This window comes from Anopheles funestus, chromosome 2RL (genome assembly GCF_943734845.2).
Source record: "Anopheles funestus chromosome 2RL, idAnoFuneDA-416_04, whole genome shotgun sequence".
Taxonomy (NCBI): Eukaryota; Metazoa; Arthropoda; class Insecta; order Diptera; family Culicidae; genus Anopheles; species Anopheles funestus.
The window spans coordinates 65,584,353-65,654,741 of NC_064598.1; the positions used below are offsets into that span (position 1 = coordinate 65,584,353).

General features: G+C 42.9%; 8 protein-coding genes and 1 long non-coding RNA gene across 9 annotated transcripts in view; 6 read left to right on the forward strand and 3 right to left on the reverse strand.

Moving 5' to 3' along the window:
* LOC125765610 (uncharacterized) overlaps positions 1-8,454 on the forward strand; it is a 34,304-nt gene extending 25,850 nt beyond the window's left edge. The window contains exon 3 of the long non-coding RNA XR_007418566.1: positions 1-8,454. This exon is cut by the window's left edge and continues 5,666 nt beyond it. This is a non-coding gene — a long non-coding RNA (uncharacterized LOC125765610).
* An 11,765-nt stretch (positions 8,455-20,219) lies between these two features.
* On the reverse strand, positions 20,220-22,274 carry LOC125765577 (probable 4-coumarate--CoA ligase 3). The gene is made up of 2 exons (XM_049430882.1): positions 21,464-22,274; positions 20,220-21,389 (listed from the first exon to the last, which is right to left on the reverse strand). Exons 1-2 carry the CDS (start codon positions 22,000-22,002, stop codon positions 20,300-20,302), a joined length of 1,629 nt encoding a protein of 542 aa, XP_049286839.1. The 5' UTR covers positions 22,003-22,274; the 3' UTR covers positions 20,220-20,299.
* A 177-nt stretch (positions 22,275-22,451) lies between these two features.
* LOC125765572 (probable 4-coumarate--CoA ligase 1) lies at positions 22,452-24,903 on the reverse strand. Its single transcript, XM_049430867.1, has 2 exons — positions 23,959-24,903; positions 22,452-23,895 (listed from the first exon to the last, which is right to left on the reverse strand). Exons 1-2 carry the CDS (start codon positions 24,510-24,512, stop codon positions 22,788-22,790), a joined length of 1,662 nt encoding a protein of 553 aa, XP_049286824.1. The 5' UTR covers positions 24,513-24,903; the 3' UTR covers positions 22,452-22,787.
* Positions 24,904-49,857: 24,954 nt separating this feature from the next.
* LOC125765553 (protein-glucosylgalactosylhydroxylysine glucosidase-like) lies at positions 49,858-57,386 on the forward strand. The gene is made up of 8 exons (XM_049430842.1): positions 49,858-50,902; positions 51,435-51,784; positions 53,392-53,727; positions 54,026-54,416; positions 54,480-54,724; positions 54,882-54,969; positions 56,165-56,847; positions 56,923-57,386. Exons 1-8 carry the CDS (start codon positions 50,709-50,711, stop codon positions 57,012-57,014), a joined length of 2,379 nt encoding a protein of 792 aa, XP_049286799.1. The 5' UTR covers positions 49,858-50,708; the 3' UTR covers positions 57,015-57,386.
* Positions 57,387-57,508: 122 nt separating this feature from the next.
* On the forward strand, positions 57,509-60,386 carry LOC125765552 (protein-glucosylgalactosylhydroxylysine glucosidase-like). Its single transcript, XM_049430840.1, has 3 exons — positions 57,509-59,377; positions 59,442-59,920; positions 59,982-60,386. The coding sequence occupies exons 1-3, from the start codon at positions 57,609-57,611 to the stop codon at positions 60,161-60,163; spliced, it is 2,430 nt and encodes an 809-aa protein (XP_049286797.1). The 5' UTR covers positions 57,509-57,608; the 3' UTR covers positions 60,164-60,386.
* A 194-nt stretch (positions 60,387-60,580) lies between these two features.
* Positions 60,581-63,155, forward strand: LOC125765555 (protein-glucosylgalactosylhydroxylysine glucosidase-like). Its single transcript, XM_049430844.1, is given in 4 exon segments — positions 60,581-60,823; positions 60,885-62,429; positions 62,503-62,952; positions 62,954-63,155. Coding segments are annotated over 4 exon segments (2,262 nt in total). The 5' UTR covers positions 60,581-60,737; the 3' UTR covers positions 63,135-63,155.
* A 288-nt stretch (positions 63,156-63,443) lies between these two features.
* Positions 63,444-66,828, reverse strand: LOC125765549 (U4/U6.U5 tri-snRNP-associated protein 1). Its single transcript, XM_049430833.1, has 2 exons — positions 63,845-66,828; positions 63,444-63,777 (listed from the first exon to the last, which is right to left on the reverse strand). Exons 1-2 carry the CDS (start codon positions 66,707-66,709, stop codon positions 63,637-63,639), a joined length of 3,006 nt encoding a protein of 1,001 aa, XP_049286790.1. The 5' UTR covers positions 66,710-66,828; the 3' UTR covers positions 63,444-63,636.
* Positions 66,829-66,935: 107 nt separating this feature from the next.
* LOC125765586 (polycomb protein EED) lies at positions 66,936-68,684 on the forward strand. The gene is made up of 3 exons (XM_049430898.1): positions 66,936-67,255; positions 67,320-67,625; positions 67,699-68,684. Exons 1-3 carry the CDS (start codon positions 67,181-67,183, stop codon positions 68,596-68,598), a joined length of 1,281 nt encoding a protein of 426 aa, XP_049286855.1. The 5' UTR covers positions 66,936-67,180; the 3' UTR covers positions 68,599-68,684.
* Positions 68,685-69,525: 841 nt separating this feature from the next.
* LOC125765581 (protein mothers against dpp) overlaps positions 69,526-70,389 on the forward strand; it is a 36,848-nt gene continuing 35,984 nt past the window's right edge. The window contains exon 1 of the mRNA XM_049430890.1: positions 69,526-69,943. The gene's annotated coding sequence lies outside the window, so the exon portion shown is untranslated. The remainder of the gene's footprint in view (positions 69,944-70,389) is intronic.

Here is a 70,389-nt window from a genome sequence, read left to right on the forward strand (position 1 = left end):
TGATCCCCCAAAAGATCAACCTATTAGGCACGCAAAACAATAGTCTTCCTGGTCACTGTGTGACTGACCCGTTACTGAACTGAGAGGTGAATTTCTTAATCACTTTCAAGCTTCTCATCCATCAAACTAAACAGTGCGAAGTGATGTGCTTTCTCCATTGCCGGACGGGCAGAATGATGCTGTTCAAAGGGCAGCAAGAAAACAGCGCCAGTGCGGACAACTTTGCATCCACAGCACAGTGTGTGGACGATGTATTCCCTCGCGTGCTGCAGGTTCTCACGAACGCTTTCCATTGGAGAGAATCTATTCGATTGATGATGCACGAAAGGAAGACCCACAAGAAACGACTCTGCGTGCGCAGCGAAACGCGATCTTTTCGAATCGTCTTAGCTGCCTCTAAGTTCCGTAGCCTACGGCGATACGGTGGGAAAAATGTCCAGAAATCAATTTAGTTCAGGGGATTGCATCTCTCGGATGGGACAGACGGGAATGCTGGTACCATTAATAAACAATAATCACCGTCACATGGGAGAACCTCGGTCATGCAAGAGAAGAGACGATTTGGAAACCAAACCACCACTACAGGATCTCGAAAATCGGGAGTTGCAATATTTTATCTTCCACGGAGACAAATGAGCTCAACGAATAGCGTATCTCATTCGTCTTGTGCTCATTGGAGGATGAGACATGTTAGGCTTGAGCTTCAAATTGTGCGGAATGACGAATGGATTCAAAGACATCGTTGGTATAGATCGTTCGTGTTTCTTTTTTTTTTGTTGCTCAAATCAACTCTAACTGCCGGCGAGACTGCCCAAATCTAAATGTTTGGCAATTGTCTGAAAATAAAACGGGGATTCCCTTTTTTATTTTTAACGCTAACGCTGCGACTCGGTCGGGAGGTTTGATGAGATTGGATGATTGATTGTTGAGAACTTACTCACTCTCATCCAATGTCTGCGGGTTCCGGAAAGACATAAACTTCTTTCATCACTCTTCAGCAAGGTGAAACACGTTGGCCTTGGGACAAAGAATGTTCCGAGCTTTGGGCACGCGCACTGTAGCTATCGCCCAACCCATCGAAAGCGCGACCCAACGACTATAAAATAACTGAAAGATCGTACCACAGGAGACGATCATGCTTGGACATGTCGTCCCCAACGGATCTAGTCGACGGTGATGCTTAAATGAAGGTGACGGGAAAATGGAGTAATAAAGAGGGATGTTCTCAAAGAGTAAGAAAGAGAGTGAAAGAGATGTACGATTTAGCAGGAAGTGGTGGAGTAGATGCTTCCTTTTTGGGTTCTGGCTTACGGGCGTGCTAAGGGACAGGGTCAACGGAGACAACACCGACAACGATGGAACCGGTTTGCGCTACACTGGAATACGAAGACGAACCACATCCGTTGAAAGCGTGGTGAGATGATGCCGATCTGGTAGGAAGTCAGTGTAATCTTCCTTCGATGATCGCTGGCAAGGTGGTTGAGTGGTTCCATCCGAAAAGCCGTTGCCGATCATCGAGCTCAACAGGAAATGGTACATTATGAAATCGATTTCGAATTCTTCAAGGCTCATTCAAGCCGACGCGAGTGTGGACGAGGTACTGGGTGAAGTGATCCCTCCAGGGGTAACTGGCCCCGAGGATTGGAGGGCTTGCGAAGCAAATTGGTGATCTCTTTTTTCCACCCCAACGCTCTAATAGATACGGAAGAGAAGAAGTTTGCGAAGTTGTTTCGGGATCCAGAAATTGTGTGTCTAGGAGTGGGGTCACCCTTTTGCTAGCGACCGGAGACTGGTAGTGGACCTGCCCTTTCGTCTGCCCGATCCTTACGATACTGCTCCAGTGGCTGATTATACCAATTATCTACAGGCCGTAGAACGGGAGCCGTAACTTCACAGATAATTAGTAATTACCCTGTCCGGTGAGCGAACGATCGTACGAAGGAAGTAAACTTCCAGTACCTTGGGCGTTCGGGGCAACGCTTTTTGGCCCGAAGACCTTAGGCCCGCAGATCCATGTCGCGCCTCGGATCGATTTTCTACTGGAGTAGACCATGAAATTACCCCCGAAAGAACTCGATTCCGATTCCCTCTTTACGCTTCCGCACTTTGGTCAATGTGGTTCGGTGGTTTTGAAAACTTGTTCTGACTGTTACCCGCTACGCTGCTTGTGAAGTGATGCTCGCTGCTCTTCTCCTTTTCGAAGTGATGCTGTGCGCACTTTGTGTCTTCACTTTGCGTTTCCAAGCGTACCGTAACCAGCAAACGTAAAGAAGAAAAGAAACGAAATTGAAATCAGAAACTAAATCGATAGCAGCAGCAGCAGTATCGCAGCCTCACGGGCAGTGGTAAATTCTAGCAGGATAAACCAAAACAGAAGAATCACCGACTTCGAATGAACAGGCAGTAATGGTGTGTAATTACGAAGATCCTTTCTGGAATTGCTGCGACTGAGGCAGTCGCGTCAGTCGGCCAGGCCACGATGACTTTCCATTTTCTTCACAACTTCAAATGGTCGTCGAACGTTCGCTTGACCGAAAGCTGAGAAACTCGCGGGAGTTAAATTGAAGGCCACTTCTGTCTTGTAGGATGTGTAGATCTAGTACCGTCAAAGAACTGGGTGATTTTTGCGAACACACCATCGTATCATGCACACTGCGCTATGGTCTTTTGAGACGAAATTTTGCCTAACCATGCACGATCTATTCTTCATAAAAGGAGCGAAAGCATCCAACCATGTCAAGCAATCATCTTTTCGCATGTTGCAAAAAAAAGGAACAATTCCATCCCGGGCTAGCTGATTGGCGCAGCACTATTCAAAAAGCTAGCCCCTTCGTAGAGGACACTCGGCGGTTTTGGTTGGTGAACTTACAAAGGAAGGGACACGATGGTCCAGAAAAAAGTCATACCTTTCTCACGGCCAACAAAAGGCCACACGGCGTTGCCTGAGAACGGCTGTCGCGGTTCATTCCTGGGACCGAACGTTTAAGCGCTATCTGGTAGTCAAGTAATGGGAGTGTATTTGCCGTTAATTAAGCAATCGTAACCCGTTGAGACACTTTCACTTGAGCTGTTTAACCCTATGCTTTGATTCCATAAGTTCAAGAAAAAAAACCCTATGCGATGATTCCATGAGTTTAAGACGTCTAAATAACATACAGCTTGGGTATGACGCTTTTGCTTGAATGTAGCTAAACCAGTTGAAATTTATCGCTTATAACTATATTATCAGGAAGGAACAGATCGCGAAAAGCGAGGCTAAACGATCGGTTATGCTACGCCACAGCAACGGTAGTGTTTTCGGTGTATGACTAATAGCACAAAGGATCGAAGTTCATAGCACCAACACTACAATAACGGTTGGCACATAATAAGCGTGTTGCACCGGTAAAACTTGCACAGGGTGCAACTTATGACGCAGTATACGCTACCAACGCAATGTTCAACCAGACCTGAAACATGTTGCCGTGAGATAACCTTTTGCTAGCTGCTGGAAAACTTCGCGCTCCTCCCTCGAGGGTGCGATGGGTGACTTCCTTCCGTGGCTGTTTATAAACAGTCGCCAATAGCCAACTCCACCAGGCTTCAACTATACACAGTGTCGTTCATCAACCTTTCTCAGGCCTTCCGTTCCCTCGGGAGGTGGAAACGTTACACCTGACTTATTGCGAATCGAAATGCTTAACCCGTACCCCCGTCACTGGCGGAATAGAAACCCACTGAACCTTGGTTTGCAGCGTTATAGAATAAATAGACCAGTCCGTGTAGTGTGGTGCAAATGTCAGTGAACTTCGGTCGCTCGGCACCCCTTTAACCAGTCAGTCGGTGGTAGTTGCGCCTCAATTCCGGCATCGGTTTTGCTAGCGTTTGCACAAACCACCATCAGCGTCAAAAATGGCTGAAGTTTGCGTGTAGATTTGTGTTTTAAATTTACCCTTTTTTTTGCTTACCACTGAGGGATAGACAGCCACGCTGCAAAATACACCTGAGTCAGTGGGTAAGAAACTTAACACCTCAATGCTACAATTCTTCAAGCTTACAGCGTGGAGAAGGGTTTGGCTGCAAATGAATCAAGGGTTGTGTCTAAGTTAGGGAAAGAAACGCCAAGTTAGAAATATAGAGCAGCTTGTGTAGCAAGGTTATTTCTTTGAAAAAAAATTACATATAAAAATATAGGTTTTCTCTATAAACTGCTAGATTTAGAACGTTACAGCTGAAAGAGTAACATCATATTTTATTTCATTATTAAAAAAAACTAAATTAAGTCTGTTCCTTTTATTATTTACTATAACACAACAAACTGCAACCACTCACACAAAAGAAAAAGAAAATATACAATCATGCTCTTTCAGACAAGAAAAAAAAGCTTTAAACTACGATCGTAAACAAAAGTGCTCAATAGGTAAAACAACGCCCTAGCTGGTAGAAGGAAAAAAAAACCAATTCGAAGATCGAGCAAGAAGCGCATATTGTGCGGTTTAAAAATTGCTGCCCTGCTCGATCGCGGCTGAAAATATTTCACAAGTCATTCACATCGTGACCCCGTCAACGGAGGCACCGGGCCAAGGCATCCTCATCGATGGCTCGGATGTGGTACCACAGCCAAGGGGCAAAGAATAACGCCCAGCTTCAATCGAGACCGGGTTCAAGACTATCCGTAGCGGGATTGACCCGTGTTGGGGTGCGGTAGGATAGCGACCGCGACGTAAAGATTGGTCTGAAATGTCAAACCGAGAAGAGCCAAAGAAGTGAAAGGCTATGCCCGTGGTGTTCGTGTACTACAGCGCCATTCGAATAGGGCATGGCCTAAAGGTCTATGATTAGATGGTGGTGCGCTATTTAGCGAAAAATTTATTTCCATCGAATCGGGTTGATCTTTGCATGTTGCAAACTAGGGGCGTAGGGTGAAGGCAGGATTTAAATGAATTACAATGGGAACGGACTGTGCAGAATATAAAACAGTGATTTTTGTTTATAATTTATATGGTTGTATCAGATTTCCTATTTTTGATAAATAAGCTTCTTGCACATGTCCATGTCCAAGTCTCCAATCTGGCTGCTGTACGACTAGCGGAAGTATTTCCGTCGAATGTTGTTGGCCTAGTTCCGAAACGTTTCCGTTCCTTGGCTGTTAGATAAAATTGTTTATTCGCTCCATGACTCGCCTGATCAGCTAGTGGGGGTTGAAGTTCCATCTGTAGAATAAAACCGCCATTCAGTTTATACCCATTTGTTTTCCTATTCTACTTCCCAGAGGAAATGAAGCCCCGATCGTAAATTTTGTGACGAGTTGGACGCTCCTTTTCGAGCTTCTGCTCCATCGACCGATAGACCTCGGAACGCTACTTAAAGTGGAAGAAAGATATAAACCCATCTAATCGTACAAGCACGTACCCTTATCTGTGGCCGAAAGTCTAATCAAATAGAACGACCTACAACGATAGAAAGCACTTTCCGACACACCTAGCATTGGTGTGACCTCACGAGCAGATTGCAAATGAATGCGCTACACGTGATCGTGAGCCAGGTGAAAGGATGGCGTACACTGATGTCTTCTTCGGCACACAAGCGCATACCACACTCTGCTAGCCCTTAGGGTCATTGGGCTTCCGCGTAGCAATTATCGACTGCTGAGACGACGACTACGATGACGACGATGAAGATAGTCCCATCGGTGTCTTGACACGGTGAGTAGCACTGTCACGTTTGGGTCGAAAAAAACAACGGAAGAGATCCTCTATATCCCGACACGATCTGGAGCACGCGGCTCATCGCTTCTCACGGTGTGCGACTTCATTGTCGCACTCGAAACCGATCCCTACGCTTCGAAATTGCCTTATGCTCAGTTGCATTCCACGGCTTCCTGCAACCCAAAACGAACCACCCGTACCAAGATCTGGACAGAATCTTTAGAATGCCACGATCGTTAAAGGGCGACCGAGTGCAACTCGCGTGAAATGCTTCGAGATCCCTTTTTCTTTTCCATCGCCAGAAAACGGCTGAGCTGTTGTGCTTAGCAAACAAGACGCCCGACTGGACTGTGCGGTAAGTTGAACGAAATGATGCAGCATGCAAAGTGAAGCCCAACGTGCCCGTCCAATGTTGAAGGCAAGATCAAAGTGTCTGACAGTGAGTCGAGCGTACTAATTCCTGTCCGGTTCGGTTTCAGCCATGGGAAAATCACATCTAATGACCCCACGCTGTCCTAGACGATGTGACCAGGTTGGGAAGACTTATTTTCTTCCGCCTGGATGCCGATTGCATGTCAAAACAAGCAGCGAATTGTCAAAGAAAATTACCACTCCAATTTCTGCCCTTCAGTGTCTTTCTGCCTACGTTATGTTCCGGATCGAAAAGGAGACCAGTTCGACTTGGGCCCTGCAAATGTGCGACAGGAAATAACCCACAAGCAAGAACGATCTATCATTGGTTCGGCTTATTCGTCGATAAATCTTCTCAACCGATTATGCTGTGGTTAATCGGTTTGGGTACTTTTGGGTACCCACAGGGTTTCCTAAACAAATCGCCGGTGGTCTTGCGAGCCGGAAGAGAATAGCTGAGAAGGATATGGACGATACCGTTGGTTGTGCGTTTCGTTCGGTGAGAGTTTGTGTCGCTTTGAGAGCAGGCTAATCCAATGACATGGTTATTTTTTCCCCCTTCATTCTAATACGCTCAGTGTAACCCGCCCGGAACATGCCGAACAATGTCTAGACTTCAAACAAAATACATCGTCAGTAAACGAGTAGTTTCATTCTTTCCGTCATTTCCTGTGGATGTGGTTTGTAAGCTCACTTTGAAAGCCTTTGATTACTGCCGGTGATCATTAGCGATCGTCACAACGTCGGTCGATGTTGAGAAAAGCTGTTTGTTACGTGGATTTTGGAGATCGAAAGCTTGCCAGCTATGAATAGCTATGAAATAGCATTGAAAACCCCTTCTTAATCTATGAACGGTAATGGTTTGTATCTACTACCTGTTAGGAAGTTTTGCTTTATGTGTAAAACCGTATGGAATTTAATTAATTATTAATGGGTTTTTGGGGGAATTGATCAAAACGCTTCTCTATATGAAAGGGTATTAAGATTGTATAATATACATTATGATGGTTTGATGAGTGTCTGAGAGTGAATTAAAAGATGTTTAGAAAATTTGCTCAAACATCCTATTTGCGATCATAGATTTCATCATTCCATCATCTACTGGTGCTATATTGCTTTGATGGGAGCAATCTTTATTAATTATCCACTATAACTTTGGATCTTAATGCTAGGTTAAATTCGCATACCAGGAAGATTCTCTGTGATACTCTACACATAAGCAACTCATTGCCCAAAAAAAAGCTTCACCCTGGACAAAGTGGAAGAAAGAAACGGGAATAAAACAACAACTAAAGTCAAAGTTCGCAAGAAACCGCAAGAACCTCTGTCCAAAGTGCCATGTCACGAATTTAAACTCAACCAACGGCCATCCGCACTAAATCAATCCACCGCACCGCTTGATTCACATTCACTCACGCGCGTGGCCCATTCGCAACGTGAGCGGTAGAGTATCATCTTCCTGTTGGTATCATCACCGGAGAGTGGGAAAGAATTTACCAATGGATTCCAGTTCTTGGAACATTTAAGTGTTAAGTAAGGCCGGTCGCGGGGCATACATGTACAAGCGAAACGGGTCACGAGATTTACAGCGAAAGGCTATCAGCATCACCTGGTGTACACGGTTGACGGAAACGAATGATTGAAAGTGGTCGTCGACTCATCTCACCACGAAACTGTAAATTATCGTTCTAATCTGTGACAAGATAAGCACCTAAATCTTTCACCTTGCAGCCGACACCTCGGTTGACGGTTTCGATTCACGCTTTCAGTGCGCGACCAATCTAGGCGATGGGCCAATTGTCACGTCGTCGAAGCACCGCGGGATGTCTTTAGTTGAATTTAATGTGATTGTTACCGTCGTGGCACGGTGAGAAAATGTGGGAGAACATTTTTCATGCCCGCTTTCAGTTCAGCCCGTTTGGGTTTCGTTCGGGCTTCGCATCCACCGAACCGGGAACGCTGGGCACGCGCGTCCTCTTGAGCGTCTTTGCACCGACGGAGGCACGCCATTGATGTTCGGTTAAATTAGCATAATATTTCTATCGTCGTTTGCCGCACCTTCTGATCGACTGTAAGAGCCTTGCCTAGTGGGTGAAGCCATCACCGTTGTCGAATAATCCCATAAGGAAAATATCAACATGACACACTCGTTTAGCGGTTGAATGAAAAGTGCGGTAACTGATATACTTTTTATCACCTTTTCTACTTAGCAGGGGGCCAGGGAATAGGTTTTTTGGTGTTATGAAAAACACAAACAAATATTTCAACTCGTAAGGGATACTCTTTTTGTTTGACTTCCTGTTTTGTTTGGTCATTTTTTTGATTGATGATCCATTTGAATTTTTAAACAGTTTTGCTGGTGAATTTTCCATTTGCATTATAGATTTTTTTTTTAAATTTGCCCTTACAGAATGACTTTGATGTTTTTTTTACAAAAATAGGCTTATAAAACTTGAACGAATTTTAATCATTATGCATTGCATAATGAACGCATTTTTTTCGTATTTGTACGTTACGATAGGATTGAGTTTTATGTTTTCCCGTCACTGTTATCATTAGTTCATTCAAACATTTCTTGAAAGTACCTGCAAAAGTGCTTCCACTCTGTTCGTTACTCTTCGCAGTAGACTTACGCAATCCACCTAATGTACGCAAACGTTTATGAACACGGTGATTGGCGACAAAAAACAAACTCTACAATTTGCTCACGAACGCAATTTGTAGGAACACAAAAACTAAGCATGTGTATTATGACAATTAGAAGGAAAAAATGAGCTGCACAATCATTGCTGACGTGACATTTCGTGGCAGACGATTATTCAATAAAGCACGCATAATGTACTGTCGCTAAACGTGCAGTTTGTTAGTTCCGCGTATGCGCGATGTGGCTGCTACAACAACAAAACAGCATCATTTGACATTTCATGCGAGACGTGAGCCCCTATATACAGCACCACGTACTTTACTGACGAGACTGTTTGCAAAATACATCTTCTTGTATTTAGATGCGTTGCTGCCTGCTGCTCGAAAACTGCTCGAAAACATTTCTGTTGCCTAAAAAGACATTTTACTGCGTAGGTATGATGAAATGGCTTACCGTCGTGTATGAAACGGGAGGACATTCCTTGCAAACGGTGTACGCTCTTTTTCCGCGAATGCTTCAGGACACTTCAGTCGATATAACGGATGCACCCTCTCGCAGGCGTAACGTAACGTGAATGCATACAGTTGCAGATGAACCGGTTTTTGGGCCGTGTGGAGTCGTGCCCGAAGATGCATACCTACATGTTTGTCGCTCCTGAAAGCTGTAGTAGCGCAGTCCGCGTGCGAAGGTTCAGGCAAAAACGGTTTCCATTTGGAGGACACCCTTACAGACCCTGTATAGGAAGGGGGGCCGAACGGGTGGAGCAAAAATGGTTGACGAAGACAAAAGTTGACAAACGGCATCTGGTCGCAAAGAGAGCGAGAGCGCTTGTTTCTTAGTTGCTTTTTTTTCTCTTGTCGATCGCTGATCTTTTCACTGTTTCCGCGCGATGTCACTTCAACTTTATGTTTAATTGTTCAAAAAATTACAAGCACAACTCCTCCGGAGGCTTGTCATTGCTTGGGAAGGAACGAGGTCACTGGAGGTGGAAGGACAAGGACAAGAAGAAGAGCCAGGTATTGCGCGATGGTGTTTCCTTTTTTTCCAACTTTTGCTTCATATACTTCGCCCGTTACATTCGTAAGAGACTGTTTCCACGCGGTAAATGTGCCTCGTACTGCTCATTTTCATATGCACTGTAACCAACCGTTAAAGTTGGGATGAATGTTTAATGCTACCAAAACGACGCCCCTACGGGTGTACACGGGTTAAATGGTTCCCTTTGTGTCATTTGCGGTAACAATAACATTTGCACCGAGATGGTTCATTTCTGCAGGCAGAGCAAAAACGGGTTAAGACGCTTAGCGCAGGAACCGCAAAAACCGGTGGAAGTACTTGGCCCGGTGTGGTACTATCGGCGGCAGTAAAGTGTCACCGTTCGACAGCTGAACATGACCATGTTAAATAGGGTTTTGCGATCGGAAATGCGATGATGATCACCGATACGGTGCAAACATCTTTCAGTGCCCTGCCTTTTTGCACCAATGGGAAACCACGTGCACGGAACAGGGACGGAAACGGTGGAGAGGGGAAGCGGAAAACAGGTTTACTAAACTGATCGTACGAGGGAGGCAATTAGAGTGTGAAGTGTGGCAGGGTGATGAAAAAGAAGTGTGAGGCAGTGTAGTGAAGCATGAGATGAATTTATTTCTCGATCTGTCAAGATTAGCCACTGCACAGACGCATAATGCAATAGTCATCGGTTCATCGAACAGAAAGGGCAGCGGATCGAGAGAAAGCACCGTTGAAGAAGAATAATCATCACTAAATCTATCGGCAACTCTGCGTACCTGACAATTCTGGTAGCAAACATTCATTGGCTTCAAAATGACATTATCATATCTGTAACGTATTTCTTACACATTCGTTTCATTTAAACATTATTATTGCGCTGTGTTAAGGCTTCCCGATACAAACTTTTACAGCGTTATTGTTCAAAATGAATTCATTCGACCGAACGATCCAACGGCCATGGATGGTAGCAAACTGCTAATTATCAATACATTTCTAATCCAATTATCAGTTTACATGATCACGTGTGCCAGTGGAACGTTATGTGATTGAGTGAATGAGCGATAGAAAACACACACCAATCGCAACGGGACCTTCGAACGGTTTCATCATTTTGTCCGGTTCGTGTTGTGTGTCATCGTTGATGTCTTTCCCCATGGAAGGTTTGTGACAAAATCCCATTTACTCTCGCTTGGTACTCAAGCGAGCGGAAGGGCAAGCACCGAAAAAAATCCCAGCTGTTTTTCAGCTTTGTTAACATTTTTCGAACAACAGCCGCGGACTGAAAGTTCAATTGATTTTTTTTATGCTTTCTCAAGGCAGGAGGAGAAATAAAACAAAAAAATATATCAGTATCAGAACGAAGGAATAATCAGAAAGAAACGATTGACAAACGGATATTAAAACGTGAGCAAATGGTGAGAGAATATGTATATGACAAAGAGCAGAGAAACGATCGTTCCACTCACTCACCAACAGTACACTCACACCTGCGCGTCTTAGGCGCGGTTAAAGGTGGCTTACGTTTGTAGCGCGAGGTTCGTCGCTTTTATTCACAATCGTGATCGCGCTCCGAGTGGACGTGTTGCATTCGTCTGCTGGTTCTAGTTTGAAACCGATACTTATCTGCAATAAGAGTTTTAAACATAAGTGGTTTCTGTGTGTGACGCTGCGTGGGTTCGAACAGTATCCGGGTGTGTTGAACGCTTTGCGACGGAAGCATTATAGCTGTTTAGAGGAACTATACATAAAAAATAAGATTGCTTTCATAAGTTATCAGTCATCACTCGAGAACCTTTTAGTGATGGAGAAGCATCCGACGTTATGGCATCAGGTTGATTTTTGTCTTATTGTTTTGAGTGCTTGTGTGTCTTTTTGTGTGTAGGTTGGCGTCATCGAAGTTCCATGCATTGAACAACAAAATTTATTATTTCATCATATTTGCTGGTGTAATGCTTCAGCGTTTAAGTTTGACTGGGTGATGTATTTTTATGGTTTATTTGCCTCGCCTACCTTTGTGCGCTTCTCATCCGGGTTCTAGATAAACGCAATTAACGTGCTGGTTTTCGCTTTGTAATAGTGCGATAGTTTTCCGTACTGACTAATGAGCGTGTATTATTTCGGCCTTAATGTTGGTTGGTGTGACAAACAGCGAGTGTTAAATAAGCAACAAAATTCTGCGGGTTCTGTATAGCGGATGAGCTTCGCGATAAGTATGTACGTTCGTTTCCTACTGTAATGGAGATGTGTTACAGTAAGCTAACCAAATTACCTTGTTGCTTTTACACACGTTTAATCAAGTTCTCAAATTGGCAGTTTAGAAATTTGTACATCCGTCTTTTCTAAAAACATAAACTGCCAAAAACCAGGTACAACAGTTGAATGGAAGTGTGAGTTGTTTAAACACTTGATTTTCGTAAATATGTATTGACCATTGCATCACGCAATATCAAAATCCGGGAGCATTAAACGTATGAACAACGCCTGTGCTTAAATTTCAAAGGTTCGTCGCTTGAAATCCCACACGCAACCGTTGAAGTCTTTTGTTTCAAGCGCACTCTGTAAACTAAACTCTGCGTCTTTTTTTTATTTGCACCTTTCGGCGATTCTCTCTTCTTTTGGACGACGCGTTTGTCTTGTCGCTCACGCGTGGCAAACTCGCACGAAACGCGATCGATCGCGATACTTACCCCGCCGGTGGGCTTCGGTGAATGAGTTAAATAATTAATAAATTCTACCACCGCTGACCGACAAGAGGGAAACTATGAAACCCTATCGGCGATGATGATGACGAAGGGTTTGAGTGTTAGATCAAGAAAAAGATTTATCTTTGTGCTGGCACACACACACACAAACACACCCGAACATTAGCTCACCCTGTTCCAGTGTAGCTATGAAACATTGTTGTACTGGAAAGATCAGCCAATTGATTAATTATGGTGAAACGCTGAAAAAGTAGTGATGTGCGATGATAGCAAAGGGGAACAAAAGTGAGAATATATGGTGAGCAAGTGGTTCTTCTAGCAAAGCTGGAAATTGTAGCATCAAACCGGACGCGGACTTGTACGATCTTTTACTTTCCACCGGGTACAAGCACTAACGATTTCGACGCAAGAATAGGACATGAGGTAAGAGAGGGCGATAATTGTTTTCCGTTTGTGTGTATGTGTATATGCGTGTGTGTGTGAGTGTTTCTACTACAGCTTGAAGGATAACTCAACGAGGGAGCATGGATAACCAACAAAAAAAACACACTCTCAACAGATAGTCGGGAGAAATGATCGTTACGCTAGGGTGCGCACGAGCAAAGCCACGGTTTGCAAGGTGCGCGGTCGGTTACGCATCGCTGAAAAAGCCAACGCTTGGGCACGATCACATCACCAAACGACACACCACTGTGCAGCACAACTACCGTCAACGGGGAATGAGTATAGTGTAACCACATACATAAAAGAATGAAGAAAAAAAAACACACAACAATAAACAAGCGCAAGTCAAACCATCCGTCACTCGTCGTACTGATGACGAACGGGTCGCATGGTTTCAGTCCGGTTTCTTCACAGCTCTACTTCCAAGCAGGTTTGGTTAGTGGAAGAGTAACAGCAAAATGGTGCGATGCGACCAAACGAGAGTAACTGGATCGACCAGAGATCGTGCTCTCCGCGTTCGGTGTGGTATTTTTTTTAAATTATCCAAAAAATTTGCTTTAACTTAAAATTTTTCTTTTTTTTAGCTGCAGTGATCAACTTAACCTTGCTCCGACAAGTCCCATTGCATATCCTATGGGAAAGCAGAAAAGATCAATCAGACAAGTAAGTCAAGGCGGAAGGCGCCCACCATCAAAGACACAAGCCTGGGAAATGATTCCGGCCCTTTACCTCCCGTTTCCCATTGGCTCCACACTTCCCATCACTAATTTTCGGTCCATTCCCGTTCATTGCCGCTTGTTGCTCTTCCGGATAAAGCTTCTCCCGTATAGCTTTCCTTCCTCCCGATTCAGTGGGATTGATCGTTCCGGAGCAATCGTTCGCATCGACTCTCGGTTGTTCCTTTCTCACACAGTGCTCCATGCTCTTTTTTCTCTATACCAATTTTTTCGCTCCATCATTCCCTATCTGAAGTCCTCTTTTTTGGATTGGGTTTTTTTTTCTCCTGGTTGTTTTATCTCTTTGGTTTGTTTTATTGTTCTTCCCGTTTTTTTTTGTTGTAATTTTTCTCTCACTTTATGCTGCTTCTCTTTCTCTCTCTCTCTTTTAACGATTTTCCTTTACTCAATCTCTTTATCATTTGTTTCCTTTTTATTGCTCTTCCTTGGTAGCATATAACGGACACAGCATAGCACAACATGCTGCGGATCAGTTCACAGGTTTCCCGATCACACCGGTGCAGGTTCCTGCGTCAGTTGCCTGGTGCCCTTGTGGTCGGCCACACACGCATCACGGACTCGGTACCGCGGTTGAGCATGAGCATCACAGCTCACGTGCGCCATCAAATTCGCTACTTCCCTGGTACATGTAATGGCACTGGAAGAATTCACGGGATTTTTTTAAACATTCCCGTGTTCTCTTAGTGGCATACCTAGTACAGGGTATTTCAACATACTGAAGCGTGAAGTGCAGTGAAAAGTGAAGTACAAATGCGTCGTACGGTGTGCGGATATTTTAAGTGTTTATTTAATAGTTAGTAGAAAAATGTGTACCCATATTGCGAACAAAACATTGCTTGTATAATGTGCCAAAAGTATGAATCATGCACACATCGTTTAAGTGTTGAAAAGCTCCTTTGTAAAGCATCTTAAAAAATACAAGATAGATACAAATGAACAAAAAAAAATCACACTACAAAGATTTCTCTTAAAGTTCTCACAATCTAAAAAACCCATTGAAACTCGCATTAAAAATGACCAATATGGGTGTCTTACCTCGTCATTACCATCGTCATTTCCAACAAAGTATGTATGTTCACAAATCGCTTTCGAACAAAACAACCTTCGTTCCGTGTCAACCTTTCCTATTGCGCGCGTGATCGCGTGTACGAACGCGTGTGTGTATGTGTGCCAGTATGTGTGTAAGAACATGTGTGTGGTATTATCCGTCCGGTGACCGGTGATCGGATTTGGACGTTTTTCGCGTGCAAAACCACACAAGTGAAACGTGAGTAATTTGATAATAATAGCAAGCGAAAAAAAAAGGGTAGAAGGAAACAGACAACCAACTATTGCCGCTAGTGATAGCATATGCGGAAACAAAATGGCGATGAAACAAACGTACACTCACGGGTATGGGACTAAAATAATAGACTAATTCTATTGTTGCCGGTACACGAGAGTCACCCCGGTACTGTGACTTCCAAGGTCACAGTTTATCGCAAATCGCTGTGACAACACACATTTATGACAGACGGAAACGATGTTAAGTAGATAAAAATGTTAAGCACTTTACATTGCTGCCGTTGCGCAATTCGCGTCGAAAAGAGTTTTTGAAAAGAATTGCACCCTCTATCGTCAATCGAGCTTGTACAATTGTACGTACTGAGCAAAAATAGTTGAAGTTTTCTTTAGCACACAATCTGAAACACCTTTTCTGTGGAAGATGTAGCCCTGCAATTAGTGGGCCAAGAAAAAAACCCCAAACATCCCGACAATATCATCATCGCCAGAGGGGGTTAACGATCACACCATATACTCAAAACAGCTCCATCTATAAAGACAACCCGGTAGTCCTAGAATTTGGTATTAGATCTTCCTGTCGGGTAATTTCACTCTTCATGCCATTTTTTTTCTCTCCTTTACTTGATAATGATGATTAACGGCTAGCTGTAGCGAATTTGACGCCTGACGACGTGTTTCGGGCCGGATCAAACGGCAAAGCTGATGCTATTGGGTAATAGAAATTTGCACAACGTACCTAAAACGTGCGCCAAATAACGTATGTAAGCAGTTTCGTGTCGATTCTTTGCTGCCGCTCTACTCAAAACCTGTTTGATGAAACGTATGCCTTTTCTTTAGATTTTATTTTTTATTTGTTGGTTTGATCACTGGACTGCGAGCATCTAGATCTGCGATCAGGCATAGAGTTGCAAACATATCAAGTGTTATTAAGTTGCAGCTAATATTGGAACAATTTGATTCAATATTGCTTTTTAATTTAATACTCGAGCGTAGCAAAATATGATGCTTTCAAGAAAAAATAAAACATTTTCTTACAAAACAGTTAACAAATTTAAACGATCGGTAACAGTTCCTTTTGGATTTACTGAATTCATTTATTTTGTCCTATAAACGATCATACAAACAGTCGTCAACGCGCGTAAACATATTAAATAAATCTAAGCGTTTAATACACGACAGGACCGCCAGGATCAAATCCAATCCGGATATACAGATTTTAAAAATCCAAATCTGCTCGACCTTAACGATTACCTCCCGTAAAAGGATTGTAAACTCAACTCAACTTATTACTGTTAAAATGCGTAACATATAAAAAATTACCAAAGTAATGTCCTACTAAAAACGAAAATAGCACAAGCTGGATTATTTTGTTTTCTTTTGCGTCAAAAATTGACCTTAAAGTAAGTGTTATGACAACTTCACCTTAAGCCGTCGAACACGTTTCCAAAGCATTCTAACCACGCGGAGCATCATCATTCGTACGCTTGAAAAGAACATAATTCAGTCAAAAAACACGAAGCTGAAAACGTGACGAAAGATTATTACGCGACGTACAAAAACGCTATGTGCACTACACGCACTGGCGATCAAGCACCGTAATGTGCCGGGTTTGTTAAACAAAGTGAACCGTTTTCCGACAGGCAAATGGTAAATTAAGGACCGACTCCTGTCAAAAGCTATCAACACCTTATCGTAGCTCTTTTGCTGCCGATGTGATGCAATTCGCCACTGCATAAATCCATCACTGAAGGGAATGTTTCCATGGTGAACAAAAAAAAAAAGCTCGCCAACCGTTCTGCTCAGCTACCCACGGGTTGACTGACCCGTTTGCTCCTCCTCGAATGGTACTCCTCTCACCCTCCATTTGGGTAATGAAACCCCAAACTATACCGACAGGAGACTGTGCAAGAGGCTGAACAATGTCCGACGCCACCGTGGACGGTCAAATTGTACCGTGTTCTATGCTTCAGATGAGATATACATATACATAAAGTCAGTGTTTAATGCTGTGCCAGATTCAGGCTGCCGGTACGGACGGTTCGGTATGGTTTGTTTTAAGTAGTGTTTGGAACAATGCGCAGTTTTTGTTTCTCTGCTCTTTTACATGTTTATGAGTGTTTTTATTTCAATTGCAGCGACTGGAATACGGGCATTTTGGGAAGGTGGAACGCGAAAACCTGGCGTCATAAAATGGCATAACAATGAAAGAAAGCGGAAGAAGCCGCCTGTTCGTTCGAGTCCGGTTTAAATTTAAGGCACCAGCTTTCCTTCTTTGTGAGATTTGTGGTTCGCGAACATTTTGCTAACACACTTCACCTAACGGATTTTTTCAAGTTGAAAGCGTTTGTTAAAGCCTTTTGTTTGTATTAATTTATTCAACTTTATTTTCTTAAACGAAATGGGAAACTAATGGGATTTTATTCACCTTGACAATGGAACATTTTGCCGAAATAAAATTTGTAAACAAATAAATGCTTAATTAACTTTCATGATCATACTACATAAACACGCTTGCAACCACTTCAATCTACCACGACGAAGAGAAACAAAACATTCTCATTAAGGTACAATAAACAAATTACGGTCAGTTCCACACTATTCGCGTTGGAATTTATATTACCGTGTTGTTTCAAGGTTCGAGCTGCGAGCTAGACACAATGCTGCACACTCCGCTATATCCTTTCAACAGTTTGCACAGGTTGCGAAGGATGACCTCGATGGTTTGGCAGAACGTAAACTAGAAACAAAATGCGGGAAAGATGGATAAGAAAGAAAGAAACTACAAGTAATACTTTACTTGGTGGAGGATGTCACAGCGAGCGCATTGTTTTGCACGCTATCCCTTTTATGCTTCATATTTTATGGATGTTTTCGTAAGATGTTGCCTACTTAAGCATTGCGCTTACGGCAAGATTATGAGCCACGGACGCGCACAGAGCTGTAAAAATCGCAGCTTCATGTAGACAACCTTCAAAAGAGAATGTACCAGTTTATGGTTGCTTATATCATGGGTGCCGTGTTAAGACATCCAGTTTGGTAGTATGGAAATAACTAAGCAAAAATATATATTAACACTTTTTCAATAATTATTTGGACCCAAAGATCAGGTGACATGTATTGTTAGTATTTCGTCATGTCTATCGTTCGTTCAATTAACTTAACATTCATTCCCGCCAATATCTCTTTTCCCGTGGACCTCCCAGTGCGCGGTTGGGCCATGTACGTCATTTCGATGATTTAAACAGCCACTCTACCAGTGCCTCAACGTGGTCAAAGAAATTTGTCGCAATTACTAACAAACATTCCTGAGCTCGCTTGATGCTCTGCCCGGCTGTTGCGTTAACGCTTTCCTACTGGGGGCCGTGAGAATTTTTCACAGTCATTGCCAATTGTCACGAGGCCAGGCATCATCATAGTGGGGAGAACGATGATGGCGAAGGGTTTTTTTGCATCCCACTCTACCCTAATGGCTGTTTGCTCTCTCCAGTTGCTTTTCCTAAACATTCGACCCGGGAGTGATTCGACCCGAGTGATAGAGCCGGTCAGTTCCGTTTCGACTCCATTATATTTAAATGTGTTCCGGGAATGGGTCGATTGTTCGAATTCGCACCGACGCAACATTACGCACTGCGGTTAGGATCAGAATTATTGGATTTTTTTATTGGGAGAGAAGTTGAGGAAGTTCAATCGTATATTTACACTTAGTAATCGTAAAACTCTTTAAACTTAGTACTAAAAATTTTAATAAATAAATCGGAAAAAGTCAAAAACGGCGTTTCCTCAAAACATCGAGTTCTCAAAGTAATTTTGAAAATATTTCGAAAAAGGTACAACAATCGGGTATTTGCATGGTATGGCATTATTTTCGCCGTAAAACAAAGAAATATCAGCTTAAACGTATTACCAACATTAATTCTGTAAATAGTATCTATTGCAAATTTCATATCAAATGTTTCCGAAAAATTCTAAGTACGGATTAGAAAAACCTGGTTTTGAGAGAAAATGTTTGAACATTAAACATTAAACAACATTAAACGCGTTTTTATATGACTATGAGTTATAAACTTATTGAATTATAATTTCATTATCAGTCGATATATCGAAAAAAATTGTTGAAGTTTTCTCCAGATGCTCTTGTGACTTAAAAAAATGCCAACAAATAAAAATCGTATTCTTCGAACAAATTGACTCTATGTGCCTCCCTAATGAGTAAATGCTCGATTCTTGCAGCTACAGAGCAAATTTCAGAAGCAATAATTTATTAAGTAAATAGTGCAAAGATGACATAAAAAGTAGAAACATTTCAAAAACATAAAGCTTAATTTTAAACAAAATATGACAGTGGGTATTCAACGCTACTTAAACAAACAGCTTCTTAATGAAGGTTTTGGTTTCCAGTCGAGTATCGACTTATTGCTCATTTGATACCATTCTTGATGTTCTTCAGTACAGTCGATCAGCTCCAGTTACCTTCGACCTGCACCAGAATGAGCTGCCCGTGGGGTTAATTACAGCCTTGTCCATCTCGTGTAGGGGTCAATTTACGAATCTTACTCTAGGTTCCTGTAAATCAGTGGTAGCTCGGCCATTTTGCGTATACCATTCAATCCTATTTCCTTCTCCACAGCCTGTATGATGCCGAGCCAATCTATAACCGATCGTATACTTGCTGCTTTCCTGTTTGCATTAGAACTACACACGAGTAAAGCGCGGTAGAGTGGCAGCAGTTTGGTGAAGCCGACGATCTTCTTCTTTTGGGAGCGGGTGCCCAGCTAACTTCTTCATTAATCGCAGCATCCACGATCGGGGCATTCGAGGCCATACGCGAGCCCGATCACGGTACAATGGCCGCGATCGATCTCTCGCGGCGTACGCGCATCCGCTCCACGGGAACATCTGTTTCAATTTCACGGAAGTAATTAGGTTCTGTTGTTATGCGTCTTCAGTTGTGCTGGGAGCATTGCGATCAGTCAGTGCGGATCGATGTTGCTGCCTTCCTTCAGACGGCCGGATCTATCACTACACGTAATGATCCCGATAGAGCTCTATGGAATGTGGATACGTGCTAGAGAGGTAATAATCCACGCCGACTGCTAGCTCAGAGCCAAAAGGCTGACGTAGATTTTGTAGCATGATTGAAGCGCTATGAGAATTGCGCGCATTCAAATTAGAATAGTTGTAGCATCGTGAGAAGGCATTACAGATATGCACAATGAAGCTAAAATGTTACTCTGAAAGATAAAACATTGCCATTTCGGATAAATGTATGGGCATCTAGTTAGGAAAATAATAAACATTTTTCAAATGAAGTAAAGTGCTTTATTTAATGAGTTAATTTCCATTAACGACATAGTAATGTTTTTAAAAGCCTTCTTTTCAAGCATCTACATTGTTGCCCTCAACCAACTGTAAAACCTTCTCTAGTACCTTACGGCGCAAAATTTTTCCGCTCTGTGTTTTCGGTAAGTGATCCAAAAAATAAACTCCACCCCGGAGTCGTTTAAAATCCGAAACTTTTCGATCGACAATCTCCGTCACCTGGTTTGCACTGAGAGCATTTCCAGCTACTCGCACGACCGCTGCTGTTGGTAGTTCGGTCGTATGTTCTTCGTCTGCCGGAATTCCAACGACACAAACCTCCAAAACGCCCTCAATTTGAACAACGATCGCTTCCAGTTCACTTGGAGAGATGTGAAACCCGCGGTACTTGAAGATGTCCTTCTCTCGATCGATCAAATACAAATATCCTTCCTCATCGAAGTAACCCACATCTCCGGAGCGTGTAAAACCACGTTCTTCGATTGTCGCCCGTGTGGCCGCTTCGTTCTTGTAGTACCCAATGAACGGTTCGGAACCTTTAATCAATACATGGCCCTTCTCACCGACTCCCAAATCGTTTCCTGCATCGTCTACAATCTTTATGGCTATGTTAATTGCTGGAGTTCCGACCGAGCCGGGCTTCCGTTTGGCAAGGTCACACGACACCCATCCAATTTCCGAGGTGCCAACCGAATTGTACGTGCGCCCATTTGGAAGCAGTTGGTCGAGCTTATCGCGCAATGCCTCCGAGACGTAGCTTCCACCCAACGATAGCATGCGTAGACTGGAGAAGTCCACCTGTGTCGCACGCTCGTGGCGTGCGATCTGACTGGCATACGATGGTGGCATGAACACGAAGTTGGCCCGAAACTTCTCCACTGCTTCGAAGAACGCTTCCTCCGAGAACGGACGGCGCGTGATTAGGCGCGTTGAGGTTCCTGCGAACGTATTGAGCAGCATGTAAACCCCTGTACCCCAGTAAAGTGGGCTGAAGTTGAATACCGTCATTGGCTTTGCTAAGGGATAGGAACCAATTGTGGCGATCGTCTGTGCGTGCGTCACGCAAACACCTTTCGGTGGTCCAGTGGTGCCTGACGAGCAGACTATCATCGATAGAAGCTCGTGCGAATCACCCAGATGCGGTGGTCTGCATTTAAACAAACAAAAACAATGCAATCAACGCTTTGAAGGATGTTTATAGAGAAGCGGTCAAGTACTTACACAAATTGTTCCTCCCGACCAGTTGGTTTCAGCAAATCTTCCGCGTGTTTTACGTTGGAGCGCGAGCTCTCGAATACGTAGATTGGTCGATCGTCAGCAAACACGGTACGGACGGCCTTACAAACTACCTCCACGTTATCATCATCACAGAATATCATTTTCGGTTCCGTGAGACGTATCATATGTGCCATATCCTCCTCATTGAATCCCGGTGCCAACGGATTAAAGGGCACTCCGATTGTCATCAGGGCGCATGCCAATGGAGCGACATTCTCACTGTTTCCGTTTGCCATGGCCACAATGTCACCTTTACGCAAACCTGCGTCCGTTAAGTTCTGTACAAAACGAATCATTCGCGTCCGAAACTCGGTACAACTCATCCGATTGTTCGTATCCATATCGATCTGCATAATCCGATCGGGTGTGCGAAGCAGGATATGGTTCAGGATCTCACCAACGTTCGCTTTTGGATTGTAGATCGATACCATCTGGATACCGTACCAGGTGCGGCTCTGTTCATCGTACGTACACAATGCCATCTTTGCCCGTCACTTCCACGTTGTTCAACACTCAAACACTGACTGCTCTTGTGGAATCGTCTCAAAACGAAACGGAAGAAAAACACACTATCTAGCACTTTGAACTACGTGTCTTAACAGTTCCCTTACTTGCCCTTATCTGCATGGATTGTACTATGTCACTTGTTATCACTATGAGTCTCGAGTCGGTTATCGGCCAGAGACGCTTCGAGATGTATAATGTAACCCTATTGGACATCTCTAACATTTCTCTCTGCTTTTGGTCTCGTATATTGATGTGTGTGCCTGTGTGTACGTCCACGTCAATGATCGGTTTTGCAACCGGTCAAACAACTAGCACGAGTCGGCCCTACGAACCATGATACCGAACAGTGGAATGTGACGCGATCTTTGATGTATCACTACCACCGTTCGGTGTTGTGGTCCTGTACGTCTTGCTGTACGTTGACGTAGATGAGAAGCAGAATTCAACGAACGAAATAAAACGACTGACCACAATAATGACAATGACAATAACAACTGCCCAAATGCCTTTCAGCAAGTTTGTACAGGGAACTCTCGTACTTTTAACACTTGCATACCCACGCTGCCCGCTTCCCGTGTTACAAACCGGTTCTTCTGGTGCGTAGATCGAGCATCTCCGACTGACTTCCCGAGGCAAACAGGTTCCGCGGCAACGCGCGCTCGCAGTAATCGGACTAAAGCTCAAAGTAAATACATCTAGACAGCAGTAAACGCTGGTAGTTGGTAAGATAACAGCTATATTTCGGCGTCAGGCTAAATTTTTACACCCTACCAACCGTATCGCGCTGGGGATGCTGATTCATGTGCGCTATCATCTCGATGACCTTCCGACGCACCACTTTACCGCTGCTGGTTTTAGGGAGTTCCTCGATAAAGTGAACACCACCGCGCAATCGCTTAAAGTCGGACACCTGTCCATCAACGATCATGCGCACCTGTGAGGCTTCCAGCATGGCACCCGGGTGCCGGACAATGGCGGCCGCCGGCAGATCTGTCCCACCATCGGCATCCGGAACTCCCACCACGCAAACATTCTGTACACCTTCAATGCGAAGAATGATCGCTTCCAGATCGGATGGTGACACGTGGAAGTTGCGATACTTGAAGATATCCTTCTTTCGGTCACTCAGAGACAGGAAACCTTCCTCATCAATGTACCCGATATCGCCGGAACGAAAGAACCCATCCGAGTCTAGCGCAGATTTCGATTCCTCTTCATTACCATAGTAGCCACCAAAATCTTCCTCAGTTCTTGTCAACAGCTCACCTTGTTCTCCAACACCCAACCGTCTGCCATCCTCGTCCACAATACGTACCATCGCGTTTGGCATCAGTGGACCGATAGTGCCTGGTTTTCTCTTTATCAAATCCAACGAAATGCCACCAACCTCGGACGATCCGAATACGTTCACCGAACGACCCCCAGTCGGTGCTAGCAGTTGATCTATTCGATCACGTAACTGTTCCGGAACGGGGCTACCACCGACGACCCAATTATGAAGTGAGCTGAAATCAATCGTTTTTGTACGAGGATGCGCTAACACTGTATAGGCATATGCGGGGGGTGTAAAGACAACATTGGCACGATACTTTTCGATAGCATCGAAAAACTGTTGTTCGTTGAAAGGTTTGCGCGTGATAACTCTGATACCTCCGTTGAAGAACAAGTTTATCATGGTATAAAACCCTGTCAGCCAGTAGATGGCGCTAAAGTTGAAATAAATTAATGGAGTTGACGAAAAGTGGTATAACGTTGTCTCGCGAATGAAAGCACTATGAGTCCATCCAACACCCTTGTGAGCACCAGATGTTCCCGAAGAGCATAGAACAACAGCTAACGTTTTGTGCGAATCTTCAATGTAGGGGGCCCTGTGAGATAGGAATGATGTTACTCGTGCGTACTTAGAAAACATAAAATCCAATGATACCCACATAAAAGCATTCTCCTGTCCTGTTTCCTTCAGTAAGTCTTCAGTATGTTTTACATCGCTGCGGGAACATTCGAACACATATATTGATGGCAGTTGATCCCCATTAGTAATGACTCGTTGCAAAGCCTTCCGAACCACTTCATAGTTGTCAGCGTCACAAAACACAAGCTTCGGTTTCGTTATTTGTAGCATGTTTGCCATGTCGTCCTCGTTGAAACTGGGCGCTAGTGGATTGAACGGTACCCCAATCGTTAATAACGCACAGGCCAGAGGTGCAAAATTTTCACTATTTGCATTTGCCAGCGCTACCATATCTCCCTTGCAAACACCGATCGCCGTAAGGTTTTGTGCGAAACGAATCAATTTCGTTTGAAACTCTGCGTACGTCATAGATCGCCCAGTATCCATGTCCTGCTGGATCACTCGATCTGGAGAGCGCTTGAGAACATCGAGAATAATTTGTCCCAAGCTTGCTTCCGGATTGAACAGAGGCTTCAATCTTGGACCGTACCATGTACGGGTAGCCGCATCGTACACCGAACGGTAGTTGAACATGGTTTCCACACAATGGTTGTTACTGAACAGCACAATAAGACTGATGGTTGCATCCCGAATATTACTCGCATAAATGAGACTCAACTTTGCTTACTTGTTAGTCTTGCGTCTCATAATCTTATCTGATAATGTTTATTTGCCCAAAAAGTGACAACATGTGCACAAGTTTGGGAGATAAAATGTTAAGATCTAATCATCTACAGACATGTAGAGATTATGAACGAGTTATACTAGAGTAATTAAACTAGTCTCTGTCGCAAGGTATGTTCATGCACTAAGATTGTAGGAAAAGGTCGAGATAATTTGTAACATACGATAAATCAAGCTACTATTAATGGAATATTTTAAACTTATTTAAGTATTGCTATATGTTTTGATGCTTTAATAACATTTGAGATTATGTTAGGTATTTAATACACAATTTTAATGAAACTTATTATAATTGTATTTAATTCATTTAAAATTATTGGTGTACAATATAAGTTGACATAAAGTGTTAGATGTTGAAGAATGTATAAACATACTTAAATATAGTGATGCTTTGTAATATCTCTTATCTCTCTTGTAATCTGCTTTACCCGAGTGTCTTCTTCTTCTTTTCTTCTTTTCTGGCCTGCTCATGGTCGAGCACGTCGCGTAGACATGGCCTGGTCGCCAATCCGTTTCCAGGAAACTCGGTCCAGTGCTGCAGTCTTCCATCCACGGCTGCATCCGATCTCCGACAGGTTTGACTCCACCTGATCCAGCCAACGAGCTCGCTGTGCTCCTCTCCGCCTCGTGCCGAACGGATCGCTGACGAGCACCTTCCTGGTGGGGCATGAGTCCGGCATCCTCATCACGTGCCCCAGCCATCGTATCCTTCCGGCTTTGACCACCGTCAGGATATCTGCACCGCCAAACAGCTCAGCTAGCTCGTGGTTCATTCTCCTTCTCCACACGCCCTGCGGGCACACACCGCCAAAGATAGTCCTTAGCACCCGCCGTTCGAAAATAGCGAGTGCATTGGCATCCTCCGTTAGCAGAGTCCAGGACTCGTACCCGTAGAGGACTACCGGACGTATCAGTGTGCGATATATCGTGCATTTCGTGTGTTGCTGGAGCCTTCTGGATCGCAGGAGTTTGTGGAGCCCGTAGTAGGCACGTTTTCCCTGAACAATGCGCCTTCGGATTTCGCTGCTCATGTTGTTGTCCGAAGTTACGATCGTACCAAGGTAGCAGAACTCCTCTACCACCTCGAGATCGTCGCCGTCAACTGATACTCTGCTCCCGAGTCGGGCTCTATCACGGTCAGAGCCTCCGGCAAGCAGGTACTTTGTCTTCGTCGCATTGATCCTCAATCCAATTCTGTCGGCCTCGCGTTTCAGTCGGGTGTACGCGTTGCACACCGCCGCAGATGTCCGTCCGATGATGTCGATGTCATCCGCGAAGCCGAGAAATTGGAGAGAACGGGTGAAAATCGTGCCCCGGATGTCGAAGCCCGCGCTTCTCATGACACCTTCCAGAGCGATGTTAAACAGCAAACAGGAGAGTCCGTCCCCTTGCCTCAGACCCCGGTGAGATTCGAACGATTCCGACAGCATGTTCGGTGTACAGCATACCCGAGTGTATCAGAACCAAATATAACATTTTGTATGAAAAGTGTATTTTACTATCAATGAAAAGTCTAAGTTAGAAGTGACCTATCTCAAATGCAAGAATAAATAGCCAAAGCATGCATTATTCTTTATAGTAAAGGGACCAACATTTTTGCTCGGAAGACAACTGTAATAATATTGAAGAGAATCTCAATCTTCTATCTTTTCTGCTATTTTATCGATTGAATAATTTAAAACTCACATCCTCTTCACCCAATCTTTTTGCAGGTTAATTTCTAAATTTCCACAACAACCGCAACACACATTTATCCATTTGTTTGATGGCACAAATAAATAAACTACGTTGGCTACTGCGTGCTACGCGATCGTCAAAACGGTCAATGATTTGGAATAATAAAACAGGTCATCATTAATTTCAATTATTTCTAATTAAACACACTCGAGCACGGAGTGGACCTAATGTGTTTTCGAGTCCCAGTAGCTACGAATCAAGCTCATTCCCAAGACTCGATGCTCGAAGCGCAACGCTCCATTCGGGAAGGTAAATTTTCTGACGAAATGATTAATTGCCCCCATACGCCGTCCTGCCTGCCCGGTAGGAACACAAAAAAAACAGCTTTATTTCCAGGAGAGGATCTGGTGGATTCTTACCGTTCGGTGTCGATCGGCCAGTGAAGCCATCAGCAGAAACCTAACGGACCACTAGCGGATGACCTGGCGGCAAGTAATATTCTGCTACGGTGGTACAGCCTCATCGACAGTCGCCTCGGACGGAACACGAAAGTTCAGCGCACAGCAGCATAATCCATTTCTGAAAGGCAAGTTTTAAATATCTTCTGCTTGCGTTAAATAAGCCAACGGTCAGACAGGCGTCGACGAAACCGAACGTTCTTCCTCCCGTTTGCTGTTTGCGAATCATCAGCAGAGGTCAAGTGCGGTGTTGGAGTGTGGAGACCGCTAAACGGGAATATTTTTCTCACCTGGAGCTGGCACCAGCAATTGGCTTCCAGCATAGCATAAGCACGCGGAATGGTGGATTGTTGCCTCATCAGTTTGTTATTAAATTTTTATTCTTTTTTTCTCCCATTGTATTACAAAAAAAAAAGAAAATCTCTCTCTACAAACTGACGCGAGGAGCACAACATCGTAGAGGGAACGGCCATTTTAATGGAGGAAATCAAAGAAGAGCTGATCGTATGGAAATGTAGACAAATTGATGAATCTTTCGAAGTTATGAATTTAATGTTGAACAAGAGCTAATCTATGAACGTGTGTATCTTGCGTGATTACCTCTCGATCAAAATATAGCTTAATAAGTTGTTTGAAAGCTCACCGGAAGCGGTAATGAATGAAAATAATACTTGACAGCGTCAGGGACTAGTTTTATGTTAATGTCTATGTTATGGCAGTATTGTATTGTACACGAATACGAATCTTTAAATATCTCAACTTTAACGGATTTAAATATGGCTGAAATTTAAGTGAAAAAATTTATTATTTTATTTACATAAAATAAATAACTGTAAAAATGAATTAAAATTAAATATTTTTTTCAAAGAATTAAACTTAGTATAAGACTGATAAAGCAATAATAATTTATAAAATATAAATTAATAATATGAGAATGTATAAAATTCTTAACAAAAAATGGGTTTCTTTAGTAAATATGATAAATTTATAATATAGGAAGATTGCTGCGGATCATATCATAACGGACATACATTTAATTGTGAGTTAAAAAAAGAAGGAATTTCTTTAATAAATTGCATACCACATCTTCCCCACCATCCTACCCGGCAACGCAAATGATTAATCATATGTTAAAACAAAAACTTTGGAAAAAAGGGCTCGACAAAAAAAAATACCAACCAACAAATTATGTCAACTAAACGTACAATCAAGCCCCTGTGCCCTGGGACGGTGAATACGAGAGAAAGTTTTTAGGTTCTTCCGTAAGTGAGCTTCCTCCCGGCAGCTTTCTAATTCTAAATTACATCACCGTTGCCATACGGTGGTGTTGTTTGTCCTTCTACCGTCGATCATTACTCAAATGTGCATTCCCGTTCATTGCTCACCGCATCAAAAGAAGCATTAAAAAGCACACAGCAACAAAACAGAGACTCCTGGCGACGGTTATGATTAGTTGTGGCCGCGAGCTGCAAACTCGTCGCACGTTTTCTTCCCGCTCGTTGCTACAATTTATTTAACACCTTATCGGGAAAAATGATGATTGATTACCATCGACCGTAGTGGGGCAGCTAAAGCAGCTACTAGAACGAGCGAAACATGATGTAAAACCACGGACCCCGACCCGGACGCTTACCGATGCCCGGAGCGATTCGATCGGAGCAGATTATTCACTCCAGAAGCTGCGGTACGGCGTTTGTTCTGATTTGCCGCACACTACGCTCCGGGCGCACTACTTTTGCCACGGCATCGTGTTTGATCTGTTGCTGTAGCGTCCGTTTTCGGCGATGTTTCGGGCGTCGTCACCTTGGACGTCTTAGTTACCGGTTAGTTCATACGGAAGGGGGAAAGGCAAATGGTCATGCCGATACTAATGACGGTTCAGAGGAATACATAATTGGAGCACGCATGTATTACATCTTACTTGGGATAAAAGAAAAGTTGTCCAAACAACAGGTGTGATTTTTAAGTAAAGAAATAAATAAATAAATTTTAGATTTAAGTTAATTTTAAGTAAATTATTAATCATATCTCACAAAAAACATTGATATCTATAAAATTAACTTAATGTATAAACCAACGAATAAATATGCAATGGCAGATGAAAACTTATATTAGCTTTAATTATTTCGTTGAATTTTATAATTATTCTCTGCAAACACTATGCAATTAATGCATTCTTTTTTTTAATATATTTTACAAGATTATATCCAAACAGCTTTATCACATTGGTCGGCACCGTCCGACGTGCTGTACACCAGAATTCCCCTCCGAAGGGTAGAACCATGAGCGGCATATTCTTTTTAATGTTTGCAAACCTATGATGTACCATTTCATTATTTAACATCAACAGAGAAACTTTCTTGCCAGGACTCCACTCATGCCCCGAGTCGAATATTCGTCCCGCCATTCATCAGCCTCTGCCTACGATCATTATTTACGCTTTCGGGATTGAATCGTTCACTCAACACGTTTCCATCCCGCTCAAGTCGGTTTTGATGTTGATACTGTGTCCTAAACAAAGCGCAATACATTGAAAAAAAGGCTTCAGTTGCGATGCATTCGAGTTTTGTATCGTCCACGCGACGATGAAATCGTGCCACCGTGTACCAACACACCACACCTGCAGGACTATGGTTTGTTCGCGTACGCCTTCCGTTCCTGTTGGACATGGATGTTGACCCGACGCCGCGGGAGACGTAGGTTTTCAATCCGCGGGAACATTTTCACCCCGGCGAACCTATTCAAATTTCAACAAACCACTCCGGGTTTGGATCGGGTTGGCCGTTGTTGCCTTTCGAATTTTCCGCACGGGCCACGGGGCTGTGGCACGATTTGTTCGGAGTTACGATTTGATTGATTAATTTCGAGCCAGCACCCGCTCGACGGGGCCGTGCACGAATCGGGGCCAATCGAAACCGCTGTCGGGAAGCCCTTCAGGCTGGTGGGCGCGTGAGTGGTCTGAGCGTGGGCTTTGCGTTCGGGAAACGTGGCGGGAAAAATAAGGCGCATGTGTTAAGGTGGCCTTTGCCCGATCGGTATCGGTCCTTCGGAATGGGAGGTTAATTATTATTCTAATTTCGATGATTTGATTTACGCTACCAGCGCTCATTTATCATTGAGATTGCTTGGAAAGCGGAGCAAAGTATGGTACAACGGCTCAACGAATCATTCCCTTTTCCAAGGAATGGGAGAGAGTTATGAATTAGTTATGCAATTCGGTAGCACTAGCTATTCGCATGATATGATTTACAAGATAAAGAACTTGTATATAAGTTGCGTAGTAACATAAGATAAGAGAAATATAGTTAAAATGCAATATTTACAAACCTTATGAAAGTGAAATATCAACCACAAATCGTTGTCCTTTACATTCGCAAAACCCTTTTCCCGGGATTGTCTTCTTCACAATTGATTGGTTGTTTATTTAAACTATCCAAAAGTATTCAAAGATTTAAATTTTATGCACATCGATCAGTAATCTCTCATCGTGAGAATTTTCAACCAAATCGATTAATCTAGTTTGACTTTTATACGTCTGGCTCACCTTGCGCACACCATTCGCCATTCCTTTGTGCGCATTCTTATCACACCCGATCTGGTGAATAAACTTAACCAGGCGCGTCAAATGTGTGTAATCAAATAAAACTGGCTTTAGCTTTTATCTAATTAAAATGATAGAAATCGAACGTAAATCGGTGAAGCCTACAACAAGACGCACCCTTCAAGAATGTCATGTGTCGCACATCCTTATTTACGTCGTTTGCTTTCAGGTGTCATAAAATTAATCAAACGGCCAGTTACGGTGTATAAAATTTTGGACCTCAGTTTTGGTATCTGAAGGATCCATTTTGTGTTGTTGAACGGTTGCTCTTACCTACATTCCATCTGTACACTGGGGAGCATACAGACTGCCCTGTCTCTTAGATGCTTTTCTAATGATTGTACCATCTGTTGCCCAAGCTTTGGGGCAGCAAGCACCAAGAATCTCAACTCATTGTGGCAGACGCATGTGTTTGGAGTTCCCACAGATCTGCTCATCGACACCTCGCCACGAATATTATCTCGCTCGTCTACTAAGGCCCAGAATTGGAATGTTCATCGTGCCGGCAGCTAAATCTCTTCCGATGACCAAAAGTGCTAATCAATGTGCTTGTTCGTTTTGTTCGTGCGCAGGCATCAGGCAAGTGAGGTGAGCAGCAATATTATTCCTCACTCAAGATCGCGCAAGATACTTCAAGGTGCGTAACGTAGATCGTTATGGGTAGAATAATTTTTTGTTAGGAATTCCGATCGAATTCTTTAGTGTTAGTACTTATTGACGAAAAAAAAACATGTTCCATACAAGAACAGAATTCGTAATGGAATGCTCAACATCGTTCTGCTTCCACAAACACATCATAAATCTATGTGCTTTTCAAATAATATTTCTCATATTGATCCATTTGAATCTGAAGAATTTGTTTATTTGCTTTGTTCTGCTATTTCTGCGAATGAAAAACTCGGAGGACTTTTATTACTGATTGCGTTGTGTAGATAAATAAATAATAAAACGGATTTAATGGATAATTGGAAACTTGTTAATTAATTAGAAATTTTAGTTCAAAAACGATTTTATTTGTTTTTTTTTGTTAAAAAAAAGTAGGTAGAAAATAAATAATTTACATTTAAAAAAGTTTGAAAAGTTTGATTTTTTAAGTGTTTAATTTCCTATCAATGCATACAGTTTTAAAAAGGAAGTTATCAATTTATGTTTTTTTCTGCCGTATTTCATAAACAACTTTAATTGAAATATATCAAACCAAATAACCCAAACGACTTGTAACGGTTAAAAAAAAAAACAATTTCCTCAAGGTTTCGGTGAGTGGACATTGAATCGCCCATACAGTTATGTTTCATTAACAACACCTCCACCATCTAAAGCAGCACAAACGTAATCATAAATAGCCTCTAAGAGCGCCAACGAAACACCAACAATCCTCACCTGGCCGGTAGACACATTCCTTTGGGGAGCTTTCGCATCCTAATCCATCTAACACCATTGCCTACTGGGCCGCGAGTTCGAGCGAAGCGCGGACGGCCATCGTCACTACAACAAAACAACACGATCACGCCAGATGGGAAGCGTACAGGTGAAATTATTATTATCGTACCATGAAATTCTCCCCTGGGAGTGACGACGCGGTTGAGGTTGGAGGCGCCAGCACTTGGCCGGAACAGTCGACCGGTGATCGACCCGTGGGAGCTTGCGTCCATCACGTAGCCTAAGCATTAGCTGCAGTACTGAATGGTGAGGAGACAGACGATCGGGTCGAGGGCTTTCGAGAAACTTCTTCGTTATCTTGCGCCATACTGCATATCTCGGTGGCAACGCGTTTTTGCATACTATGAACGTCAGTAAGAGTGAGTTTGCTTGAAGCCATCCCGTAAGCGGCAGATTGTTAGCGATTGAAACAAGCCAACTGTAATTTCAACCGTCGCCAGGCTACCCTGAACCAGATAAAAGTGTTTATTAGCCCGATTTTACAGAACCGACGTCTTAACTCGGCATGAAATCACTCTCTTTTTCCTGCAGGTTGGAGGGACCGATTGAACGGTACACGAAATTAAAATTTATTCCACAGACACATATCGTTTAACGATCATACCTTCACTTCGGGTGATAAAGTATTAATTAAGATATCATAACGATTTCTTCCACACTACCGACACCGAGAAACACACATTCTGATAATGAGATAAATGAACCACCACGGGGAAAGCCGCCGAACCGGTTCAATCAGAATCAAATAAAAATTAGCTTATCCTGATCAATCGGTGTCACTATCGGTAAAAGGCTGTTCTGTGTGTTTGCTTTTGGGACGATACATTTTATTACTTTCCCAGGCGCGATCTATCACTGGATCAGGTACGTGTCAATTCGGAGGAGACAAATTATGGATCCAATTGATTATTTCATTACCTATCCATTCGTGCTCGTGTCCCGTTTCGATGTGAAGACTCAATTTAAAACACCCTTTAACAAACGTCCCAAAAACATATTCCTCCCGTAATGTTGTCAGAATCAAAAGTTTAAACGCTAATACCTGGGGATTTAAAATCATCTTTTATGGTTCTTTTCCCCGGAATTGAGAAATTCCCAAAAATTCATCGCCATTGGTTCCAACTGATTGTATCAATCAATTTCTCGTCCCGGTTTGTGGCTGAAGCAGCATTGTGGAAGGTGAAAATTGATGCGTTTAACGATGGCCAGCTTCAAACGAATCAAGCCTCAACTACGGAACGCTCGGATCCGGTTAGATGGCGCCCGCAGAATGACATCGCAAATGAATAATCATGAGACACAACCGAGTCGATGTGATGTGATCAGATGTTGAAGATGTCAGCATCGAGTAGGGCTGCCTTGCGGGCCCACCAGACCATAAACCACCTTTCTGGCGTTTGGGTTGAACATTAGCTGCCAATTGATTGAGAAAAATGACTGAGCATCTGAATATATTAAGATTATCGTACTGCCTCAATCATTACCTTTTTTTCGAATTGCTGCGAACAACATAATTTATTCTAGATTTAGTTAGAAGCAAGCTACCAATGGGATTAATCGAGTAAGCGTTTTGTATGGTAGAATGCTTTGCAGTGCTTTCCATCAGCGAAGATGACGCTTAACGTTCATTGACTTCTGTAAACACATGTCGGGTGAAGAGAGCAAGGCTCAAAGCTGCTGTTTTATTTTTGTTTTACCTTATACTTTTCACACATTCATGTGAACGTCCTGCGTGTCGGAAGATAAAGACTGCGGGTTCTTATGCTCAATTGCTAATTTTGTGGCGAATTTTATCCATCATAAAACAGCATGCTGAAGACCATAAAACTTGTTTGTTGATGCTTAAACCATACTGCTTTGGGTAAACAAAGTGATCGATTTCATGCAATGAATGATCACCAACAAACGTTTTGAGATGAAATTGTTATAATGGAAAGCTTATTAACGAGGGTACGATTTACAACAGACTTCACAGACTTATAAGAAAGTAAGATAATCAATTTTTAATTTATCTTAACCAAGAATTTAACATATCAAATTATACTTAAGCAATTGTTGAAATGTATGTACAATAGTTGACTATTTTGCTAACTCCTGTCTGTCTTCAGTTCATTTACTAAACTTTACAATTCAGCTTCATTGCTACTTCTTATGATTTATTTTGAACGTTTACCTTAATTTTACAAATCGCAAGATCGAATGTTTGAACAAGGCATCATGGGAGCACTTCGATAACACATGTATATTTAAAGTGAAACAACTGTTAAACAGTTATGTCAATGATCTCGATTCTTATCTTTAGAAAATTGTATAAAGAAAAGGAAATTTAGTTACAATTTCATGTTTAAAGAGAGAAGAGTGTGTCGACAGTATAATGTATAAAACGTATAATAAAAAAATCAAATTCTTCAAACTTTTTGCTAAATTAAAAACAGGTTTTTTGTAATACAACTTTCTTTGAAGAATCTGATGTATGCGTTAGCAATGAAAGAACGTTCAGAAATGCTGGTTTGAAGTACAGTTCTTCATTCAAACTGTGGTGCTTCATTACAAACAGAGCGCAAGTACGATCAAAAGACTTCGACTGCACGTGCAGGAACAAAGCGACGAACCCGCTCGAATTCAACCGATCCGATTGGACGAGTGAGGAAAAGGAAAGTGCGGCATCTTCATTTGGATATACCCTCCCTCCCCTCCTCCTCGCACTATGCCTTTCCCTGCACCATCAACGATCTTACCTTTTTCACGGTAAAAGCAAAACGATGGAAGAAACAAGGGGGGATCAAGGGCAAGATCACCATCGGTCACCACCCGAGGTTCATCATCATCGTTGTCGACGTCGTCGTCGTACTCTCGTCATCGGTCAGTTCTCATCTTCAGCCGTAAAACCAGTTGGGCAAGTATTTCATTCGCTTCATACCACTCCAAACCCTCGCAGGCACGATTTCTTCTGGTGCGATTCCACCCAAAAGGTCTCCGAAAACTGGACAGATTTTGTCGAACAACGATCGGGTTAGCGGGTTCACCCGGGAGATTGTTGTTTCGGGATGGACGGGACAGGATTTTTTGTGTGTGTGTCTTTCTGTATCCGTTCGAGCGATGGTAGAAAAGGAAGCTGTACAGATGAGACATCCATCTTTTGTTCTCGGCCGTGTGAATGAAAGAAAGCAATGCCAAGACGATTAAATGTTACTTTTGATCAACGACTTCTCGTGTAGAGCTTCTTCGGACTCGCGCAGTTTGCTGCCGTTCTGCCTAAGAGCCTAAGAGACAAGCAAATCAACAACCTGAAATGAATATTGAAGGGTATGCTTGCCAAAAGAAAACAAAGCTTGGAAGTAGTGAAAAAAAATCCCGATTGGTTAAGTTGCAGTTTTGCGTACACATTATTATAATGTTCGAGAGGCATACACGTACAATGTAGCGATTACAGCGGGACGTGATGAAAGTTTGCATCGTCGTAGTGTTAAAATAAAAGCACTATTATACCCCTCTCAAGCTGAGACTGAGAAGGATTGCGCCTCCAGAATGTGTTCCACGCTGAGTGTGTTGTTTTATAGTGATTCAAGCCGTATTCCCAGTGCAAACAACTAGCCAAAGGACGGTTAGGGCCGCTGGTTTACCTCTTGCAAAGATACACATTTATATTTACTGATTTCATGGCAGCTCGAGCGTGGCAAGCCGGATAGCGATAAAGGAATGAAGGTTTTCTTCAGAAAAACTCGTCCCATGTTGGAATGCTACATTCATGAGTTTGGTTTTTATTTTTCACGCAACACAAAACCTTCTTAAACTGCCTTCGTTAGCCCTCCGTTCCAGATCTTTGCTAACCAAGCAATGGAAAGTATAGCCCTACTATCGCTTTTTTTCCTTTCAAAACTCCCACGAAATCTAAAACACAAAAATTGTATAGCTTCGATATCTCGCTTACAGGGAAATAAACTAAAGCTCTCGTTAGAAGCCCACAAACGAGGACGCGGTAATCTTCCGGAATGCGTGCAACCTGTCCGGTGTTCGTTTTCGCTTCGGTCGCCCACGATTTCCCACCGGAATTCCGTGGCCAATAAACAGCTCATCATTTTGACTGTTATTCACCCCAAACCCTTCGATATTTCATCATCCTCATCGCCGTCATCCCTCACCTTCGCAGACTTGATCATCCTGCGTTACGAACAATCGTAAGGCTTCGGATAAGACCCAAAGTGAAGCTGGGAAACCGAACCACACTGTATCCATTTAAAATCGAACAGGCGTAAAATCGGTTCTCGATTGATTCGAGGCCCATTTCACTGCCTCGCGTAGGGAAATCGTTACAATCGTATAAAAGACAATCTTTCACGCACCGTTCTCCCGAGCGCATCCGGAGGAGCGTTCCTTGTTTGCCGATGCTGTAAAGGTAACTTTTCTCACTCTCATTAACATCCAGCACCATCTACCGAGACACGGGACGCTCACTAGAAGCGCGCGCGCATCCAGCAAACCCGTTGCGAAACCGGGACCGGGACTTCGAACCGTTTACGATCCAACCAAGCTGGATTGTATGGCATGATGGGCCTGATGGTATCAAATATTTGCTTAAAACTTCAAACCGAGCAAATCTACATCTCGGCAACGTTGCCTGCGTTTCGCACTGCATGCACTTACCACACGTACCACAAAAGGGTGACCTTTCCTTTGCCGGGAAGGATTCGCTTTCTCTGGCGCAATTTTATCTGGTTCTCTATCCTACAAAACCGTCCCGACGTACGTGCCGCAAATGATGATCATCGACATCACCGTGACGGTGGGAAACATGTTTTACAGGGATAGAAAAGGGGAGAAAAAAAATAAATAAATAAACGGTATCGGCAACAACGTGTTTCGCGCGATCGAACTCAACGGCGGAACGGTGCAAGCCAACAGATGGTGCACGAGACACTGGCACTGGTTGGTGAGTTGAATCATGTCAAACAAGAATTGACGGATCGTCGTCAGTTATTTCCCCCAAGGGGAATGGCAGGATCTCTTTGACCAATTGCAGTTTGTTGCGAGTCGCTCGGATCTGGGTCGGAAAACTTGTACTAATCACAAATTTATTTGTAGCTGCCCTGTTCAAAATGTGGTTCTTCATGAATAGTTTGAAATGTCTAAAAATTGTTTTCCATATTCAATTAAAGTTTTGAAAACATTACCATTAGACAAAAAGAAAAAGACAGAGTTTTATCTAGTTTACTGTTGGATTTAAAAAATTAAATGAGACATCAGTACGTACTATTGAAAATAATCAAAACGGATTGTATTTTTTATCTCTTTGTATTATACTGAAGCTGTTAATTCTAAGATGATAAGCTTATCTCTCATTTTAATGAAAATACACACCTTTCTACTTTTATTGGATAATCATCCAATTGTATGTAATGTTTCATTTGGCAAGGATAAGAACTCTCTGAAGCCAAGTTCCTTTGTCTATAGTTGTGAAAATTTTTAATGCTTCTTCTTACTTCCGAAAATACGAAAATTTAAAAGAAAATATAAAACGGATGATATGATATTTATTGCTGCATAATATTCTTATAAACTGAGATGAGTGCGAAGTGAAACAAATGTGATAAAAGTGAACTTTTATTTCAAAAAGAAAATAAAAAAAAACGCTAAAACTTTTATGAGCAAGATGGAAAACTTACACATCATTTTATACATTGAATAACATAATTATAAGAAAACTCATTTTTGAGTACAAACCATAATTCTGAATTTTGAAATGTTATTGTTAGTGGATCTATCTTTTCACAATATTGAAAAAAAATATTCTACATATTTTGAAGAAAATGATCCACGCATACATTAAATTGTTACTTCTATAAGAAACTGAGCAAAGATTAAAATGGAGTTCCAACACAAATGGAGTGCCACATGCTCTAGGGAGATCGTACGGCGCCAACCGCTTGCACTTCAGCAAGTGTTGTACATCGTCAATCAATAACCATTTGTCAACACGCAATTCGCTGTAGCAAGAGATGGTGCGGCTAAACAATTTACCAGCATCAATACCCGGTAACCGATGCAAACCGATGTCCAGAAAATGTAAGTCACCCATCGTTTTCACGCGTGATTCAAAGGAAAATCGCGTGGAAGTTGTGCAGACGTACTGGTGTAGGAAAATATTTAGAGAGTGGAAAAAAGCACACACAAACAAACGTTGGAGAGCACCGTCGAATGAATAATTTAGCAGTCGTCTTTGAAGTGCGGACGCCGGACGTATAGAATACCGATTAGTGAGGGCTACGGTTGGACCAAACAGAAGAAGGGTCATGTTTAATGAATTCAAGTTGTTAATGTTGGTGTTGTTAACTGGGTGTAAACTTCTCTTTACTAGCACGACTGTAGTACAAGATTTAATAGACTGCAATCTCCCTATATCCACACACTTATCTTCAAGAGCGAATAGTAAGTTGGTATCTATGATCACCATCTTCTCGCGTGTGTCTAAAGAAAAAGAAGTAACCCACTAGAAGCAAATGGCTACTGTCCCATATGGCAATAACAAGGGACGCAAAAGACAGTAGTGGTGATGGAATATTGGGAGAAAAGGAGAAGAAAAACTCACTGCCAATCATACACGAACTAGACGGATTGAACGTTCACTAACGACATACCAAACTGTTACACCCGCTTGGGAGCTTTCCCTAACAAACCGCCATCATACATATGTGTGACATTTTGTGCACATGCACTTGTTGTTTGTCACCGGACTCCCTCTTCTGTCATGGTGTAGTCATTAATTTACCGTCGGCTTGTGCCGGGGCGTAAGGGCGAACCCTTGTATCGCTACTCGCAAAAAAGGGAGAGTTTTTTTTCTATTTTCAACACTTCCATCATTCCCTTTCATACTTTTGCGTCAGCATCTACCGATCCTCAAGTCAATAAAATTCATGTCAAATTATTGATATTCATCCGACATATTTGCTACGGGTAGAAACCCTTTTGCGACTACCGAGAAATCTGGTCGCAGAAAGGAATTTCTCCATTCAAACGGCCACTCTCGCTAATGATGGTCAGAGATTTGCTACCGATGGTTTTGTCTCCTTACAGCCAACCTGGGGTTCGATACAAGGGTTTGGCACACAATTTCCGTACCAAACACAGTAACCCAAACTGTTCGCATTCGTCTATCGTTGGCTTCGTATACATTGTCGAGGGTGCTACCGAAGCGGAACTATTAACTGGTGGTTTCTCATTAGTTGGGAAGGATAGATTGATCCTTTCTGTATGGTTCGGAGAGTGTGCTGGTCAATTGATCTCCGTGAGGGTCATACCACCAATGGAATGCACCAAGCCCAAGCTCGTGCATGGAAAGTTATTAATTCAGGTATATAGGTTTTACAAAAACTGCTCTGTGCACACGGTAATGAAGGCAAACGTACGAAGCATTGAACGAACTGTTTTCAATGGGTCTTTCAACCGCATTACCCATTACAGCATTGCTTTTCCAGCTGTCTTGCAAGAGCGTAATGAGATGAAAGTAGGAAATGCATAAATACAATCCTTTCGAACGGAGGTTTGGTTGCTGAATGATCACGATGAAGAATCAATAGTAGTAGCTTTACATTCTAGAAAGGTGAAAAACGTGTCCTTTCTTTTATTACTTATTTCATCTGATCATATTGATTATTAATGATGTTAGTATATAAAATAAAAAAAACAAAAAATTGAATATTTTTGTTTTGTTTTTTGATGAAGTTATGTGCTTTTCTATCCATATATATATTAACTATTTATTTATTTTGGTTGTTGCATAAAGAATATATTTAAGTTCAAAATATATTTCTTGTATAATTTTTTTGTCGTTCTAACTTTCAAAATGAAAAGATCAGTATAAAATTTTGAACTTTAAAAGCTTTTTTCCATTTTAGAATGAAGAATTTAGGAACGAGAAACAGTATTTTGAAAATAATTAAAACAAGCTCTTCCACAACAGTTTCCTATCTACACTTTTCCACATGCTTGATCAATTTCACACCAAATGCATATCGTTTTAAAAATATTTATTACCATTCCACATTCTCTACACGCTGCATTGTTAACCATGAGTCTTCAGACATTCGCAAACGCAAAACAACACCTACATGGCGGGTGCCCTAAAGCTGCACATGTGGTTGGTTGCATACATTTTCCTTGAGTGCAAATGAGCGTGGAAAATGTATAAAAAGCGTTGTTTTTGCAGCTCGTTTTTGCTCCCTTCCGGCAATATAAACTTTTTCACTATTTTTACACTTTTGCTTCGAACTATGCCTATGCCAGACAGTTCGTTCGTTCAGCGTCCTTACGAAGCGGCTGGGGAAAACAAAATGGAAAAGTAGTTGCTGCTTCACAACATCAGAATGATTCTCCGGTGGTCGACTGAAATTAGCTAACCGATTTCACCGCTCTTCACCATCGAACCTCAGGGTCGTCGCACAGGGCGCGAATGGAAAATACGAAAAGTGCATGTGCAAAAACGCGTTTCACTTTTTACCTTCTCCACACTGCACAACTCACACTTTCGTCGTGGCCTCGGTGTGCTACCGCAAACTTTCTCGATGCTACCTCTGTATGCCCGAGTGCAAACAATCCGACGCCATACCGAGCCGCCAGGGACCCACCACACTCGTCAGTTGCTCATCTGCTCGTTCAGGTGTAGCAAACAATTTCCATGCATGCTTGCGTTCTGCCAAGGTTCGCCACGCTAGAAGCCAAACCAGCGGCTCTGGTCAATTGGCAACTAAATGAAATGGCGCAATGCACACAGCACACAGCCCTGTAACGTTTTCCTTCCAGACCCACCTCAATAATGGGTTCGGAAGAGTCTGGAGCTCGCTGAGCGTAGAGAATGTGTTGGGTGGGAATGCTGAAAGGAAAAATAAAAAAACAGCTAAAAGCTAGAGCGATGCAAAGTGCAAAGATGCAGATGGGGAGATATGATACGACCAACGGTGGCGCTGATGGTCATGATTATGATCGTAATGAGCTAGCCAGGAAAGCTATGGCTGATATAAATTTAAAAAGAAAAGAGCGCAGAAGAAAAAAAATAAGTACATATAACTGCTATAATGGGTGTACAAATGAGTTACAAGTGTTTTTTACGAAAACTTTTATTCTTATTATTACTTTTTTATAAATTATTTCATGCAAAGAATCAAAAACGAACGAAACATCAGCTCACTATCAAACTATTAATTCAACATAGCTAAACAAATTGTCAACCTTTCACCTTAAGAATAAAGGTAAGGATTTTTGATTCCCAATGATAGAAAAATACTTAACCGTGTCAAGTTTCATATTCCGTTATATTTCATTCAATACTTGCTTTTAAACAATTGACTAGGTTCGACATCGTTCTCCACTGATGGCTTAACCACTTGGAAGCAGTTCATAATATATAATATCTGGGAGATCCCACCATATGCCAAGTATAACTTTCTGTGACTGAATACTTCACTATAGTGTCGATTGATCTTTCTCAACAAGCTTTTTCATATTTTCATACCGTTTAAGATTATTACATATTCCGTGCCACAAGTTTCTATAAACAAACAGCGTATCTCTTCCACGCTTTTCTTCATATTCAATATTAATATTAAAACAATGATTTCTTTCGAAAAAAATATGCTTAAATATGCTTAAAGAAATGTTCCATGCTAATGATACATTGTCATTAATAAATGTAAAAGAATCACTTTATCATTAGCCCATAATGAATGGGTGGCGTTTATAAATAAATCGCAATATACTTATTTCGAAACCCAATAAGTTTACATTCCAAAATCTAGTTTTATCATAGAAGGTAAGCAAAATTCCGATCATTAATGGTCTTTTGAGATTTTATAATACTTGCATCATGGTTCATATAATTTTTAAAACAGATTTATTTAAATGTAAGCACAGATTGAAACGGTAGAAATGTCTTACATTAATCAAATTTACAATGTAATAAAATTGCTTCCAGATTGTTGCAAATGAATAATATACTCCCGCCAACCAGACACTTTAAAATTTCCCCAATTATGGCACATAATCCAGGCATCTGTTTGGGTGGTAAAATTGCTGTCCCACAACCGTAGCTAGGAATTGTTCAACATAATGAAGTACTTTGTTTTCCTCACCAAAAAAAAAAACCTTTCGGACTGCGGCTGCTGGAAAGACCAAACTCTACGGTTAAAATCGTTTAACGCGAGCCTAAGACTATTTATGGACAGACAGCATAGATTAACAGGAAATTGAATTCGAATTGGTGACTGCGAGCAGCTTCCTTCACCTTACAACTAAAAGTGAGAATAGATGAGAAATGAGTCTCGAAAAAAAAAACAAACCATTTGAGACAGTGTACGAAACACAGGTGGAAAAAATAAGCCTGCTTGAGATGCATTAAGTTCCCAGTAGATGTACGGAATAGTTATGGTAAGAGCGTGTAAAATAATAGCCTAGATGGTCGATCTCGACCAGGGTTGAGCGCATGAAGCACAGCTGCACTAGCAGAAGTAAAGTAAAAAAAGAGTTTTTTTGTATGATTCTGACACGCTACAAGAATATTTAAAAACCCAAGAAAATGCATGAGCTTTATTAATTCTCCTCATTATACTGTTATCAAAGTAAAGTGCTGTACATCATAAGAAAGACGTTTGTAAAAAATAATTTATGCTTCTAGGGATGGCTTGCAATATTCTGTTAAGCACTCTCTACTTACACCTTCCATTTGATAATTCAATGTTAAGGAATGCCAATCTTCTTCTATGCTTTTATGATGCTTCTATCCCGTGCTAGTTACTCCTAAAAAGCAATGACCATGTCCGCAAGTAAAACGTTTAACTAAAAAGGGGAAAAACGAAGAATTTAACACATAAAAATGAATAAGGTTGTTACTCCCAACGGGTCACATTTTGTCCTCGTTGCAGACACTTTTCATCAGCTTCTTTCAACCCCCTTTCGAACTAAACGAAAGGGTCCGTTTCCTGCTTCGTGAAGCAGGATATATTTAACATGCTTCAACGTTTGATTTCATCACATCAGCCCAAAGCGGATGATGAAGGAATGCAGGCCCATTGGCTGCACGGTGAAGGCCACAGTAAATGAGCTACCTTAAGGTGGACCTCAAAATTGATTCGTTTTTTATTCGGTACAGATTTGCTCTATCGAAGCAGTGGATGGTGAAGCATAATGCTTTTATTGTGTAAGCAAAACATCCTCCCTGTGACGTTTAATTGAGCTTAAGAGTCTAACTGTTAATCGTCCGCAGCTAATCGACATGACGACGCAGTGACGATTACGTCGCGATTGCAAAAGTAACAAACGAACGTTTTTGGCGGTTGTTGGTAGGTTGTTTTTACACCCGAATAGGGCTCCGTATGAAGGAAGTGAAAAGGAACCGTAAAACATGTAGAAGCACTTCAACTACGTCACGCGTGCTTCGTAAAAAGCGATAGAAAACGATTTAATGGATACAGCACACATTCGACCGTCTAATTTCAATCGATCAGACACACGAAGTTTAATGTTATCGAGCGGAAGGAAACGCTCAGGAAGACAACAACAGCGAAGAAAGCTGCAAATCGTTTCAAATCAGAGTTGAATATCATTAATCCGCCACGAGTAATTATGTGCCTAGCCTCATTTTATTCCATCTCAATCGAACAATATTATGGGCTGACCTCGAAACACAATCGATCCGTGAGCTACGATCATTCTCAATATGAAGCCAAAGGAGAAAAAAAAATCGTACCCAATCTTCTTAAACCGCAAAACAAATAACGAATGACTTAAACGGGCACACAAGCTACGAACCCCTGTTTTTATGAGGAATATTATTTGAGTTAACTGAACTGAACTTTGTTTTTCTATTTTTCATTAATTATTGAGAATTTTTAGCTGAATATTTTTGTGTTAGTAAGTTAGCACCAAATCGGCAGGGACCGGGTTCAAATCCCATCCGGACCGTCTCCCCGTAGCATGGACTGACTATCCTGCTACGTGGTAAAATAAGTCTTGATACGGCCAGGCCGTTCTAACCGAGCAAAAAAAAAAAAAAGTTAGCACCAAATAGCACAAGTAATATAAACCATCAATCGTTTCTAAAAGATTGATCAGGACGGCGCTTATTAAAACCTTATTCAATCCAATGCTTTTCGATTTCGCTTCTCTTCATATCCTTCGTTCTACGCAAGTTGCAGCACCTAAAACGTAGGTCGCACCTCCGCCCGAACGAACGCTACGGCAATACGAACCTTAATTATATCAATATCAATTAAAACAACATTCAATTCAGTAGCAACGAACCATCTTTCGCTTCGTTTATAATAACATTTATTTTCCTACCCCGTCCGTTCCGTCCCAACCCAGCCGCCCGTCCGGGCGATCGGCGATCGCGAAGGTCAGAAGGATGGACGGCGTATGAAAATGAAACAACCGATGGCGGGATGCTGGTGTGCAGCTCGAAGTGGTCACGTTGCCCAGTGTTCCTGTTCGATCTTTCTTCGCGATTAGTTTCGTTCGATCGGTCGAGCGAGTCAATCTTAATTTCCCTTTTCCAGGTCTACTACGGTCAAGCAGCATCCAGCATTGTACGGCCGATTCCATGTCGAAATCGTAGCTCCTTTGGTGGAAAGGTAGAGGATGAAGGTGGGATAGTTTGAATCGAAACACGAAGATTTCTTCTTATCTTGGCTCCGATTTTTGTTCGAAATCAAATACACATGTAAGCTATTCGTAAAAACTCATTCCGATCGGTGTTGGTGCTTGTTGGTGCGGACTGATGATGATTGGTAGCTGTTTGATCATCAGTCCCGGCCACGTGTATTGCCTCGTTCCAAGCTATTGAACACGGTCTAATGGTTCCTGTTTGATTGCAGCTACTGCTGCTGTTATTGGGTGAAAAGATGTTTGGAACGTCTGATAAATAAAGTTTTAGATGTGAGGGATGCTATTGCCTATTATGTTAGCTTTTCGTTTACTTTAAACAAAATTTTGATTGACTAAAGAAGTTGTAAAGAAAACTAGTTTGAGAATCAAATCCATAAAGATACGATTTAATTTAAATAAAATTCAATACAACCTGAGATAGAAATTAAAACTTTTGCTGACACTGTGCGTTGATTTTACATGAATAAATATAAAACTTCTAGTTATTCAACAGTTTTGCCGTCGTTATCATCTAATAAAATTCACCATTAATTATTATTGTTGATCGCTTTAAGCTCATCTAAGAATGCCAAATGATGAAGATTTAATCGCTGCTAGAATTTATGACCCAAAGAAACAATTAAAAGCTACACAAACAACGCCTCAAGCGAACTAGCATTTTCGCAAAATAGTATCTTGGATCCACTCCCAAAAAAAACAACAAACTCCAACACACAAACCAATTCATTTTTCATTTCAGAGATGGTAGTATGATCCGACATAATCTGCTTTTACAAATACAGAAAAAATACACTCATTTTAATCTGTAAAGCAAAACCTTCTCGAATCAAAGTTTACCTTATGGGGAGGGAACGTTTCTGAATTGTACCACAGCTTCGATCAAGTGGACGGGTGTGGCGCCGTACAAGGGAAGCGTATAAAAACAACATAAAAGCGTAGTAAATTAACGCATGAAATAAAAAAAATTCTCTCCAAAATATTCAACTGCAAAAAAAAACAACAACAGAAAATGCCAGCGACACGGCATGAACGCATTCGGAACGTTACGCTCGGATGCGCTTTTCCCGTGGACACGGTACAGCATTATGGTCCGGGTGTCAATGTCGAGTCCATTCGGCACACACAGAGATACACAAAACACACACAGCGAACAAGACAGAGTGCGAAAGACAACTATCCCGCCGTGGGGATACAATTAGCCGGATCCAAGGGTTCACACAATTCACAATCCGATTTCTGCTCCTGTTGTCCGGTGGTTCTTCTGCACCTGTAACCGTGCTGACCGCTTTACGGTTAAAACAAACACACGCACATACACTACAGCATGTCCGGTGGGTTCAACCGTTTCCCAGCACGAAAAAGGGGGTTTGAATTCTTTCGCAAGTTCCCGGTGTCTGTGAAAGGGTCTCTTGCGGTGCGTTGAGCTAATGGTGTCGAGCCTTCTACTCTGGTTAACCTTACCACAATATCCGCCCAAGATACGATGACACCCCATCACGGGGAAAGGAAAGTGGCCACCACCCGATATTGGGATCCGCTCGTTCGAGGTTGTGCTGTCTGTTGTTTTTATGAGCTATTCTCCAGCTAAGAACGCTTCCCACCGGAAGGCAATGAAGATTCTCAGATGGACGATGATTTCGTTCGTATTTTTGTATTTTTTTGTGTATTTTGTTATTTTTATTTTGCTTTGATTTCACCTCACCGAAGGGAATGGGAACGCTCACCCGCCCAGAAATAGTGCCGTAGGTTTTCCATTCAATCGCAACCGAACTTAAAATTTCACCTTGCCTTAGCTTTGTGTGTTATCAACGCCGCTGCTTCCGGCCTGTGTGGGGGGAATGTGTAATTAACTTTTCGGGCCATCGAAATTTCACTGGCACCGATTGTGATCGGCATTCCCCCTGTTCGATAACAGTACGCATTGGCATCAATCACGGAAAAACGTTCGATTCCGACGGGAAACAACCACACCCCAACAAGGCCAAGACAAAAAAAATGGAAAAGAAAAACAATAAACTTCATTTCAATCTATCCACCTACTAACCCACAAGCGAGGAACCCTTTTCCCGGTGGCCTTCGGTGGTCACTTTGATCTTGCCGATGCGCCATCTTCCGGCGGTGCGGTGGTACCACGTCTGTTCGAAAATCGATCGAAGGGATCATTTTTGTTAATTGAAAAATCATTAGCCGTTGCCGCAACATAGCCACACCAAAAACCTTCTTTCTCGCACTGGGAAATGATCGATTCCTGCCTGCTTGTATGGTGCTGTTGTATAGCTTAGTTTTAACATGGCCCAACGACACCTTCTCGAATCAAAACACAATTTACAGAACTAACAAAGAGAAAAAAAATGGCTCATTTGGTCTCTCTTTCACTATCCGTTTCTCGCTTTGTCCCGTGCTCCCCCCCGGTTATAGCGGAAGAATTTGATCTGAAACTGAAGCCGCCTTGGATCGATGAATGACCGACAGGCGGATGGGTGGCATTGAGTAACTTCCATTTTGCTTTTATTTTCCAGCGACATCCACTTCACGGGTAGGCTGTTGTTGGTCTTGGGAACGAAAATGAAATTTCATTCATAAAAATCGTCCAGTTTCGAAGCACAAACCAGTCCACGCTGTTCGCTACACCTGTTCTGTCCATCGATCATGACAAACGATGAGCTTTTGTCGTTGTGTTATAAAGAGAATGGATCACACGATGCTAGGGAAATATGCCATAGAATGAACAGCTTTCAAATGGGTTGATTTAAGAGTATTTTAATCGTTTTTTTTTATTTGCACACAAGCAAAAGTTATAATACATATTAATGAAGCATATTGTTCAGTAGAAAAAAGCAGTGAAATTGAGAAGTATTGTCATTACAAACAAACTGGATTTAAAGCTATATCTTATTATGCCATTCTTTACTGGAAAATCTTACCCGTTTTAGTCACATTACGAATTTTCTATTCTTACCTAAATTACTAAACAAAAACAATATTCCAAAGCAATAGGGAAGCTTAATTCCAGCCTTTAATTATTATTTTTAGTTGAAACTTGAATTCTTATTATAATTTAAAAATGGCTCTAGCTTATTTCAAATTTATATGACATATGGTTTGATATTTTAATAAAACATTTTATTGGTAAAATTAATATTTAATGGTAAAACTAATATGCGCTGGAGCGCAGTTGAAACCCCCTTAACAACTGTATTTATTTTTTATCATCATATCAGCAACCAACCCCAAGTAGCGAGATATATTAGTACTGCGTATTAACCTGTTGCAAAAGTTCGTACATAATTTTAATTTTCCAGGCCACTTCTTCGCCATTTCGATGGCTTTTACCCCGGTTCCCTTCTTGTGTACTTCGTTCTCCCTCATCCTATTTCACCAATAGCCGTCTGTGCCTTTTCCTGCTGGTAGGTGAACAAATACCCACATTCCTCACCTTCCCGTCGCTTAACCTCAACCGATCGCGTCCAAGGTGAAGGAAAGCCGGCGGCAGCAGGAGAGATGGGGTTTGAAAAGCCGAAGGGTGAAATCCACCAACCGGAACGGAAGCAGCGACGCGGCACCAAAAAATACATATCCGTCGCCGTCAGCGCACCATTGTCGGTTCAAGGTTTTTCCTGCGCCCTACTGTACTGTTTCACCGCCCCGAAACGGCACACTTGCCTGGAGGAACCCAGCCTGGAGGAGCAGGTTGATCCATTCCGGACACAACCTGTCGTATTTGGCTGAAAAGGGGGGAGCAATGTAGGGGAGATTTTTAGCTTGTATTTGTGAAAGGTTTAGCAAATGATGTGCAGTCGTAGTGAAGATTACCAACATTTGCAAAGAGGTTTTAACCAAAATGGTTTTAGTGAAATTATCCCAAGTTTTTGGAAGACATTTTGCAGCATTTACACAAAAACTAAAACATTATAAAGGTAGTTAATTAATTCCTGAATACTATTTTTACCCTCAAACACTCACATAAAGTTGTCATGCCGTAGACGTCCACATCCATAACGATTTTATCAGACTTCAAATCACCTTCAGACCATTTCACGAAAGAAAGCACCCAAACTCGCGCCCGAAAATGTGCCGCTCCTGATAACATCAGTTCCAATTTCCACACCGACAAGATTGATTGTCAGCGCCGGGCTTTTGCCCAGAAGCTTCGATGTCATTAATTGGCGCCGCTTTGTGATTAGTGATTTTTATCAACCTTTAGCGAGATGAAACGGCATACGTACAGGCACGACACCATCCAAGACTCTCACCGTTTATTGATTTATTTTCCCGCCTGGGCTGACTTCCGTTGTAAATGTCCTGTCAGCATCGTTTCAGTTATCATTGCGAATCCCCACTGATGTCTTATCGCGTGGAAGCTAAAGTGGTGAAGTCGATTGCGCTCCAGGCAAGAAGCAAGATTAATGGGTAAACGTCTCGTCGATGGTAAGCTGATGACGAATGATGGAACAGGGAGTTAGAGGAGGGTTCTGTTTTTTTTTTTCAATGAACTCATACGCCGTATGCTTTGCGTGAAATAATTAATATAAATTATTGTGATTTCGCCTACCGTTTTCAAGGCTTCTTCACATTCCTGACGCATTGCTTAATGGCTGACCACATTCAGCAGCACTTTCCATAATCTTTTTTTTCTTCTCTTTAGAGCGCTTCCCGGTTTGAACTTGTGTGTTATGTTGACTTCAATTGTACCTGTTTCTTTTGTGGACTACATTAGCAAAACCTTAACTACTTAGCCTTATGCGGTGGAACCATACTCCTGGCATGCCTGAATTATTACTTTATCGATGTTAAAGTGTCCAGTAAGCATCCTAAAATCAATCACTGTTAATTGAATAATTTCATTTGTGGCAGCTTTGCCCAGCAAGCATCGTGCATATCCGTAGCTACCGCAACGAAGAATTGCTACTTATCATTCGAGAGGCTTCATAGCTTCGAGAGCCTTCCCATTTTCCCGACCAACAGGCTTGTCAAAACATGGTCGAACCCGGTACAAAAACCGGTTGACTACCGGTTTAATCCGTGGGAGCTGGATGCTGATACAAGTGCTTGGGTCTCCGACGGTACCCCTTATGACAGGTGGTAATGTATGGTAGTTGTATGTACGGACGCTGAAGACAGCTAGCTGGCAACTGGCCAGGTCTGTCGTTCGGTCGGCTGACGAACGTGCGAAGATAATCGTAATCGTAATCGATTAGCAGCACTTTAGTCGATAACGAAATCTGATTGCTTCAATCGATCGTTTTAATTGCTGCAATTGCTACATTGCGGTGTGTCATACTCACATCAGTCAGCTGTATGACACTATCATGCACTGCTGATGTATTTTGCAATACTTATACGATGATGCATGTTCCAATCAAATTCGATATGAGCGTAAATCGATGATGTGATGGATTTAAAACAAAATTACACATACGCTAATAGTCGTTATAAATATAGCGAATTATTTAAAAAATAAAATATACAAAATTTAATAGACAAAAAAAATAAAATAGACAAAGTGTTACCTCCAAAAACTCTCAAAAACTAATGAAATATTTGCTCGATAATAGCGTCTAATTTCAAGTAAACACAAACAAACCAAACTCTTCCAAATGGTACATCATGATGGTTGCATTTCCGGGCACGCTTAAAGTCAGAGGGTCCTAAGTTCACGCTTCCCGTAGGCAACTGCTTATCGCACTTATGTCGAGTCTGTTTGCAAAACAGACCGAACAGACACTGCTGGGAACTCGATTCAGCTTATGTTCGATTACAACATCATTCTTACGATCGACACCGTCACGGTTTCATCGTTGGTGATCCAGCCAAAAAAAAACCAGTGCCCGGAACACATCACGACCTGGGACGCAAGCGCTTCGGGATCTAGTAGGAATTGCTACGTTCGGTTGTGATCGAGAACTGTCGGGTGAAACTAGATACGCCATAACTCGGAAGAAGCGAACGGTAGTGCTCAAATAACGCGCAACAAATAAACAACTTACCCACCAAGGGTGTGGACGGAAGCTCGATCAACCAATTCCCATGATCGGTTGCAGTGATCTAGTTGCTGTTTTTTTGTGTGTTGCCGTCTGTTTCTTGAAAGTAGCTTAGTTGCGCAGTTGTGCAATGAGTGAATGAGCTTAATTCTTGGTCAAGCTGTACACTTCTTCAGTGCCTGAGAAAGAATCAAAGTTTGCGAGCGTGTGTGCGTTATTTTTACGATCCATTGCATCCATGAGACTTACCATGTTCGTGTACAGGTTACTGAGCTTCGTAGGGCTGTGCATGGTGAGACTTGGCCGGGGCGCTGCAAGCAACGTTGATGATTGCAACACTGCAACTGCACAATGCACCTCCCGTCCATCATCAGTCACGAACGAATCAATAACGACCGTTGACAAACTGCAGTACGAGCTCGTCGCTTCTGGGTAAAACTGTCTTATTAACGATGTATTTCCCTAATTTCTTCTGCCGGCACACAGTCCCGTACCTTTAGCATTTTTAGCCCGAGCAATGATTATTTCATTAGCATAACTTTAGTCTTTGCGCTTAACTTCTCTCGTCTAGCCTTCGTCACCCGTTATCAGCACGAGTCTGGTTGGAGCGCTCTTCCGCTCTTTTTTACCCTCCTTCGAATAAATGAAACATTTTCCCACATTCAACATCGGTTACATTCGTACAGTCCCATGACCCTGTGTGTCTCCTCCTAGCCCGAAAGACATTAGAGTTGGTTCTCCACCCCTGTTTATTAAGAGGGGCCTGTAATTACACTGTGAAAAACTGAAACATTCAGAACGAGGGAATTCGGGAACTAAGTCACCTCATCGGGCATGCACATTTTTAATCATGGGATAACCGTAACCTTACACAGGGATTACGATTAAAAAATAAAATGCTCCCAAACGAACATTGACAGGTGTTGGAACGAATGCTTTCAATAATTTTTCATCATCATTACAGTGAGATCTTGAGCGATCCTTGGGCACCACTGCCAACCCTCGCCAACGGTCATCTCGGTTTCACCGTGTTTGATAATGCAGTATACATGGCCGGACTGTACAACGGTGCAGGTGGTCTTAGCCATCGCGCACGTATACCAAACATGGCCAACATACAGTTGGACAATGGCTGCTACATCGGAACGGATCGCGATTGCATCGTTACACTCGATCTGCGGAGTGGATATTTTCGCGTAAACTACGGGGATACCAGCAACTCCTTTCGATTGACGCACCTAGTATATCCACACGCTCTGTACCGGCGCTTGATCGTTAATCAGTTTTTGCTCGAACGATTCACAACGGAAGCTGGTAAGGATTCAATTTCTTCCCAAACCCTTAGTTTAGTGCGGTGACAAACAAACAAATGTATAGAGTTTTATGCATAGAGTACACCAAAGAGGCGTAAACAATGTATGCAAATTAATGCACACCGTAAAAACGATGTTCCCATATTCATAACCTCACCTACAGTGCGCTAGGGACTAGGGACTCCACACAAACAGCTACAACATGTCGAGGGAAACACAGTTTCTCATGGTCTTTTCAACGTTTTGTAGCGTTGTACATTAAAATATGACCCCTTTTTATCGGTAGTATGCGCAGCACTGATGTTGTATTATGGTGCACCTGCTGTTTAGGGGAAGAAAAAACACCGAGAAAACGATCCAAAGTTCCCGGCAATTGTATGCCTGTTGTGACAAATTTGTCACAAGTCATCAACATTGGGGATGCGAAATTTCTTAAATGACACAGTAATTCTAGTAACTGATCTACGCTACGATGATCTGTATAGATATGGTAGTGTAGTAACAGCGGAGTTAATCTTTGGAAATTTTAAATCATTCTTTAATTCAGTTTTTTGGTAGAAAAGGTAGGTTTTTGGTAAAAGTTGATGTTTCTGGTCGATCTTTAGTGCATAATCGAATCAGAACTGACTGTCCACGTTTGGATAAATGAAATCCACCAAAACCAGAAATAAAAAGCTAAGAAATAGTAGTATTGTATTGAGAAGTATTAGAAATATCATGCTCTACAATACAGTGTCTATGGGCTATGGATACCTCAGGACGGCGTCACTAGCAGTTGTAGAGGAAAAAATGATAGTTTATAGTATTAATATGAATCGTCCAGGTATAAGATCACATATTTTCTTAATTCTTTTTAGTACTACATCCGTAAAAGGTCTCAAAGATCAACCATTTCTATTGGATAGTAAACTTTTATGGGGGAATGATCCAGATTTTATTCTAATATTGTCTTTTTTTTAACAGACAGACATTCAATATACATAAGTGTATTCCTATTAGTCCTATTTGTATTAAGAGTTTTGAAAATGTTATAGTGCTTTGATATTCAATTTGGCATGCAGGTAGTCTCTTATTTTGTAATTCAATCAATTTTTTGTACAACAAATGTTGTCAATGTTTTCATGGAAAAAAGCACCCAAAAAGCAGAATACAATACCCTAAAAAAAGCAAGTTGATTCTATAATTTAAATTTTAATTCAATTTTAAACGAAATTAAGCGAAGATTAGACATACGCGGAAATTCGAATTTGATGGATCACCACGGTACACTATAATAGTGTATCTCGGTGGCAACCTTTACACAAATTTATCAATATTTCATATTTGAATATACTACATAGTATATTTGAATATACTATGTTAGCAAACTGTCTCATCTGTTGAATAAACGCACTACAATCATCTTTAGACTATGCTTTCGAATAGCTAAGTTATATTATTCCGTTTAAAATGTGCATCGCTCGAATATAGCTATGGAGGGACACAATCAAGTCACCAAACCATGACAATCTCACCGCATGGAAGCACACACCCTTGCTGAGCAGCAATTAAAACCACTTCAACTACCTTCATTAATGATTGGCGAGCAAACGTTTTCCATCTTTCCAGGAGACATCAGTTTACCGCTGGTGCCGGGGACGGCTTTCACCAGCGAGGACATCCATTTCCAACCCATTAATACGGTTGCCGGTGTGCATTCGAGCAGCTCATCTTCTCGAGCCGTTCCACAATATGATGACGAAATGAGTCGCATTTATCAAAGCTGCGGCACAACGCTTAAGGTGGAAGATTCGTCCTATCAAACCCAGGGAAGGCCCGTGTGTGTGCTATGGAATCACGTCCCAGAACGGTTGGTACTGCGCGAGAATGAGCAAATGGCTAACTTCAGCTTCATTATGGCCGTTGATGAAAATGTTGCCGTTGCAGAAAAGGAACTTAAAGCAGGTTGGTTGCGTACGGTGCAACGGTCAAACATCTATTCTCTTTTCATGTGTGTGTGTGTGCGTGTGTGGTATTTTCCGTTTGTGGATCATTTTAGTGCCCTTTTTCAACAAGAGGAAGAAAAGAAAACAACTTTAAGATTGTTTGTCTTCCCCCTGTGTTGCTTATGCTTGGCGTGAAACTTCACGCTTCAGATATCTGCACGTTCAATCGCATAACTGGCCGCTTTTTGGCTTTCTTAAAGTCCATAGAAGATAGCCCACTACTGATCACTATCGCAACGAAATTACATAATTCACAGCCCTGGCACAAACGGACGAAGAGTTACTGCGGGCGCATACATCACTGTGGGGTTCCTTCTGGGACCGTTTCGACATCCTAATGACCGGAAACGAACCGTTACAATACACCGTACGGGCAAGCCTCTTCTATCTGGTCAGCAATCTACCGTTCGAGGCAAGCTTCACCAGATTACCGGGTCCATTTTGGGGTCTCAGCCCAACCGGACTGGGACGCGGGGGTACAAACCTAGACGACTACGAGGGACACTCGTTCTGGGACACGGAAATTTGGATGTTTCCCGTACTGAATCTGATCGATCCGTGGTATTCGCAGCTGTTAATATCGTACCGAATCAAGATGCTACCGACAGCGAGACGTCTCGCTACCGAGGCTGGTTACGATGGTGTCCGGTAGGTTGGGAAATGTGTTGACACTTAGCTGAGTAAACTCACTAATCGAACATGTTTCTACAGATTTCCTTGGGAAAGTGCATTTACAGGAGTGGAGACTACACAGCCTTGCTGTCCAGCCGTGGCCAAATATGCACATCATATTACCGGCGACATAAGCTTTGCCCTACGGCAGTATCTCGCCACCACGCATGATCTTGAATGGCTACGGAAACGTGGAGGCTGTGGAATGATACAGCTAATAGCCGAGTTCTGGAGCAGTCGCGTTAAGTTCAACCATACCGGTACCGAGAACTACGACATAGTAGGTAAGAACCGAACGGAGGGCAGACTTTGAGTCGCTACCTTGAATGAGTCATGCTTTTAATTTTCCTTTAACCCTTCTTCCCACACACACTCATCTATTGGACAAGTTACAATGTTTTCATTTTTATGATCACCCTTCTCTTAAATCCTAATTCCTAGCGGTAATGGGACCGGATGAGGATCATGAAAATGTAACCAACAACGCGTACACAAACGTGATCGCCGGCTATGCTTTGTATTTTGGCGAGTAAGTAAATAATTCTTCAAACGGAACGAAACTTTCCCATACGATCATGTACAACGGAAAGAGGTAAAAAATACTTTACACAAAAACGACAGTAACCTTCTCCTCCCTCAAGTGGTGCCGGACAAAGCACAGAAGGTGGAGAATTTCTCGATTAATTAGATTGAAAAACAAAACAAACAAAAAAAAAGCGAACAAGTCATATAAAGGAAACCAGTCGGTCGGCGGATCTCCTTGATACATCGTTGATTATGTTTGTTTTCCGTCGGAAGATCCGGTACATTGGAGGGAACTAGCAAATCATCACGTTATTCTAAGCAATCAGAAACAAGCGCAGGAAAAAGAAAATTCTTTACTAACGTTACGAAGGTTTCAGCACCCGATTTCGGGTTGACGCCTGAAAGTGTATACGATCGGCAATGTTTCCATGTAACGGTACATACTTCCATCTTTTGAAATATTGCCTACAAACGAATGGTTTACGATATCTGCCGGATGGCACAGCATCCATGGACCGATCATGTGGATAATCTGATTAAAATTATAACCTGACGCTTTCTCCAGCGTATGTCTAAATAACTGCCATCTATCGCTTCCGGGCGTGTGTCCACTTAGCTTCCGGGACTGGTAAAAAATAACCCCAAAAATAAGCTGGGGACGATGGCCTTGACGAAGTACTTTTGAAGTGATGTGCATAGCACATAAAAAACAAACCAGTAGCATACATTGCCATAAATACAAATGATAAGACCTGGAAATTTAAGAATTGTACATGGTTTTAGAACATGTGGTTCAGGAATGAATTTTCAGAGCTTCTGTTTAACCTTATTTTCTATATAAAGTATTCAACATGCCGATCGACCGTCGATATGATCGCTACAATATTTTTTTATTAACAAAATGTTTTGGCTATGCAGCCAACCCACTCCAAACGCTCAATCAGGTGGATGGCTAGGTTGACCTGATCAGGGACAATCATATTTACATATGTTTGACAATAGAAAAAAAAACGAAAACAATTATTTCGGCCTTAATTCAAACTGCCATAGATAGTACGAATGTCTTGGTTTAAAAAATGTTAAAAAGTCGGGACCTACAAAAATTTGATAATTTGTTGTTAATTTATCGGTTCTAAACGATGTAGTGAACAGGCGCAAGCAGTAAATAATTTATTTGTTTGTTTTTTCTCTCTCTCTAGTTTTGTCAGCTGCATTTGTGGGGATGATGTCTCCTCAAAGAATTGGAGCAAAATCGCTGAACAGATCAAATTTACCTACGACAGTGTGGGTGATTTTCATTTGCAATACGAAGGCTACTTAGCTTCCACCATGATTAAGCAAGCCGATGCAATTCTTCTTGGCTATCCGTTGCAATACCCCGTCATGAAAGCGTACACGCTCTGGAACGATCTGAGAATATACGAACCGGTAACGCGATCAACCGGACCAGCAATGTCCTGGTCTATGTATGCCATCAATCATCTCGATATAGGAAACTATCGAGAAGCGGCTGAAAATTTCAACCGCAGCTACCAACCGTACATCCGTGGACCGTTTAACGTGTGGTACGAGCTGCAGCAACCAGCCACAGGAGCACGAAACTTTCTTACCGGTGCTGGTGGATTTCTACAGGCCGTACTCTTCGGTTACACCGGATTTCGGGTGTATCTGGACCGCTTAGAGGTACGATTCCGTTATGCGCAGGAACTATCAGCCGTTGGTTTTGAGGTTACGGCGAAAGGAGTACAGTATCTTGGGGCGCTTATCGCGGTAACACAAACGGTTGACAAAGCGGAAATTATTGTGACTCATCTGGACAAAGAGCTGACGATAGAATTTGGCGATGGGAATGCCGCTACCGCAATCATTCTCAACAAAGTCTGTAAGTATCGCACCGGAACTGATAAAACCATGTAATTAGTGTATTCATAGTTGTAATTTTGTTGTTCTCTTTTAGATCCAGTGCAGAGAGGTGCGATAGCGATAATACGGGCCAGATCTTATCCATACGAAAATTGTGTGTTACCGAAAGATGTGATTGGATTTTAGGAAGCTCTTGCATTGTATCTATTGATTATCTATTTGTTTAAGTATGTTATATTCAATTTTACTCTATTTTAAGAAAAAATGCTGGTATAAATTGCTTTTAATGCAGTACCGATCAAAATCGTACATTATTTCCCACAATGTAAATCACGAGTTACAAATTGTAAATTAAAAAAAGCATATCTGAGGCTTGTAAACAAGCTTGTCGATCAAATTTGTACACGAAATAAAACACACGAAAAAGTGATGTTGCACAACAAAAATGCCAACTTATCTCTTATCGCATCATGATAAGGAAACAGTGCAGGGCATGCTGCAGCTGTAACGATTATGTTAAATTGTGTATGATTTCAAATAAAGCTTGTAAGTTATGTATCCTTTTTGAAGAGTTGTAAAGAAAACACTAGTGGAGTTGTAAAAAAAACACTTCCACAGGTATTTATGGTTAAAGCTGTCGATATCGCAACAGTTGTGATTGAATATTTCGGGGCGACAAAACAATGTGGATCATGTATCAATTGACCCTTTCGAGACGCTTGCCTATCGTTCTTATCGCGTTATCTGTCGTTTAGCTTGCTATCTTATCACCTATTCAATATGGGATTCGTTCGATGTTTTTCGTGTATTATAAGCCATCAGTTGCGATCGAACCCTAGCTTAGTAATTGTTCGTTTGCGCTGGCTGCAAGTTCTAAACTTGCAATACCGAAAAAATAAAATGACATTTTCTCCTGTTATATCCATAAGTTTGGTGCTAACCGTATTGGGCGCTTTCGTTGCGGCCCAAGGTGATACAAGTGATGTAAATTTCAAATTTCAAACCGGTGCACCGTTACCGGATGCTGCCGTAATGCCAACGTTGGCCAACGGCAACATTGGGTTTGTGGCGTACGGTTCGTACGTTCATCTGAACGGTGTGTATAATGGTTTGGGAGGCAGATCGCATCGTGCCCGCATTCCAAACTATGGCAACATTCAGCTGATGACGTGTTCGTCCCAAGGGAGCCCCAGCTGTACCTACCAACTGGACATGAAGGCGGGCAAGTTTGTGACTGTCGATGAAAACCTAGCTTATCGGGTGGTGCATGAGATGTACCCCCATCGATACTATGACACGGTGCTGGTGAATCGTATTCGTATTCAGCGACTTGGATCGGAAGCAACGATTCAAGCACGATTGTTGCAAATCCCGGGACAGAGTGAAGATTTCTCCTGGGTACCGGCCACCGAGTTCACAATGTCCGGACAGGTGTACAGGGTGCAGTGCGGAACTACAGTGCAGGTGGAGGAACCGAATGTACAAACGTTTGGTCATAATGTGTGCGTAACCTATCCGACAATACCGGAGTATGTGGAGATTACACCGGACGTAATGGCGCGGGAATTCCTATTCTTTACTGCTTTCACTATGTCGGCGGAAGATGGTCAGCGACAAATTGGAGCAGTCGTCGGACTGACGAACGCGCAGGAGGAAAGCCTTCACATGCGGGAAATGGATAAGCTTTGGGAACGTTATGGTATTACGGTGGAAGGCAACAGCGTACTCGATCGAGTCATCAAGGCCAGTGCGTTCTATCTGTTTAGCTCTCTACCAGCACATCAGGTAGCGACATCGGTGGGAAGATATCCGTTCTATGGACTTGCCCCCGCGGGACTGGGTCGAGGTGGAATCGTGGAGCAGGAATATCAGGGTCACAGTTTCTGGGATACAGAAATTTGGATGTACCCGTCGATTCTGCTAGTGGATCCTATTAATGCTGCCAAGGTTTTGAGCTATCGCACCACCGTCAGTAGTGGCGCACGCAGCAACGCGGTAAGGAACGCATACGAAGGCATGCAGTTTCCTTGGGAGTCAGCATTTACTGGAACCGAGGTAACGCCGGATTGTTGCCCAGAGGTGGTCAACTACCAGCATCACATATCGGCCGACATTGCATTTGCTGCACGTCAGTATTTCTACGCCACCGGTAACTTGAACTGGCTCAGATCGGAAGGTTGTCGTCTTGCAGCAGATACTTCACTTTTCTGGCTTAGCCGCGTAGTATACAACAACGTTACCGATTTGTACGAAATCCGTAACGCAATGGGACCCGACGAGGATCACCCGGACGTTTCGAACAACGCGTTTACGAATGTGATGGCCGCTCATAATCTGTTCTTTGGTGAATTTGCATCCTGCTACTGTAGAGACAATGTGGTGGATGAAAGTGTCCGTAAGGAATTGCTCAAGGTTGGACGGGGTCTTACGCTGCTGTATGATGCAGAAGGTGATTTTCATCCACAGTTTGAAGGGTATCAGACGGGCACCCCGATCAAGCAGGCCGACACGGTCCTCTTGATCTATCCCTTGCAGTATCCAATGAATGTGTAAGTGATTGCCCTATAGACGATCATACACAGATTAACATTTTACAATTGCTATATTCTTCAGATCGACGAAAGCAAACAATCTGCTAAAATATTCACAGGTAACGCGTGAGAATGGTCCCGCAATGACATGGGCCATCCACACGATTGGTCACCTGGAGCTTAATCAGCTGCAAGAAGCAGGCGCCATGTTTGATAAGAGCTATCGGCAATATCTTCGGGCACCGTTTAATGTGTGGAGTGAAAATGGTAACAATGAGCCCGGTGCAGGAAACTTTATAACCGGTGCCGGAGGCTTCCTACAATCCATCATCAACGGGTACGCGGGTGTTCGCCTTCATCAGGATCGGTTGGAAATTAAAAATTCCCGTCTAACTCCCAACACGGGTACTCTGCACATCCCAACTATAGAGTACAGGGAAGTGCAGTTCTCGTTGACTGTGCGAGCGAATGCGTTTAGCATCAAGATTAAAAAGACGGGCCAAACCGATCTGAAGCTTTTGGTCGATCAGAAGGAACAGTCTATTTGCACAAATTGTGAATGTAAGTTAAAGGTGGACCTGAAATGTACTGAAACTAATATTGTTTTTGTCATTCTTCACAGATAATGGCACGGTTGCTAGTATTCAACAGACAGCGGGCCAAACATACGAAGGTTGCAGATTGAGACCAACTATCCTCGGAGTGAAGGTTGCCGATCAAACTGATGCTGCACCGGTGCTGCGCACTACGTGGATGGCTTTCCTATCTCTTATCTTGTGTTTCCTTTTAAGCAAGATGTTCTGAACAAATAATTGTATTGGCAAAAAATAAGGAGAGCTTAAATTCGTAGTATATTTTATGCGCTCGGCCGGAAATGTGTAGTATATAAAAGGCAGATATTACGGGAAATTTATGCTTTTTTTTAATTGTTTTTTGGTGATGTATTATTAATTTTTTGTTTGTAGTTAAAATATTGGGTGCAGTATTTTAAAATAAAATCTCGTAAACATGTTTCACACATTGGAATATTTTGGTGTCAAATTTAATGATGTAAAAAAATCATTATGATGGAATAACCCACTTTTCCTTGTTTATATTTATTAGTAAAAAAATTACGTTACCACTATTTTTAAATTTAATTAAACCGAATTTATTTGAATTTAAACGCACACTGCGCACACAGCGATCGAACAAAGTTCTTTCGAACGATAGCAGCGCTGCGTCTACACTCTGCAGGAAATTATACGAACTACAAATCATAAACAAATACACGTCATCCGTCAATTGCCCTATCTGCTTCAGTTAATTCAGCTACCAAAATCAAGTGCTTCAGCCTTTCAAACCGGCACAAGAAAATGTTATCTTTTATCAGTGCAAAATGTGGTTTTTAACGTTGTTTGCCTTCGGGCTGTCTTTCGCGGCAGTTCACGGAAATGATTACATTTTCCTCTTCAACGCTACCAAGTATTTATTATAAGGTTTTCGCTATAGGCACTTTTGTATAAATTATTTCCCCACCCGGCAGATTACCGAATAAAGCTGTAACGCCAACGTTAGCAAATGGGCATCTCGGTTTCGTAGTGTACGGGGATTCCATCCATCTGAATGGTGTTTACAATGGTTTGAAAGGAGTGAGCCACCGCGCACGAATCCCAAACTTTGCCAACATACAGCTTGCAAACTGTTCGTCAATGCAAACGCAACCGAAAAACTGCCGCTATCAGTTGGATATGAAAAGTGGCAAGTTCCGAACAACGTTGGAAGATCCTGCCGGTGGCTACAGGGTGCTGCATGAAGTTTATCCTAACCGACATTTCGATCAAACGATCGTAAACCGAATACACATTCGAAGGTTGAAATCGAAACAGCTGTTGGAAATAGAAACCCGCCAACTGATGGGATCAAAGAGCGTGGATATGCAAGTAAACCCATTGGAAAATCTTAATGTCGACGGCGAAGTATATCAGCTGCTGTGCGGCAGGACTAAGCAGGTCGAAGATCCAAAATATCAAACGGAAGGACATCAGGTGTGCATTGCATACAAACAAATTCCTCGTACCTTGACTCTCACAGCTGAGGAAACGGATCGTGAATATATTTACTTGACGGTTTTCTCGCACTCCCGCGAAGAAGTCGAAAAAGAACTGCACGGTCTCAAAACCAACGATCACGAAAGGATGCACCGTGTTGAGATGGATCGGGTGTGGCAAAAGTATGGCATTCGTGTAGAAGGAAACGATCGATTAGATCGAGTTATTAAAGCAAGTGCATTCTACCTTTCGAGCTCACTTCCCTCTCAGTCGTCGTTTCAACCGAACAGCTATTCATTCTACGGCCTTTCCCCGTCAGGGTTAGGTCGTGGAGGGAAGGAACTGGCCGAGTATCAGGGGCACAGTTTCTGGGACACGGAAATGTGGATGTTTCCTCCGATCCTTTTGCTCGATCCTGTGAATGCACGTAAGCTTCTACATTACCGAACACTCGTCACGGAAGCGGCCGCTGATTATGCTCGTGCGAACGGGTATGAAGGTTGGCAGTATGCCTGGGAGTCGGCTTTTACGGGGCGCGAAGTGACACCGGACCATTGTCCACAGGTACCGGAATATCAGCATCACATAACAGCTGACGTGGCGTACGCGGCCCGACTATACTATTACGCAACGGGTGATATGGACTGGTTGCGTACGGACGCATGCCGGCTGGCATACGAAACGGCACGATTTTGGAAAAGCCGGGTAGATTATAATGCCGAAACAGATACGTTCGACATTGGACGGATTATGGGTCCGGATGAAGACCATCACAATGTCACGAACAGTATCTACACGAATGTGATCGCTGCGCACAACTTGTTTTTCGGTGCGTTCGTTGGCTGTCACTGTCGGGCGTCACTACCGGATGCTTCCGAGGAAGAGTTTGCCCAGTTCCTACGGGTAGCGAAAAGTATCACACTGCCGTACAACGCGCAATACGATGTGCATCCGGAGTATAAGGAGTACACGTTCGGTACGCAAATCAAGCAAGCTGACGTTGTGCTTCTCGGGTACCCATTAGAGTTTCCAATGAAAGAGTAAGTTCATGGTTGTAATTGTCCTTCCCAGCTGGAATTGTGTCTATATTTTGCTTGTCTCTCTGTCGTATAGGTCAACGAAGGCAAACAATCTGCGACTCTACTCGATGGTAACGCGCCCCGATGGACCAGCCATGACTTGGGCGATCCACACGATTGGTCATCTCGATTTGAACGAGCTGGATCATGCAGCGGCCATGTTCCGCAAGAGCTACCAACAGTACCTGCGTGCACCGTTCCACGTTTGGAGCGAAAATGGTGAGGGTGCCGATGGTGCCGGAAATTTTATAACCGGTGCCGGAGGATTTCTACAATCCCTCATCAACGGATATGCAGGTGTTCGGCTAAGACACGGAAAGTTGGTGATTCATAATCCTCGGTTACCGCCAGGAACGACGAGACTCTTTCTACCACAGCTAAACTTCGGTGGCGTACAGTTCGCACTCGACATAGGGCCAAACAGTTTTCGTATTACGTTTGGATCCGGGACGCAAGATTCCTTTGAAGCTTTGAGTCTGCTAGTAGGACGGACGGCTGTTTACGACGGCGCAGCTTATTGCCATGGCAGTGGTCGTTGGATTGCTTGGTGTGCTGTACAGCATTTATGCAGCACTCCGCCGCAAGCGTACCCGTGGTAAAGTGACTGAAAAGCAAATCATGAGCAAAAGACTTCGAAAGAAACAAAAAAGTAAATCAGCAAAATAAAAACGTTTTACGATCGGATAATTCGATGGAAGTTTGTACCTTTTTTACTCATTTGATATTTTCGATTTGCAGATCGAATAATTTTCTTTGTATTTTTTAATTAATTATTTCTGTTAAGGACACGTGTTAAGGTCCATATTCGATTGTTAATGTTACGAAAGAGCATAACAAAATTTAGAATCATCAAAGCTTTTTTAATGTTGAAGATCATTCCTGATGTTATACTAGTCCTCCGTAGTGTTGTACGAAACTAGGCGTCATCATCATCGGGAGCACAAAACCCTTTTTTATAAAAAAGAAATACAACTATTTCCACTACAATCCGCTAACGCGGCATGTTTTATTGATTCACTTTTTTTTGTTTCTCATATGGAATTGCTTAAAATCTCCAACGCGAGAAGGTTGAGTAAGAAAACAAAAATACATTTTAATGTTGGAAATATTCAAATACAAGCACACACACACTCGTTGTAAAAGGAACTATGACTACACGACGAATGTCTTAGCGCTTCTGTTTGATGATGCTTGTGTTCTGCTTGGTTCCACTCAGCACAATAAAAGGTGATTGCGTTTCCTTCTGCTTTGCCTGCAGCATGTTGAGTGTACCGAGCGGTGTATCGGTGGAGCTCATTTTTTTCATCAGCTAAAAATAAGAAAAAAAGAACTTAATAATGAGCCATTTAATCGTGGGAAGGATGCCACCGACTTACCCCCTCCTGTTCGCTTTTCTTCAACCGCTTCTCCACTTTGTTCTTGCCCGGGCCTTTACCGTGGAACTTGTGCGACAGATAGCGGAACGCTTCCTTCGGTGTCAGCAGATGTCCGTTGTCATCAATGTACTCAAGCTTAACGTTCGGTTTGAATGTTTCCTTCTCCTTAAAATCCGTTATGGGTCCGGCGTAACGATCGCGCCTCGAATATTTGTCGTTCTCCTCACCATAGTTCTTGTCCTCGATGGAGTAATTCTGAGCTTGCAAGTGAGCGAATCGCGCATTGCTCGGACGATTACTTTCTTCCCGCTCAAGGTAACCCTTCGATTGGGCTAACTTTAGCGCACCCGCGACACTGAGTGCAACATCCGGTTCCTCGTCCAGAATTGCAACCTCCTCCACCTTTAGCTCACGGTTGTCTTCTTGCTCCTGTTCCGTGTTAACCGAGTTCCAGGTGCCACTGTGCTGCGAGCTATGATTGTGACGCCGTGATGGACCCTCCTCCGGATCCGATTCCATTCCCTCACGATCGCTTGCACTGTCCCGCTCAAAGTCCATCATTTCGTTCGGGTCTTCCTCACGATTACCGGCGGTTCCGTAGGTAGGAATATCACCGAGCGTACGACAAAACTCTGCCGTCGAATTAAGCAACATTGCTCCATGGTGATCGAGCTCACCGCCACTATCCGGTTCCTCTTTCACCTCACTCTTGATACGCTCCGGATCAATTGGCAGCGCTTTGGAAATGATCGCTTCTTTCTGCTTCAGGCGACGCGCTTTCTGCAGTGCCGCTTGCAAATCTTCATCATCCTCCACCGTGTCCTCCAGCTTTACCGTGCTCAGATCTTCCGAGATGGTCGGTGTATCATCCGTATCCAATATTTCTGCAGCCCGGGCCCTTATGCTTTTACGATCTTCAGTCGTAACCACCCGCGTACTTGATCGTTCGTGTCGCCTTGAACGCGATCCCAAATCGGCCATACTTTCTTCGACCGGCAGCGAGGCGAGCAAATCATCTGCCCGCAACTTCTGTCGTATTTTACGAACCTTCTTCTTCGGTTTCTTAAACGACGACAGCTCCGTTTCGGTGAAGTAATCCGAAACCAGCGTTAGTGGTGTCGTCTCTAATGAATCGAGCTTTTTCTTCTCCAGCTTCGTTTTGATCTCCAACAAACGACGCTTCTCCTGTGCTTCCTGCTCGGCGTTCGAGCCGATCACAAAGCTGCTTTTGCGCTGTCCTTCGATTTCCTCGTTGTACTTTCCAAGAACTTCGCGTTGCTTCGGCATACCGAACTCATCAACATCGTCCTGACAGTACACATCGTAACCGTAGTGTTGCGGATTTGCCTTCCGGTTCTCGACGTTGCGTTTGTACCGCTCGTCATCGATCATATTCACGTTTACCAGGGTGTCGCCCGCTTCCTCGTCCAGCACGTTCGCGTCCTTCAATGTTAGTATGACCTGTCGTCCCTCTGTGAACGCTTCCACATCGTGCTCCACACGAAGCCCTTCCAGATCGCGATCACGATACGAGCCTTTGTTGGTGGTACCTCTTCGGGAAGATCCCGCACGTAAGGAGGAATCTAAATCCGGACCACCTGATACTAGCTCTTCATCCATCTGATCTAACAGTCGGGCTCGCTCTTCGGCCTCCTTTTTGAGCCGGTCCTTATCGCGTGTCTTTGCGACCCAGCTCTTCAGATCATCCACATCGTCTTCTTCGCCAAGCGTTTTCAAACGCTTGAGCTTTTCCTCGATCGCTCGCTTTTCTCTTCGTTCCTTCAACTTGTCACGTATCTTTTCTTCCTGCGTTTTCTCCGACAAATTCTTTGCCGGCTTGTGGTAGAATTCACCCCAATCATCCTTCAACTTTTCGGTGCTTTCCTGCTCACCTCCTTTCGCTGTCGAACTGTCTGCCGATTTGGTCCCAGTGCCAACTTCCAAAGGACGAAGGCCTAATTTTGCTCGCAGTTTGTTTGTTTCTTCAATTGATAATGCATCACCGGCACCATTTTCGGGTATGGGTGAAGCGGACCGCTTACTAACGGAAGAAGAAGAGGCCTTGGGTGGTGGTGGCGGGGTTGGTGAACGAGTTCGCTTTTTGGATGACGTTTCCAACGGGCGAAGGCCCAATTTGGCCCGCAATTTATTAGTATCGTCAACCGAAAGAACATCACCAGCGCCATTGTCGGGGATAGGGGAGACAGATCGCTTTCGAGAAGAGGAGGACGCTTTTGGTGGTGGCGGAGGTGAAGGGGACCGTTGACGCCTTCTCGACGATGGTTCCGGTTGCGATTTAGAAGGTCCCACTTCTAGCGGTCGAAGACCAAGCTTGGCTCGAAGTTTGTTCGTTTCCTCTACGGACAACACATCACCGGCTCCGTTAGACGGAATTGGTGATACAGACCGCTTCCGGGAGGATGATGTTGTCTTCGGGGCGGGCGGAGGCGTCGGTGAACGTCTACGCTTCTGTACCTGTGGGGGAGGTGGAGGTGAAGGTACTGCATCCGATCCCGGTGACTTTCGGCTGATGGAGGGAGGCGGTGGCGGTGCACTCACATCGTCCAGCGGAACTTCTACACAATCCGAACTATCAGAATCATCGTCCACCGCATTCACCTCTGGTTGACTGCGATGTTCGCGTTCATAGTGCCTGCTGTGATGGTGCCTATGTTCGCTGTGCTCATGTTTGTGCTTCTTGTGCCTGCGGACTGCATCGTTGTAGGTATCGTTATCCTCGGAGTAGGAATCAGAACGACGACGATGCTCACGTTCCGGACGCTCGAACCGTGGTGAGCGGCTACGTGAACGCGAACGACGTTTATGCTTTTTAGAATCTCGTTTATGCTTTTTTGATGAACCCATGGTTGTTTTTACCTGTTTCAAGATAGCACGAAATGTAGGAAGCAAAGTTTCCGTATTTTTTCAGCAAAGAAAGCTTCAATTTTCACACTTTTCACACTTTTTCCAAACACACGACTTTTTCTTTAGCTTCTTCTTTATCACGATTGACGTACAGCAAAATTCGTTCGTCGATTGCGAAATGTCACAATAATCGATCAAAATGACAGCTGCCTAGTCGAGCAAAAAACCGTAGAAAAAAAGCTGTGTTTGGCTTGGGAGAAAAATAGTTTTGATAATTTCTGTGAGAAAAACACTGTTAGTATTCCATTTTTCCATTTCATACTCGTATAAGAGCGATTAGTTTGTCCCAGGCGTTGCGTTTTTGTTTTAAATCAACTCTTTCGTGCTTAAAAACGAATCGAACCGTACCAACATTTTGGCGCTTTGTTTTGTTGGGTTGAGAGGAAAGAAAACATCATAATAAACGACAACATGAAACTCGCGCGTAAGGACGAAGTGGTCAACAATGCGCCCGGCGATGTTTCCGACGAGGATGATGACGATATTGTAAGTATATTTGATCGTTATTATTTGATGACAATTTAATTGAGCGTGTCCTTTCCTATCCTAGCATGAAACTTCCAGCATGGGAAGTACCTGTACCGACAATACCTCGAATGGGAGTGAAAGCCAGATCAACCGAAAGAAACGGAAACGATCGAAGAAAAAGTCAACAAAGGTGATGAAACCGATCTTTAAATTTAGTTGCTACGTTAAAGAAGACCACGGCCAGTCACTCTTTGGTTGCCTTTTCAACTACAATTTGAAGAATGGAGAGCTACCTACGTTTGCCACGGTCGGAAGCAATCGTGTTACTATTTACCAATGTGAAAATGATGGAAAAATAACACTGAAACAGTGCTACGCTGATCCGGATGTAGGTTATCTTGGTTGAAAGAGGGAAAGTGAGGACTATGGTATTTAATACAATTGTGTTTATTTTATATTAGACGGAGGAAGTGTTCTATACATGCGCATGGTCTCACGATGTGGAAACGGGTAACCCATTGCTAGCCGCTGGTGGCCTTCGGGGTGTTCTACGCGTGTTCAACACCGCATCGCTGGAAGGACATAAATATTACATAGGGCACGGCCATGCCATCAATGAAGTAAAATTTCATCCCAAGGAACCATACCTCCTGATGTCGGCCAGCAAGGACCACTCTTTGCGGTTGTGGAACACCAAGACGGATATATGCATTGCGGTGTTCGGTGGCGTCGAGGGTCATCGTGATGAGGTGCTAAGCTTTGATTTCGACATCCTGGGAACGCGAATCATGTCGTGCGGGATGGACCATTCGTTGAAGATGTGGCGTCTCGATACGGAGACGATGAAGAAAGCCATCCAAAACAGCTACACCTTCAACGAGGCGAAAAATCTTTCGCGTTTCCCATCGGTGAACGAACATTTTCCCGTATTTTCTACGAGGGACATACACCGGAACTACGTCGATTGTGTGAGATGGATGGGCGATTTTGTGCTTTCCAAGTCGTGCCAGAACACGATTGTCTGCTGGAAACCGGGCCGGCTGGAAGATGTGGAGGTGAAAAATAACGAAACGAACACCACTGTGATCACCACGCTCGAGTACAGTGAGTGCATCATTTGGTTCGTTCGATTCTCGTTGGATTATTGGCAAAAGTATCTGGCACTGGGAAACCAAACGGGCCGAATTTATATCTGGGAGCTAGACACCGACGATCCGGTCCATCCGCGCTGTAGCACATTGTTTCATCCAAAGTGTACTACGCCTATTCGGCAAACGGCATTTTCCCGATCCGGAAACATACTTATTTGCGTCTGCGACGATGGAACCGTTTGGAGATGGGATAAGATCAATAATAACTAGTTTTCTTTCACTGTGTATCGCTGGGCAGGATAACAGTTTATTTACGTGAATCAAAACTCATTTTTAATAAATTCAATTTAAAGTAATATGGGACGTTGAATATAATATGATCAATTTTACTATGTATTTCTTTCCAATATGACGGCGTATTGCCGTATGGTCAAAACCGCAAGTGTAGACTAAACGCAAGTTTAACAAGTTTTTTCCTCCATGGGTTGTGCCTTATCCTGGCCATGCTCGGTTACAATGCGGTGCTATGATGGTATGGTGGCTCTGTATCCATAGTTGAGTGGGTTTTATTGAAGATAGTGCGGTTTTCCAGCGTTCGTGTCTATTACATACGTGGACTAATGGACACTACAACATTGCATAGAGTCCTGGATGCGTCCCATTTTGCGGCGTAGTTGTTGGCACTGTCTCCAAAGGCGACATCATCCAAAACACGTATGGTACTATTAAAAACACGCATGGCGAAGACACAACATTTATACAGAGGAGAAGGAATCATAGGATAAGACCGTTATCTCTGGCGAACCGGTAGATGAGCCTCATGTAACGTCGTTCGTGGTTAGCACGTATCTTATTTCTTTTATTTACCTATTTATTTCCATTTATATAATTAATATGATTAATTTGTTGCATCGGAAAATCATTCCGGGTAACCGTGAATTTAAATCATACGAATAATATGCGTGTCGCGTTTCGATCATTTCGTTCGTTTATATCGCTCGGCTGTGGAGTTAGAATGCAATGCGCGTAGGTTGACCACCTGCTACTTCTTTCTAGTGTCGTTTCTTCTCGCTTTCGCAACTATGGGCGCAGCTTTGCGGCAGGGCATAGCACAGCCAAACTATGGGATCGCCGCAAGTTTGTCCACAAAATTGTCAAAAAGTGCGCCGGTAATTTGACATTTGTGGCTTGTGTGCGTGTGATTGTGCGTGTGCGTTCTAAGTTGTGTGCTTGGAATTGATTCCGCTGCTGGCGTTCCCCGTATTTTGCCCGTCCGAAATTCGCGTGGGTGCTGCAAAAAGTGCAAATATTCCGTGGTTTGCGATCCGGAAGTGAAGTGGTCAAGCCGTCCACCATCCTTTACCGTTGTGATCTTGTGGTTTTCCTCGCCGTCCTGCACACTCGCGACCGAAATCTGTTCCGTGCGTGTGTGTGTTTTGTGACCGTGAAAGTGCAGCTGCTGGGTCGGAAAGTGGCCACAATTGCAGCAATGCTGTTCGGTGGCCTTGCTAGCATCTGAGGAAAGTAAAATAGGAGCAGTTGTTTGTTGGTTTGTTGCGAACACAGCAAGCGCTTGGAGGAACGCAAACGCGCTAGCCCAGGAAGAGGAAACTCGGTAAGTAAATAAGACGGGCGGTGACTCTCGGCGGAAGCGGGAGGAGATGTAAGCGTACACGGCATGAAAGCCATCCAACGAGGATGATTTCCATCGCGTATAGTTTTTCCTAGCTCAAAACTGCCTGTAAACCTTTCCCGTAGAAAGGTCGCACATGAGATACCGCACAAAACAAAAAGCTGCGCAGATGCGATGGGTTGCGTTTTGTTAATCGTGCGAAAGCGTTACTCGCGGGACGCCATTGCGGACGAAGAAAGGCATTTCACCACCGTGCACACCCCACCGTGGGGACTGAGGTTGAGAAAAAAAAAATCGTACAGGCAAAAGGCTCGTATTGGGACTATTGAAGCGGAAGTGTTTGCATTGGGCGCTACTGTTTCTACTGCTGCTGCCACTGTTTTGCGCTTGTTTATTATTCATTGCCTGGGTTTGTGATTCATCGTGGT

Bases quoted from the DNA above. Each gene is read 5' to 3' on its own strand.
- LOC125765577 (XM_049430882.1), bottom strand. From the start codon at position 22,002: ATGGCATTGTGTACGTACGATGAACAGAGCCGCACCTGGTACGGTATC. The intron at 21,390-21,463 runs GTAAGTACTTGA...GTTTAAATGCAG, and splicing joins GGTCGGGAGGAACAATTTGT to ACCACCGCATCTGGGTGATT.
- LOC125765553 (XM_049430842.1), top strand. From the start codon at position 50,709: ATGAGACTTACCATGTTCGTGTACAGGTTACTGAGCTTCGTAGGGCTG. The intron at 51,785-53,391 runs GTAAGGATTCAA...CCATCTTTCCAG, and splicing joins ACGATTCACAACGGAAGCTG to GAGACATCAGTTTACCGCTG. The intron at 54,970-56,164 runs GTAAGTAAATAA...CTCTCTCTCTAG, and splicing joins TATGCTTTGTATTTTGGCGA to TTTTGTCAGCTGCATTTGTG.
- LOC125765549 (XM_049430833.1), bottom strand. From the start codon at position 66,709: ATGGGTTCATCAAAAAAGCATAAACGAGATTCTAAAAAGCATAAACGT. The intron at 63,778-63,844 runs GTAAGTCGGTGG...TCTTATTTTTAG, and splicing joins AGAAAAGCGAACAGGAGGGG to CTGATGAAAAAAATGAGCTC.
- LOC125765552 (XM_049430840.1), top strand. From the start codon at position 57,609: ATGGGATTCGTTCGATGTTTTTCGTGTATTATAAGCCATCAGTTGCGA. The intron at 59,378-59,441 runs GTAAGTGATTGC...TATATTCTTCAG, and splicing joins TTGCAGTATCCAATGAATGT to ATCGACGAAAGCAAACAATC. The intron at 59,921-59,981 runs GTAAGTTAAAGG...CATTCTTCACAG, and splicing joins TATTTGCACAAATTGTGAAT to ATAATGGCACGGTTGCTAGT.
- LOC125765572 (XM_049430867.1), bottom strand. From the start codon at position 24,512: ATGTTCAACTACCGTTCGGTGTACGATGCGGCTACCCGTACATGGTAC. The intron at 23,896-23,958 runs GTGGGTATCATT...CCTATCTCACAG, and splicing joins GGACAGGAGAATGCTTTTAT to GGCCCCCTACATTGAAGATT.
- LOC125765586 (XM_049430898.1), top strand. From the start codon at position 67,181: ATGAAACTCGCGCGTAAGGACGAAGTGGTCAACAATGCGCCCGGCGAT. The intron at 67,256-67,319 runs GTAAGTATATTT...TTCCTATCCTAG, and splicing joins ACGAGGATGATGACGATATT to CATGAAACTTCCAGCATGGG. The intron at 67,626-67,698 runs GTAGGTTATCTT...ATTTTATATTAG, and splicing joins AGTGCTACGCTGATCCGGAT to ACGGAGGAAGTGTTCTATAC.